A 70,546-nucleotide genomic window follows, 5' to 3' on the forward strand; every position below is an offset into this window, starting at 1 on the left:
GAGTAACCACAATGTCCAAAGTGCACAGACAATGCGTGTCAATGTGCTTCTCTAGTTTTCCCACCAGAATATAAGCCCTCAGTTGGCAGGACCTGGGTCTGGTTCATTTACATATCCCTAAGGTATATCACAGGCCTGGCAGTGAATGGGCCATCACTATTTGTTAGATGAGAAATGACAAAGTATTCTGATTACAGAGGCTACTTGGCACAAGGCATGTTCCTTATAATGGAAAAATGTAAGCCACCCTAGCCCTTTATGCGTGTTCTAAACACACATGCTTCCTTTCCCCTGCACCGGAAGTGCTTTAACATTTGGGACACTGGCACGTGCAGCATAGAAGACAGCAGGAAAGGGAGTAGACACTGCAGGAACAATTGGCCTCAATGTTCATCTCAACCTCTTCCTGTGTGCTTGCTGCCAAGTCCCTCATCCCAACCTCAACTTTTCATCTATGAGGTGGGGAAACTCTAGCCCACCTCCCAGGGCTGCTGCAATGATGACAGATGATGTGCAGCAGAGATTACTCTTGGTGCCTCCTCCCAGGGTGCGTGCAAGGGATGGATGGAACATGAGCCCTGGATAATGCCAACAGCTGCTCTTCTCCTCCCAGCCCTGACCCTACGTTTTTGTTTCTTCACACCAAGTGGTTTTGCTGAATAATCTGGGCACTTGACCTCAAAGCCTTCCCTTGCTGATGTCAAAACTACTGGTTCCCAAACTCAGTTACACTGAAATCATTTGGGGAGGTTTCTAAAATACCCTCTGGGGTTGTGACCCAGCTGCCAGTATTTTTTAAAGACCTCTCCCCAGTGATTTCAGAGCTTAGCACAGATCCACCAGTCTAAACAGATAACAGAAGTCAAGTTTCTAACCAGTAGCTATTTCTATAACTTCTGGAAGAATGGAAATCAACCTGAAAATGGACTTAGAGTCTGGCATGGTTTAGAGAGAGAAGCTGGCATGGCTTCCCCATGAGAACAAGGGAGGGAACAGAAAGGTCAATTATTGGAACTGTCAATCAGTGGTCACTTGGCAGAGATCTCTGTCCCTAATCCCCAGTGCCAGGCATCACAGCAAGAGGCCAAAAAGCTGGGAATGCTGTACCCTCAGTTCCAGAACTAATTCTGAAACTGACTAGCCATGTGCCTTCGGACAAGCCACCTAACCCTCTCTGAGTGTCCGTGTGTGTGTGTGTGTGTGTAAATGGTGATAATTGTAACACGTACCTCACATGAGGGTGGTTAAAATTAAATGAGAAAATGGATATAAAAATTCTTGTTCATATGACAAGGGAGGAATAAATTCTGGTGTTCTGTGGCCCAGTAGATGGCTATGGTTAAGAGGTAAATTTTGTGTATTACATAGAGAAGAGGCTTTTGAATGTTTTCACCAGAAAGAAATGACAAATGCATGAGGTAATGGACACATTAAGTACCCTGACCCAATCATTATACAACATATATATATCAAAACATCAGATTGTACACCATAAATATGTACAATTACAGTGTATCAATTAAAATGACAAATTCATTGTATTCTTAAAAAAATTCTTGTATGAAATAAGTGTCTTTCACTTCCCTATACATTTCTTTGCACCTTCCTGTGAATCTATAATTGTATCAGAACAAAAAGTGTTAGTCAATAAATAAATCTTTTTGCTCATTCCTCTCCATTGCCAGTCTGTCAACAATTAAAGTAAAAGGATTGTGACTTACAGAATTCTCTCTCCCCAATACTCTCTGCATGTACTGCACAGGCCATGTTGAAACGCTTTTTGGTGACAGTGATGATAGTGATGATGGTGATAATGACAGAGATGATGGTGATGGTGGTGGTGGTGATGACGATGATGGTGGTGTTGGTCATAGTGGTGATGATGGTGGTGGTGGTGATGGTGACGATGGTGGTGTTGGTGGTCATGGCAGTGATGATGGTGTTGGTGGGGATGATGGTGATGATGGTGATGGTGATGGTGGTGGTGCTGGGAGCACTGATGAACTAAAATGCAATTTATTTTTAAATTAAAATAAAAATATTTTAATTTATATTTTTATTTTATCTTAATAGATAAAGCTATCTATTCATGCCAAAATACATTGGCAATATTAGCCATACTCTCTTGGAGGTAGGATTATTACAGGTGATTGTGGAATTACAGGTTTGTTCTCTTTTTCATACTTTTCCAAACATTACACATTTCTTGCGTGAACACAGGTAACTTCTACAACAGGTGTTTCTGTGGAGGGCACCTCTACACAAAGCAAAGAAAAAGGACTTTTGAGGTCACAGAGACATGCTGAGGTTCGCTCTGAACAAGTGGAACTCGCACACACATGGGCAGCTGAAAAAAAGGAAGGGGGGACACTGTCCACCTCCCCTGCCCCTAAAAACCCCCCAATGGCTCGCAGCGGTGGCTCTCGACTCGGGCTGCAGATTCAGCAGAATTCCCTGAGGAGCTTTTGAAAATACACCCGTCTGGTCCCACCACAGGCCAACTGAGCCAGAGTCTGAGACCAAGACCAGGCACAGTGGAGCATGCAAAGCTCCCAGGCCATCCTGGAAAAGAGAGGGGACCATGAACTCATAGCTTGTCCTCATCACATATGGACGCCTCGTGAACATCCGAAAAACAGCAGGGTCAAGAAATGAAACACACTGGAAACAGGTCTATTTCTCATTGATCCTACTGCCTTACAGTGGCCCTTATTGAGACAAGGGGCTGCCCTCACCCTGACGATGTGCCATCCCTGTCCTGTAACCTCAGTCACCACCTAACGTCCAGCACACTCAGGGCCCCAGCGAGAGCCCCAGCCCCGGGCAGTGCCCAGCCATGAATTATTTGCCCCCCATCCCCCACCCTCATGCTCTCAAGATGGGCGCCCAGTGCTGAGGCAAAGTCCAAAAATGTGGGAATGTTTATTTATTTCTCCAAAACATTCCTGATTTGTAATGTGCTTTCTAAAAATGTTCTAGCTGACCGAGCCCCTGCTATATTTAGCTACAGCATTGAAAAGAAATGCTCTTTACACTTTATAAGGCGGACTATGACATGCATGAGTTTAGGAAAACTGCTCCGCCCACCTGGTCCCTTTCTCCCCAGGACAGGGGTGAAGCTTCTCCTCTGGCCTGCGGGAATGGTCTCAGCGTTGGGGGCAGGAATAAGGAGCCTTAGTCATTCCCAAGGCCTTTGAGCTCATTGTGGCTAGACAGACACCCTGGGAAGGCTCCTCCCAGCTCCCAGCCACCCTGGCAAAGCCAGGAAGCACCAGAGGGACCTTCTCTCCTCCAGCATGTGAAAATCATCTCTCCTAGGGTTTGCCTAGGATCCCCTGTCGTGCGTAGCAGCTTATTTCGCTTTTGGTTTCATGTTCAAACAGTTGGATCATCTCAAGAGATGAAACATCGCAACAAAACGATGAAATGGGATCCCAGTCTGCCGGGGCAGCACGACCAGAAAAGTCACCCCCCAGGAGCCTCCTGTTTCCTACAGAAATACATAATGTAAGCAGAGTTGTTGGTTCATGATTTTGTTACAGAATTAAGAAGTCACAAATGTATATTAGAGGCTATGTCTGAACACAGCGTTAAGACATACCATTTATTGAGTGCTTTCTGTGTGCCAGATATTTGTAAAATGATACAAATATCAACTAATTTAACTCCGACAAAGCCCCAATGCAGGAGGTGAGGTTATTATTCCCAGTTTACAGATGAGAATCAAGACAGATTTATACCCATCATTTAATTTTCTCCTCGGAACAGCTTTGTGAGAGTTACTAACATTATCTCCATGTGTACAGATGACAAAAGTTAAGGAACAGAAGAGTTAGGTCACTTTGCCAAGATCAGCAGCAAGTAAGGGCAGAGCTGGGTTAATAGCCCCTGCCTGATGTGCTCCAAGGCCACACTCTTAATAAGGGGCCCCTCCCCGCCCCCTCCCAATACTGAGTGGTAAGGAATCAATAAAATGTAATGAGAAGGATTTTCCCCAGTGGTGGGTGTGCCGACACAGACCTGGAAGGGGAAAGGGGTAGAAGATGGTGACCAGCTACCTGGAGAGGTGTGAGACCTGATGGCTGGCACAGCACGAGCTTCACAGTATCAGGAGGACCTGAGTCATGCTTTAAAGTTAGTGCTTCCAAAGCCGACATGACCTTGGGAACACCAGGGCATTGTACTCAGCCCTTCTGAGAGGGCTTGACATTGGTGCTGCCCTGGGGCTGAGACAACTTCCTTTGTGCCTGGCTTGCTCTGGACTTAGGCTTGAGGACACCCTCACCAACATGTGGTCCACACATTCTGGAAGGTCAGTGTAGCACCAGCCACATTTAGAACAACCCAGTAAGGAATAACTTTGTTTTAGATGCTCAACAACTGATGCAAAGCCACATACAGACACTCAGAGCCCCCAGCAACTCAGCAAGTCCTTCCCAGGCTCCAACATGTGAAAGCAGAGAGGGCATTGCCAGGGCAGGCCTCCTCCAGAGCTCAGTACAGCCCTGCCCACCTAAGAGCATCCCAGATTGGGGTCTAGAGCCACCTTCTCTTGTAAGCTCGCCAAATAGGAGAATCCAGTCTTCTAGAATGCCAGATGCCGGCAGTGGCATTGCCTGAGACATCACAGTCTTGGCTATTGTCCATACATGGTGTGGTCAGGGCAGCTGCCACCAACTGGCCCTGGCAGAAGGACCCCTTGCTGGTCATGCTCTGCTCACCACCCCCACCCTGGTCCATTCTCAGACCCTCCCTACCCCCGCAGGTTGACCCCTAGGGACTGCATTACCTGGGCTCCCCTGTAGGCTGGGCTGCTGGCAGGTTTCCACCAATCAGAGGCATCAGCATGAGGCTGGGAAGGAGCAGTTCTCACTCTGGCTGGTCCCTGGTGCTTTCCTTCCCCTGGCCCACTCCCCCATACATAGTCCCTCCACCCTGGTCTTTTCCATTGACCCATCTAAGGGAATTTCTATTTCCTGCCAGGACCTTGATTCTCATACCTGAAGGAAAACAGAGATTGAGACCTAATCTCTGTCCCACTGCCTTCTCTCTCCCTCCTTCCCTGCTGCCAGTGTAAATAAAGACATCTGAGTTGACTGTGTGCCCCCAGGTCCCATTTATACCCCATGGTGTGGATCCTGAGATTGAATCCACATCTGGGTTATAAGCTACACATTTGGTTTGCCCTGTGCCACTTAAAGGGACAGACACCCCTTCCCCAGTTCAGTCCAGATCCCACCCCCCACCACACACATACTCCAGTAACCCACTCCAGGCCACTGTAAATACCTGTGGTGTCTGCCTGGGCCCTGGAGAACCCAGCATTTGGGGCCTTTAGATAAGGACCAGCAGAGTAGGGATCTTGCCATTTGGCTATTCAGGCATATTTTTAAAACAGCTTTAAATATGGATCAAAAGAATTTTTCTTTTCGAAAAGATGCATGCTCTTTATTTTTAATAATAAACTTTGCTTATTATTACTTGTATTTTTGACTATAGGAAACAAACTTCACTTCAGGGCAGCAGGACTCCCGCCACCATGAAGACGGGAAGTACACACAGTCATGGCTGTCACTCAGTTTTCTCACTTATGGTACAGCTGGCTGTTGGAGACATCACCCACTTTGGTAATGTTCACATTAGCCTGCCAATGTCTGGGCAGCTGGGCCTGGCTTTCAACTGTAACAATAATTGTACATGGCTGACTCTTTAACACACACATATACATACACTGACCACTCTCCATGAAACAGTGGAGACCACACAATATATCTGACAATGGCTAAACTGGTCCTGTTCGAATTCTCAAAAATCTTATGTGCATTGGAGACCCAGGAGGCAATTAGCTTCTATAAAAGTCAGCAAATATCGAAGGCCAAAGCAAAAGGCCTTTGCAAAGTTCTCTGTCCTTATAAAAATTACAGAAGGAGAGTTCTCAAAGTTGGTATGTCTTCTAAGATTCTTCTATAAAGTCTTTGTGAATTTAACTATAATAATGCAAAAAATAAATTATCCCTGGTTTGAACTATACAGAAAAACAAAACTATATTGAAAAACAAAATATTTTAAATTAAATAGTATCAATACTCAGGTTAATATGGAAAGACTCGGCATTTGATCTGAGTCTCATCTATATGCAAAAATGATGAATTCATGTGCACAAAAAATATACATATACACATATACATACATACATATATACACAAATACATGGATACATAAATACACATACATATATGTATGTATATGATGATGTTATTTATCATTATACATGTGCCTGCCATATTCCCTATCATAATCAGTGTTCTTATTGGGGTGCGTGTGTGTGTGTGTGTACGTGTGTGTGTGTGTACGTGTGTGTGTGTGTGTGTGTGTGTGTGACTATAGTAAAGGCTTGAACTAAAGATCATTTACAGAAAATAAACTCTGTTCCCTTTGTTTAGATGAGAAAACCTTCAGATTGCATAAGAGTGGAATGATAAACTTACTTCTGGTTTACCCTAATGTAGCTGAGATTTTGTTTTAATTAAGAGTAGAAACTATTTATTGGTCTCACTGATCCATAATTTTGAGCTAATGATTAAATCTGGAACATGAGAACAACTATTTGTATTACTAAGACCCAAAGCCATTCTTTTTCCTCCATAGGAAGGAATACGCATGGAATTGCATATATTGCATAGAAAATAATCCCACTGTCCATTTCTCTTAGCTTCTCTAAACCAGATGAAAGTGGGGATTAGATAGAATTTCTCTTTATGTATGTATAAACGTACAAAGTAGATACACGCTCCTGCATTTTTTCTGTGCCATCAACACAACGTTTATACAATACCTTTTGGAATTGTAACTCTAAAATATGATCCTTTCAAAATAGCAGCATTAAATTATTTGCTTCTTCAAAAAATAACCATCACAAAATAACAAAAACACAGAAGACAGCATATCAGACACAAAAAGGAAAAAAAAAAACTTGAAAACATTCAACACAGCAGAACTGTTCCTCCTACTTTCTGACACTCATCAGCTCCCCTGCCCCTGGGTCTTCTCCACCCCTCCCTGTGCAGCACCCCCCCCCACCCCCGCCCCAAGCCAGAGCCTCCGGATATGCTGACACAATTCTCAAATATAATCCCAGACTCCTCTTTCCTATTGCACTGTTTGTTTATTCCCCCACCCCCAATAATCCATTGAACCAGTCACTGAGAGGTTAATGAAAAAACAACTTTATTCACAGAGGCTGAGAGTTTGGGATAACAAAATATCCAATGACAGCCCTTCCACCACATTTTAAGTTAATCACAGTGAGCCTGGATCTCAACGATGGGATCTCATCAAAGTTCTTCAAATCAAGGACACTGTGCAGTTCAACAAAGTCTTCGCACTGGCCCGGGTGGAACCCCGTGGTGGAAACAATTATGGGTCAGTAGCCCATGCTTTAGCATGGCTATAAGAATGAATTTTCAAAAAGCCAACTCTGTGCCTATTAATTATTAAATTATTATGCCTACCTAAAATGTCCTTTCCAACATATTGACCAGCAGGCCTCTTGATTTAAAGTTTGTAATCATTTTTATACAAGTTCTAGAAACTATTCAAAAAGTTATTCAAACCCCCCCATCTCTCCATCTGCTTGTTTTGTTTCACCCACTTTTTTTGATTCAATGTAGTCATTCACTACATGGTTCTGGAAAATGTAGCCAAAACCAAACCTGGATCTTGAAAAACCATGGATATAAAAAATCTGCCGTTGTCTGAGGCCGATTCCCTTCCCCCTCACCCCCTTCCTCTTTCTCTTGAAATCTTCTGATCCCTTAAAAACAAAAGCAAAAAGATAGGATGACTGTTATTGGGGTAATATAGACTGCAGAACATGTGTATTGATTAATGAGCTGTCATAACACACAAAATGCTACAATATACAGTGTGCCTTCTTAACAGAAGCTATTAATACAGACGTTTTCCAAGGACAATCAATATAGCAAAAAGAGTCAAGTATTTAGGCAAAGAAGAAAGCATGTTCCTTTGACTATCTAGAAAGAAATTAGAGAAAATTTCTCTATTTGCAATAAAGGCGTTACTGCTCTCGGTGGTTTCTCAGTTTCCACCCGGACATGGGTCATAAATCCCGACCGCTTTCCGTCTCCTGGAGAACCTGAAAAACAGGGTCACCCCCAACGCTCCCACAACTGGACTTGAGGGACGAACCCATCTGTGGACATCTACATCGACCACCCAGACGGGCTCAAAGCCAAGGCCTGGGTCACACAGAGGGACGGTCAGACCGCGGCTGCAGGGAGAAAGGTCTGTGCTGCGTCCGTGTGTCCCATTCTGGGGCATCTGGGCCCTCACATGTCCGGCCGCGCAGGATCCTGCCACTAGGCTGACCTACGGCCAAGGGATTCTCCTGCTCACGCGGTTGGGGGTCTGCCGGTGCCCACGTCTCCAGGAGGCCTGGGTCTTTTAATCTCCCACCATCTCCGAAGCGGCTCCCAGTTGCTGGGAACAGTCTGCGTGGGAAGAAGGAGGCGAGCGCGCCCACCTGCGCGCAGAGTCGGTAGCACTTCCCAGGAGCCCACGTCCAGCCAAGCAAAGATCATTTCCAAAGGAACGTGACTCCTTCCCCGCCGGTGGCAGCCGCGGCCGGCCGGTCGCTCGGCAGAGGCTCAGACCAGGGCAGCGAGAAGAAGCGCGTCCCTGTTGGCTTTACTGGAAGTGAAGCACCGTGTCGGGGAGCTGCAGAGGGAAATAGGAGAGGAAGGGGATCCCGAGCTGGTAAAAGCCACCCTGCACGTGCGGGTCGAGCATCAGCGAAGCGTTGAAAGGCGGGCGGAGGCTGGAGGCGGCGGCCAGAAGCGAGGCACCCAGACAGCCGCCGGGTCCCGGCTTGTCGCCCCCCAGAAGCTCGCCCCCTCCAGCCGGCTTCTGGCCCTGCCTGCCCGCCAGGATGCTGTCTATGCTGAAGCTCTTGGCCTTGTCGGAGCTCTTCGCCGAGCTGCGGGAGGCGGGGCGCGGAGGGGACCCCGGGCCGTCCACCGTACGCGCTGGCTGGCCCACCGCCACTGCCGCTGCGCCCTGGACGGCGTCGCCCGCGTCCCGGTCCGGGGACTCAGGCCCAGGCCAGCGGAGGGGCGAGGGACGCACGGGCGCTCCCTCGTGGCGGGGGGCCGTGGGGCCCGGGCGCACAGCTGCGCTCCCCGCGTCCGGCCGCGCCCCTGCGCCGCGCTCGTGCGTCTCGGCGCGGGCCCGCTTGGCCTCCGGGGCCCCGGGGCCCGGTTTGGGCTTCCTCTTCCGGCGCCGGTAGTTGCCGTTCTCGAACATGTCCAGGCAGCGCGGGTCCAGCGTCCAGTAGCTGCCCTTGCCCGGCCGCCCTTTCTCTCGGGGCACCTTGACGAAGCAGTCGTTGAGCGAGAGGTTGTGGCGGATGCTGTTCTGCCAGCCCTGCCGGTTGTCGTGGTAGAAGGGGAAGCGGTCCATGATGAACTGGTAGATGCCGTTGAGCGTGACCCTCTGCTCGGGCGCGTCCTGGATGGCCATGGCGATGAGCGCGATGTAGCTGTAGGGCGGCTTCTGGGGGGGCTCCGCCCGGCCCGAGGCAGCCAGAGCCGCCGCGGGGGCGAAGGCCAGAGGCAGCCCGGGTCTCTCGGGGCCGTAGAGATACAGCATGGGCGAGGCGGCCAGAGCAGGCAGCCGGGGACTGAAGAGGTGGCTCATGGCGAGCGAGAGCCGGCGCCGCGCTCCCCGAGACGCAGGCGGCCGCGCGGTTTAGGGACTGCGCCCCGCGGCGCGAGGGCCCTCCTGGGGAGACCGCCGCGAGTCTGCGTCCGGCTCTGCCGCTCTCCCCAGCCGCTCCGCGCTCTGTCCCTTCTTCATGGCTTTAAAAATGTTAAATAATTGTTGTAAGTTTGCTATTATATGTTGACTTAGCGCTGGAAAATAAATTGTCTATGATAAACAGTCGTTGTGTTCTCAGCCCACCCACATTAATTAAAATTTCATTGCTGAAAAACTCCAAGCTTTTCCCTCCACGTGTCTTTTTGATACCAGCCAATCAGTTTCGGGGCTATTCCTTCATTTGTTTATAGAATTAGTCTGTTGATAAGTCCGCCCACCCAAGTTGAATCAAGCTGTGTTTATTTGGAAAAATTTCCGGGCACCCAATATATAAACGCACTGATCTGATGTTTGAAATATCACGTCCACCCCTTGACGCTGTAAGCACACACAGTCAGTGAGGCAGGATGTGGACCGCGGTGGCTCGGAGCAGGGTCCGCCTGGCCAGGAAGGGGAGGTGGAGGTGGGGGTGGGGGGCTCAGGGGTGAGTTTTACCGCTGGCCTGGGGGAGCCCCGGTAAGCCTGGGACCTCCCACAAAAGGTCTTTTCTTCTCCCAGGCTTAATAGGATATATAGAGATGGCACAGTCTTGTAAAATGCTTTCTGAGGTCCTTGAAAACTTTCAGACATGGTGGGGATGCTGGAGGTGTGTCTATCTAAGAGGTTTGGGTGTCTGATGAGGAGGGGATGCAGCCCTGCCTGGAGAGATACTCTGCAGATTCCCCCCCCCACCACCATAAGAGACAGTCACTCTTTAGGGGCCTAGTAACCCAGAGGCTCCCCCCACCACCCCACAAGGCTCCCAGGAGATCAGTGGACTCCCGGAGCCCAGCCTTTCTGGGAGGGAAGGCATAGGGCACTGCTGAGCAGGATAGGGTGTAGGGTACCTGGTCCATCGCTCCCTTAAGGAAGGTTTCAGTGTAAACCGGTTTGGAGAATTGGGGGCAAAACTAAGGTCTTTCTGGCGGGGCTAAGGTTGCAAGCGAGGAACACCATAAAAGGGGAATTTGGCAGCTGGCTCGTGAGGGCTGGTATTTGTGAATGCGGGTCTTTTGCTTTATATTCTGTGCTTTCCTGTTTATAACAAGGAGGGGGGTTATAACAACTTTACAAGTGCATGCAGCTGGCCCGTGATTACATTAAGCATTTGGGAAGCCCGCTTGCTCTCCCCGCCTCCCACCCACCACCCTGGGGTGTAAGCACCCCCCACCCCGTCTCATTTCACATTTAGCCATGTCACAGTCTGAATAAAAAAATCCTGAATGATGCCGATTCCCAAGGAGGTGTCTCTCCCCCGACTCCACTGCGGCGGGGTAGGGGTGGGGTGCACGTAGTGTGACTAGTTCCTGTTTACGATCTCCGCTGAATATTTTTTAAAAGAAAAAGAAAACATTGGGGATAACTGAATTAGCGTTTCATTGAGTAAATCGCGCTGCGATGCCAAAGAGAAGAGTGAGGGGTGAGCACGGCAGGTGGGGTGGAAACTGCCCACCGCCATGCACCGCTGGGAAGGCGGCGAGAGACACTAAATGTGCACTAATGGGGGGGGGGCGATGTCTGCCGCTGACGCTGTCACAGAGACGATACCAGGCTGGGGACTGGTTAGGTAGACTCTGAACACAAAAAGAGGGGAGCATCCCACTGTAAAATAGGGAATCCAGAAAATTAACCACGTGATTGGGGGTTTCCAGATATCCAACCCGTGGAATAAATAGAATACAGGGGAACGGGTAAATTTGGGGGGGGGGATTCGGAATCAGTGTGGAAAAACCGGTTTGGATGGAAGCACCGCCTGAGGGAGCACCCGCCGGGCCCTGGGACACCTCCGGACCTCCCTCCGCAGCCCGGTATTTCTAACGTAGGCCAAGGGTGCGGCCCGGCCTAGGTCCGGGGGTGGCCCTCTATCCAGGAGGGGGCGGAGCGTTGTCCTCTCAGGAACCCTCCTCTCACCGGCTCATCCCTTTCAACCCTGGGGTGAAAAATTATCCTCAAACACCCTCAAAACGCGCCTTTGCAACCCACTGGCCCTGCAGTCCCCAGGGTCTCCCAACCTTCCCATACCAGCGTGCCCCCGGCAAGCTCAAATTTGGATCCAGCTCCCTGTTTCCAGCCTCCGCGCCCGCTCTAACATTCCAGACCAAGAGACAACCGGGTGTAACTATACAACCGCCTCCCCCACTTCTGCATCCTACAGTCCCTCCTGGAGCTCCCTGGACACCCCAAGTCCGGCACGCACATCCCTGTGTCTCCCGAAATGCGCGCCGTCCCAGCGCGTCTTCTAAACTCTAAAGCAAATCCAAGCTTGAATTCGTGCAATAATAAACACCACCCAGTTTGGGCATGGGCCGGACACGGGCGGGGACACGCGCAGCCGGTGGGCGGGGCACCGAGAGTAAAGGGAGAAAAAAATAAATACCCGAATTCTAGCGGCACTTTGGAGGTGCACACCCAGCCCCGCGCGTGCAGAACTTTGCAAAGACTCCCGGAGGCTCAGCTGTAGAATTCTGGCATCGCGCCCCAGACAGGCTCGGCGCGGGGATAAATCCTGGGCTCCCAGGTGAAGTTTGTAACTTGAGCCTAGGAGTGGCCGCTGTTGGAAGGAACCCCCACGCTGGGGCATTATTTCCATGTTTCCGGGTAGTGCGAGGCACAAACCCCTGGCGTCCGAGAGCGGATGCGCCCTCGTGCGGAAGCTCTGTTGGCTGAGGACGAGTCGGAGACCTGGTGGGCGGCGGCTGAGCCTAGGAGACAGCTGGGTGGGGTGGATGTCTCCAGAGATCCTGATGGGGACACCGAAAGTTCCCTGCAGGTTCATAAGCCTACAGATCCCAGAAAACCTAGTGGTCTTCGAAGACAGTTGGTGTGAGCGCATCTCCCAGCCTGCAGGAAAACCGTGAGACCTCCGGCCAGCCAGGATGCTCCAGGAATGGCGGGGGCCTTTCCAACTCTGAGGCCTGAGCAAGAAACCAAGTTCAGCGTGGGATGAGGACGGACGGCACTGTTCCCAGCCCTGGGACAAAGCGGATGTGCGCTCCTTGGGGAGGCTGGACGGAGCCCAGGCACTGGGGAGGAATGAGGCCTCAGAAAAAAGGGCTGAAGGGTGAGAGACGGAGCTCCTCCCACTGCCCCCACCGCCAGCCTCCCCTGCGGCACAGGCAAGGAAAAAGCAGACGCCCAGGTTCACCATGATCGGCTTCATCTTTCCAAATATCTGGATCACTTTTCCAAGTGTGAAGACAGTTAACAAGTTGTATATATGTACAAGGGTACTTCAAAAAGTTCACCAAAGATTCCTATTATCTTTTAGTTCTACTTTTCCGTGAAGTTTTTGAAGTAGCCTTGATTCTATCATATGTCCATTATGTTTGAGAAGACAGGGCTTTGGAAAGATGCAGGACTTAACCCAGCCACTGAAAACCTAAAAACGCTGGGGACAAAGATGGCAATAATAATATCAATAAATAAAAAGTATTGAGTGCTACTATGAGAGCCATTGTTCTAAGCGCTTTGCTTACACGAAGTCAGTCCTTTTTTCCCAGTAACCCTAAGAAATAGAAAAGTTTGTCATTCCCATTTTTCAGACCAGGAAACTGAGGCCCGGGAGGATAACTTGCCTCTCAGGAGGACATGTTCCAAAGACAGAGAAACAATCATATTATAATAGTTACTATGTGTGAACACTCAAGGCCCTGTGGAAGTTCCCTCGTTAACCCTCACAGCATCTATGAAAGACAGGGGTGATGGATTCACCCATCTTACAGATGACAAAACTGAGTCTGGGCATAGAACATCTCAAGACCGTAGAGATAGTGAATGGCTGAACAGGGATGAGAACGCACAAGGTTGTCCTCCAAAGGTGGGTGCTCTGGAGTCTGCCATGCTCAGGTGTCTTTAGGGGCTCAGATAGAGAGACTGTCTGGAGCAGACATCGGGAGAGGGGACTCACTAGAGAGAAGAGGTATGCGACACCTCCAGAGCCCAGGGGTTTGGGACATCACAAGTAGGAAACCCCAGAGACTTCACTTATATCCCACCAAAACCCAAAAGACCCTCTCCTCCTCTTTCCTGCCACTTTGAGAAGAGTGCAAGGTTTCTAGGACGGGGTAGCAGGGTCCTCTGCTGCTTCTCTTTGGGTGGAGCGAGCCTGGGGTTGGGACATGAAGGTAATGGCGGCAGGATTTTCCAAATGACGCACTTATGTATAGCTCACCTTGTTCTCCAAATGATTGAAAGGCTCCTAACAGGGGTGGTTAGGATGAAGCCCTGCCCTGCCCAAAGCACGGCCTGATATATGCAGTTTGTTGAGATCAATCCTTTCTCTTCTGTTCTCCAGCAACCCTAATAGCTGACAGTGAGTCCTTACTCTGGACAGGGCTCTAGGGAAGCACTTTGCCAATGTGTATTAGGTTCATTAATCCTCACGATAACTCTATTCAATAATTTTATTATTTTTTTAAGTTGAGAAACTGGCCCAGAGAGCTTAAGGTAACCCTTAGCAGGCCTGGTTGCAGGAGCCTGAGTTTGTATGTGTGGATTCAGATTTAGAGGGAAAGACTCGGCTGGGGAGGCTGCCTGTGAGGGAGAGTGACAGCGAAGGCCAGAGGGCTGCTGGGAGAGGCAAGGCCCAGAGCCCTGGATGGAGCCTCCAGATCAGAGGGGCCTTGCTGGCCTCCAGGACCTTCTAGCCTGGATGGGCACAGACTGAGGTTCCTGAGTCCAAAGCTGCACCCCAGGACATGAGAGGGGTGTAAGCCTCCCAGTGCTCCCCAACTCCATTCCCTGAAAGAGACCTGGGATGCCAGCACCCTGTCAACTGTCCCCTTCTCCCCATTTAAACTCTTTACACATTCACAGTCCCAAAATTAAATCCCCACAAGTCTGACATTTGGAAAAACTGTGGCATCCCAAGAGATACGCTCAAGAATCAAACTATATGCAAGATACGTCTTTCTACTTTCATTGTAGAGCACGCATGTTTAAAAAGTAAGGTAAAGCCTGGCTGGCATTAAAGGTGGCTGGCGTCCCCGGGCATGCAGTGGCTGTCCCCAACGGCTGCTGCAAGCCTTCCAAACTCCCCTGAAACACTTCATCCCCTTCCTTACATGCCTGTGTCAGAAAGCAAACATTTCAAACGCCTTGGAGAGCCGAGGCCATGCAAGAAAAAAGCAGGCAGGGAATGCTTCTCAAAGTTTGGGAAAGCATTTCAAAAATGTGGTGCAAGAAGGCACTTGCTGGGAGAAGGAGGGGCGGCCCTTGGGGGACCCTGACCCAGCCTGTCCACTCACCTGGAATGGAGGCACTGGACCTGGGACCCCCAGCCATCCCTAGCCTAGCTGCACTTAAGGTGTAAAACCTCGGATGTCTACTCACCTTCAGCACACATGAGAGTCAGACAGGAGCGTATAATCCCAGTGACCCATGCAAGCACATGTTCCCTGAGGTGCCAGCCATGGGTTCAGAGCCCCCAGCACCTTCTCAAGGAACTTGGTTCTGCCCATTCATCAGTGGGTGTCTTTTCTCTGTGTCTCTATCCTCACCCACCTCAGCTTTGCAGTTAACAATAAATTCCCATCAGCCAACCTTGACCAACACCTCCTCCCCATTATTTTGGAATCGAGGGTGGGAAGCTGGGAACTCTGTTCTCTGTGCTTTGAGTGCGGCTCACAATCCTCCCCCATCAACCCCCAGGCAGTCATGGGATAAAGGGGAGGAGATGGACCCCAAAAGGTCGATGAGCCCAGCGCCAAAGTTCCCAGGGCCCTGTATTTTCTTCTCCAACTTCTGATCTTCACTTCTTGCCATAGGGGAGCAGCTGGATAAGCAAGAGCCAGTTGCAGGAGCCCTGGCTATGCTGAGGGACAGTGCAGGCCCACCCTGGCCACCTGGTACTTTACAGATAAAAAGACCCAGGCCAGGGAGGGGAAGTGTTTTGTTCAGCGAGATGTGGGTCTAATTCCTAGCCCAGTGCTTGAGCAATTCAGGAACGCAAGTCACCACTGAATTTGCATCTGTGGGGACAAACCACTTGGGCCAGGGCAGTGAGGACCCCTGACCGAAGACACAAGCCAGTCCTGGGAGAGGCCTTGGCACCCTGACACAAGCGGTCCCTCTTCCTAAACGCTGTGAGTTTGGGGCAGGGCCTTGGAGTCTTGCAAGAAGCCGGGTAGTAGGGGCTCCTCCAGCTGCAACTCTCCTGGGCTGGGAATGTTAGAGACGCTCAGAGGCCAGGGTTCTCTCCAGCGGCCCAACTCTGTCAAAACTGGACTCTGGTTAGAGTCAGAGTCCTCCCAGCCATGGCCAGCCGAGGACGCAGGGTTAACTCTACGGGAAACAGTCTCTGCCGCGGTGTGCGGATTGCTTTCATTTTATTTGCAACATCTTTGCGATGTGTCCAGCTGTATCTTCTTCTTAGGTCAGGAAGGAACACGGTTATCGGACATAGCATCGTGCAGACTGCGTTTGCGGGGACCGCAGAGCCGCCCCAGCCCCGAGTCCCAACAGGCTTGTAGCGGACAACCTTCTATCCCCGACCTCCTTTCCTCATTTCCTGAAAGCTCCTGGGCCTCCCAAGCACTGGGCGGCTGAAGAAAGGGGCAGCAAGCGGATACGTGCATCAAGGACAACCTGCACCCCCGCGGTCCTTGCGAGCTGGGCAGCAGACGCGCGGGGTGGCTGCGAAGACGCGCGACAGTCGGGCGGGCGCTTTGGTTCGGCGCGGCTCACAGCACCGCTGCGAGATCTCCCCGCTCGGCTGGGGAAGCAACAAACGCCCCGGAGGCTGCTAAGTCCCTAGGCCCAAGGTCCCCCGCGTCTGCTGCGCTAGACTGAGCGCGGGAGCTGAGCCCAGCTCTTAGCGCAGCGCACCGCGCGTGGCCAGGCCTCACCCGCGCCTAACCCGGCCGCTGTAGCCTCAGATCGGGAAGCCTTCGAGGGTCCCGGGGCCACTCCCAAAGTGCCCGGGCCTGACGCACCCCAGGGGACTGGATTTACACTCTGTCGCCTCCGGAGTCCTGCGTAAAGCCCCCAAAACAATCTCCCGAATTGCCGGCGTTCCCAGGGAAATGGAAAGACCCTTCGCCATGGCCTCCACAAGGGGAGGAGGGATCTTCTCAAGCTACCCACTCGGGTTACCCGCCCGCACACAACGCGACTTCTTTAGGAAGCCTTTCTACGTGTGCAAAGGCCCAGCGTGGATTCACTAGCAGCCTTGCGAGGTCTCTCAGCCCACTTCTCTCTCTCCTCTGTGTCCGGTGTGTCTCAGGCCTCTTCACTAATAGGGCACCAAAGGTTCCAAACCTCAAGATGAGGGCAAGCTCTCAGGGTGGCCCCTTTGCAACATGCGGGGAAGAAGAAAGCCCGATTACTTAGGTTTAGAATACTCTCCTCTTCTCCTGGGGCAGAGGCCCGAGGACAGCAGGAGCAGAAGTGGGCAAGGGGCTGCTCGGACACCTTATTCCGCAACTCAGAGAGGGACCCCCTCCTGCTCTAGTTCCCCCCTTCGGCTTGCTGAACCAAATCACTCCTGGCCTGGGGGCCTGCTGAAAGTCGAGTCCCACACCTTATGACAAGGAATAAAATGCAACCTTTAGCCTTAACCACGCACCACCTCTGGGGCCGCAGATTGAAAGAATCTGTATTTCACATACGGGGGAAATGATTATGCTTCAAACTTCCCCTAATTCTGTTTCAACATAGCATAAAGATAAAATGCCATGTTTAAAACAACACCACCACCCAGGTTACTTCAGCCCCATTGCACCAAGCAAAATCACCTTTGGCAAAATCATAATCGCCTGAAATGTTAAATTCACAAAGAACTCCACCTTTGGCAAAGTGCAGCTCACCTGCTGGGGTGGGAATTGGTGAAGCTCTGGTTCCAAAATTCACAGGGAGAGGCCAGCAGGGGAGTTGTAGATTTCAGCCAATGAAACAGACAAGAAAGCCATTTCCCCAGCTACATTTCACAAAGGCTATGTTGTTATTAAAAATAAAAAGATATCAAAATTGAAAAGAAAAAAATATTCCCCCTATTATTTAACATCTTTAAAAAGTTGATCAATTTAGAACTCTAAAAGCATCATAAATTATTTTTAAAGGGCTATGAGGTTTTAAAATTTTTCTCTGCATTGGGGGTGAAGATTTAGAAATCAAATCGAGAAGTTAAAACAGTCCAAAATCCACCTCTGATCTGCCCATTGAGGGGATCCGACATTAAACACTAGGGAATCAATTTCCTTTGGACCCTCACTGGCCCTGTTCAAATTCTTCTCTGGGAAACCATTAAAGTGGGCAAAAAAGTCCGCATTTTAGGAAATCGAGGGAAAGCGGGACTCACCCTCGGTTGTAGTTAGCAAATGGCAGACGTTTATCCTTCCCCTTTTGTGCGTCTCCTAAATTGGGCACAGCTGGACATTGAGATGGACTGGCACTGTTTGTTTTGACAATTGGCATGTTTTTCTGAATTTAACAAAATGCATTACAGCAAGTGACTGGTCCCCGTCCTTCAGGCAGCTCCATTAACAGGACAAGTTATACAGATTGACTTGAGAAAAAAAAAATCCCAGATTTTTTAATCAAAAGCCTTTTCTGTCACTAAACAAGACAATAGGGGAATGTCCCCATTCCTCTGTGATCACTTTTATATGTCTACACGTATACACACCTGTGTAACAAAAATAACCAAAGCAGGTGGGTTTGAAAGTACACCTGGTTTTTGAAAAATGCAATAACACAAACACGCTGTCCGAACTTTGGGCAGAACAACACATGGGTTTATTTTAAGGTAAGTACAACAATTAAGACCACATAAGACAAACACAGATGAAGTTAAAATTTTTTGAGGTTTTTTTTTTTTTTTCTTTTAGGAATACTCAGGGTGGAATCTACTATACAATACCATCAAACTTTGTAAATAAAAAGTATCAGATACTTGACTTTATCCATCACCAACAAAAATAAATTATTTTCTTGTTTTGTAAAAGACCTACAACTGGGAAAAGAATTATATCTCATACTTGTACAAAAAAAAAAAAAAAATCCCACATAGGTTTCTTGAATTTAATTTGGCAGTCAGAAATTGTTGGGCAAGATGAAAAATTATCCAGTGAACTCAACTTTAAATATTATATTAATGGCTCTGAACAACAACAAAAAATAGCCTGATTACAAAACCACACATCTGTACAGCACGGTTAGAGAAATTTAAAATTACACACAGCACATACATTATCTATAGAGACTCCCATACCCATACACCTATGGGGGGCTCTACAGAAAGCCATTAGTGGGTCGCTATGGGATTTGGTCCATAACTTAATTTTTGAAACCCCGAGTGGAGCGGAGCACAGCCATCCTGGAGGGGAGGGGGATTTTAAAATCAATATTTCGTTGGGCTGCGTCCATTCAGAGGGGCTTCCTGGGATCCCAGAAACGGGGCGGCGAATTAAAGTTACCTGCACCTTCACAGACGGCTGAGGGCTGAGGGCTGGCGCGCGCGCTCTCTGCTCCCGGGTCTGAGAAAAACTTGGTGGACATGTTCTGTTTCTTTTTGCATCTCTGCAGCCTTAGCCGTCTGAAAGTGTCGGGTCTGGGAGGCAAAGCCAGAGCGGACCGGGGGCAGGAGAGGGCCTGGGGCGGGTCAGTATTTCGTGCAGTCGTAGGAGTAGGGGGCGGCGTGGCGGTAGAGAGACGGCGTGGATCTGTAGGGCAGCTGACAGCTCGCGTTACCGCTCACCTGGGGCTCCCCGAGGGTCGAGTTCTCAATTCCCAGCCGGTGGGAGTTGAACATCTCCCGCACGTTGGGGAAAGTTTGCTGCTGGGCCGCGAACGTGTGACCGGGGAGGTGGTTCAGGTCCCCGCTGTGGTTGAGATACCAGGAGGCGGCCTGGGCCGCGGCGGCCCCGGGCTGAGGCGCCGGCTGGGGCTGGGGAGCCGGCGGGGGCGGCGGCGCCTGCGGATGATGGTGGCCGTGATGCTGGTGGTGGTGGCCCGCGGCGGCGAGCGCGCCCTCCTGGCCGGCGGCGAGGTTGAGAGCGCTCAGAGGCGACGTGGGGCCGCTCGGATGGTCCGAGAGGGCCTCGTCCAGGGCGGGCGGGACGCACATGTGCGCCGGCCGCTCGGCCCCGGTGTACAGGCTCATGGCGCGCATGCTGCACTGGTAGCCCCCGGCGGCCCCGGCCTCCAGGCCCTGCGCGCACGGCTGGCCGTAGGCGGCGGGCGGCGCGGCGGCGTAGGGCAACGCCAGCGGCGGCACCACCAGGCCCGCGCGCCCGGCCGCCGGGCTCAGCTCGCCGCCCGGCGGCGACGTTCGCAGCGTCATGATATTCTCCACGCTGAAGCCGGGCAGCCCGTTGGGCGCCGCGGCGTGGTGCTCCGGCAGCGAGCCGTCGGGGGAGCCGGCGGGCGTGGAGGCCGCGCTGCGCGGGCTGGCCTGCAGCGCGCTCTCGGGGCTCAGCGTCTCCACCTTGGTGATGACCGGCAGCGCCGGCGACGCCGCCTCGCTTTTGATCACCACCTTCTTCTCGGCCTCCTTGGGGGCGTCCGCTAGGGGGGGCCCGGCGGCCGGGGGGCCCTTGGACGCCGCGGGGGGCGGCTCCTTGAGGTGGGCCCGCTCCTCCTTCTCCTTGGGCACGTCCTTCTTCTTGAAGCGCCGCCGGCGCCGCAGGAAGCTGCCGTTCTCGAACATGTTGTAGGAGTCCGGGTCCAGGGTCCAGTAGCTGCCCTTGCCGGGCTTCTTGTCGTCGCGGGGCACCTTGACGAAGCACTCGTTGAGCGAGAGGTTGTGGCGGATGCTGTTCTGCCAGCCCTGCTTGTTCTCCCGGTAGAAGGGGAAGCGGTCCATGATGAACTGGTAGATGCCGTTCAGGGTGATCTTCTTCTCGGGCGCGTTCTGGATGGCCATGGTGATGAGCGCGATGTAGCTGTAGGGCGGCTTCACCAGGTCCTTGGGCGCCGCGGGCTGGTGGTGGTGGTAGGGCGCGTAGGAGCGGCCCATGCCCGCGCCGTACTGCTCCGGGTGGCCCGAGTAGACGCCCATGGGGCTGGCCATGCCGCCGTAGCTGCCCGCCGCCCGGTAGTAGTTCTGCTCGCTCAAGTAAGGCACCACTCCCAGGGCGTTGGGGTCGGACACGGAGTAGCGCGCCTGCATGCTGCGTCCGGGACGGCTCGCCGCCGCCTGCGCGCACGGACCGCGGCCGGGAGCTTGGAGGGCCCGGAGAGCGAGCGCGAGCACCAGGGCGAGAGCGCGCGAGGATGGGGGCCGGTGGGGGGAGCCCCGGCTCCGGGAGGCCTCGGGGGCGAGGCGGGGGAGGGGCGCGGGCTTTCAGCGGACCGGGCGGATCGGCATCCTGGAGGGCGCGCTCCGGGCGAGCGCGGCGCCGGCCCCTGCTCGCTCGCTCTCGGCACCGGCGGTGGCAGCCCGCGCGGGCGGCCGGGGACGCGGCGGAGAGGCCACCCGCGGGGCACCGGGGACCGAGGCCGGCCCCTCAGTCCGCGCGAGGAGGAGCAGGCGGCTCCCCAAGCCCCCCCAGCAGATCGGCAGCCCCGAGGAGCGGCGAGCCGGGGTCCGGAGTGGCTGTCCCGCCGAGCCCGGAAAAAGAGGCCAAGTCCCTTTTAGGGATTGGGAAAAGTTTCAAAAATCCTGCTGAAAGCGAGTTTTTACTTTCCTCGGGCCACGCCCCCTCCCGGAACTTTGGGCCAATCACCCGGCAGCTGTGGGGAGGCGTCGCCAATCAGGACGAGGAGCGCTGGAATCCGTCGGCTCTAAGACCCAAACGCGCGGCACCCGCTTTCTGCAGCTCAGTCTTAACGTGAAAAGAATATTTTTGAAAAAGAGTTAGACCTTATTAAAATTAATTTTATTATCACATTTTGGTTAATCGCCTCACGTGCCCAGAACAATAACAGAAAGGGTTCCTTGGCCAAAAAAAAAAAAAAAAAAAAAAAAATTGCTTGAAACATGAAATCGAATTGATTAATGTGAGCAAATATCTCCCCCCAAAGACCTCGTAAGTAGCAAAGATCCCAGGACATTTTTCTTATTAATGAGCGATGAGGCGAATAATGAGATTTCCTAATTATTGGGGCCCCGTGTAATGGATTCAAAGCCAACGTTCTGGATTGGAATGGAGAGGGCCTCCCCGGGATGTCGTCTTTATTTAACCAAATCATTAATTATCATTAAGGAGTTTCCAGGTTCAGGGTCGTCAAGAATTACCTACAAAGGTTGTAGAGGCAAACCACGGAGACTGAATTCCCCTGGCGCCCACCTGAGGGGTCAGGCCGCGGCGTCCACGCGGGAAAGGCGGAGCGGGGACATGCAGCGTGCAGAGAACTCGTTCCCTCGCTTCGCCGTGAATTCGCTAAATCATCGGCGTCGTCCTGAGCAGTTTGCGGGGTCCGGAGAAGAGTGTGAAGTAGCTCCGCCCGTTCCCCCCTTTTCTCTCCGGCGTGGACGCTGGCAGCCCACCATCTCCAGCTTCGCAGGGTCTCTCCCTGTCCCCAGATATAAATTCCCCTTGACAAGCTGACTCCCGCGCTCCCCAAAGACTGGAACAATGCAGCCACCCACCGGGCCCAGGCAGAGGCCGGGTTCCTCTGCCTGGCGAGGAGAAACCCGAGCCTGCTTTCCGCGGGGGCTTCGCCCAGAGACGCGCGCAATTAGCGCGGCGCACCGAGGGCTCAGCCCCGAAGCTCCCCGCCCGGCGCCGCTACGAGCACAGACCCAGGGCGCGGGCTCCGGGGAAAGCCCCCTTGGGATTCTCCAAGTTAACGTTCTGCACTTGAATCGTTTGTATTTTGTTGGGGTTTGATAAGGTGAGTTGGGGGCCGGGACTTCATGGGGGGACTGGGTAAGCGATTGCAAACGGTTAAAAACACCTCCGGGATTATAGTATTCAAGAGACTGACCTGGAGCGTCTTGGAGGTCCTCGCCCTTCAAAGCTTTCTCCTTTTCCCTCTAGGAATCCTGGACAGTTTGTTTATTTGTGGATTGATTATTTATTCCTTCAACACCTCCAAAACTCGGTTCTCCCTTTGCCCACTTCTCCTGAAGGGATGGGACACCTTTTACAAAGCCTGAATGTCGGTCAGAATTCCTCTGGAAGTTGTACGTCGGGTTGGTAAGGAAGAGGACTTCAGATGAAACATCTGTATTTCAGGTTTCCTCTTCCCAATTCTTCCATCGGTTGCTGACTAGATTCCCCGAAAAAGGGTGTTAGATTATCCACCCATCGCTCTTAGCTTTGGGGAGATGAATAGAAGACATTAGGGGCAGCTCAGTCCTGACCAAAAAAAGAAAAAGAAACAGAAAAAAAATATTTATGTGAGTTATCTTTGCCCATGATAAATTCAAAATCAAAAGGAAAGTACAAAATAGGTCACTATTACCTTAAATATTCTATTATATTTTTATGGGTGTTCTGAGTTCTTTTTCTAACTTTATCCTTTTTTTTTTTTTTTTTTTTTTTCCAGCAAAGTAAAATAAGGCTGCCCGGTTCTCGGCTCACAGCCTTCTCCCCCACCCTCAAACTCCCACTACGACTTTATTATTTTTTAATACCTCTAGTATTTTCACATCCATCTTTTAAAAAAATAAGGACTCTGGCAAAAAGTGCTTTTCTCTTGGAGTGAATGACAGGCACGCCGAGATCTTCTCACAGTTTTACTGGAAATGCAAACTATTGATCAAGAAAACACTCCTCAGTCTGTAGGCTTCCTGGAGGAAAATTATTTACTCTGCTTTTATGAGGTGTGTGTGTGTGTGTGTGTGTGTGAGAGAGAGAGAGAGAGAGAGAGAGAGAGAGAGAGAGAGAGAGAGAGAGACCTTTATCGTAGCATCGGGCAAAAATCAAAATGGCTAAGGACTATGAAAAAATAAATTCCAAAATGGCAGTTTCTGCCTGAGTTTGTATTTACAAGGATGTCCAATTTTAAACCGATGTCATCTGAAAAGAACTAGGTTGATTTGCCAAATATACTAACATTCCACCCCCCCCCATAAAAAAAAAAGTGGAGATGGGAGGGGGAAATATCCTTATAATCAAGACAGAAAAGGTGAGAGAGATATTTTCCTTTGCCCCTGGGATTGGGTTTCTTCTCTCTTAGTAGGACTCCAGGACAGATGTTTGTTCAGGTTATTAAAACAACACCTTCCACACACCTGGACTTTGCAAAAACCATATTTCCGATCTTTTCTTTAACCTGCCAGAGTATTTTGGACTGCGGCTTTCTGTTTTCCTGCTACTGATTTTCTCCCTTCTTAACTTTGTTGTCAGCGAGCCGAAAGTAGAATCGGGCCTCAGAGGACCCCGTGTGTTACTAGAATAATAAGCGATGATAGAGGCAAGTTACTTTCTACTCCGGGTTCCTTCACCTGGAGGCGGCTCAGACGGACTCTGTGGGTGTTGGCGCCATCGTGAGGTCAATGGGAGAACTACTCTGGAAAAAAAAAAAAGGCGCGGGGGCGGGGGGAAGCCAAGCCCGTTCCTGTTAAAATGAAAGTGCTGACACCTTATGGATGCTCCTCAGCATTGCAGGGCAGGAATAAAGCCTTCAAAAATCTACAAATGAGAGAGAAGGTAAATAAACTGAGTGCAGCACGTCGATTTAAAAAACCCCTTTTCCATAGCTTTGCAACGTGTCAAGAATGTGATCTGTATGTCTCTTTGAAGCTGTTCGGGGAGCAAGACATCTTCCCTAGGGAAACTCACGGAGGTTTTAAGCAAATAAAATCTGCGCCTCTTAGGTGGCTAGAAGCCTGGATTTTTTTCAAGGGTTGTTGAACAAATCGCCCCGTCCGTGTCTTCCAGCTGCAGCTGTCTTTCTGCCCGAGGTGTGGTGCGAGTCTCAGGGAATTCGTCAGAAAGCTGTTTGTACTGGACTTGGCTTTATAGGGTTGACTTCAAGAGGAAGACTTTTAAACTGGTCTGCAGCCGCTTCTGCTTTTGAGGCACAACAGAGAACCCAAAGAGGGGACAAGTGAAGGCAGTCTTATTTCTTCTTTCACCGTTTTGTATTCATTCATCCCAGTGTCCTACAAACATTTCTCTTCAAGAAATGTCTTAGGTTTAAGAGAAGGGGATCAGATAACAGAGGAGCTCCAGGCTTCCAAAAGCGACCTGGGTACTGATGAACCCTCGGGTTAAACGAAGTGAATGCTGCAGCTTAAAAATCCATTATCATCTGGCTTCTAGAAGTTATCTTTTGCGGGACAAAAAGTGTGTCCCTGATGAAACTGTTCCAGCTCATTTTACTGAGCGCGACTTTTCCAGGGAGTTAAAGTGACATGGCACTGGTCACAAGTGGCAGTGCCATGAAGGACAAAGAAAAGGTGGGGGGAGAGGGTGAGTACTGTTCTTAGTTAAAAGAGATTAAAGAAACTCAACAACTAAACGGAATATTTGATCCTAGATGGAAGAAGTTTTTAAAATTAATAAAGGACGGGTTTGAGGATACTTGGGGAAATTTGAATCTGGAATGTGTATTAAATAATAACATTGTATCGAGATTAAGATTCTTGAGTGTGATAATTTTATGTGCTCAAGCAGGAACACGTCCTTGTGTTTTAGAAGGTACATGTCAAAATACTTGGGGCTGATATTCATCGTCTCTTCATGTTTTAGAAGATTCAACCAAAGGTGGGCAGCAGAGGAGAGGAGGAGAGAAAAAGCTAGTGCAGAAGTGGTAAAATGAGGACAGTTACTGAGCCTGCGGCAGGTGTGTGTTCATCACACTGTTCTTGCAATTTTTCTGTGAGTTCGAAATTTTTCAAAACAAAAAAATTGGGAGAAAAACACTCTTGCTATTCTGAAAATTAAACAACGGCTTGACACAAAGCAAACGTCTTTCCATGGAAGAAACTGCAAAACATTTAGTGAGGCCAACCTTGGCCCTCCTCTTCCAGAATTTTCTGAAAAACAACCATCAGCAACTCTGGAGTTTATTGCAATAACTTTCTTTCTTTCTTTTTTTTTTTTTAAGCTAATTCATTAAGGACCTTGTCTGTCATGATTCAGGCTGGCATCACCACAATAAACAAAAGCAAAGATGCAAAACATTCAGTAGAGTACTGTAGATTTTTCAAAACATAATTGGAAGATATACATTTGTTTCTTTTTAAAGCGAATTAATTACAAGGTCAAGGATTCAGATTCCTGTACCAGCCAGCTGCCAAAAAAGAAAAAAGAAAAAAGAATCATTGAAGAGAGTTAAATATATGCTTCTCTGTGCTCTATGCTGTTTCCTACGTGTTCTGTATAATTGCTTTATCCGTGTTCCTATGTAACTAATTGGTTGACACATTGTATCAGTCAGTTTAAGCCAGTTTATACTGCAGTAACAAACACTCCAAGTCTCAGTGACTCAGTCCTGAGCCAATGGCAGCTTGGCAGGGAGCTCTGCTTATGAAAGTCACTGAGGAGCCTGCTTTGTAAAGACTGCCATTCCTCACATGCTTCCCTGCCACCTTCTGACGTATGTCACTTCCATTTGCCACCCATAGGCCAGAGCTGGTTATATGTCCCCAACACCCCCAGGGGACAGGGAGTGTAGTCTTCCCCGTGCCCAGGCAACTGGACAAGCCGGCATGATTAGCAGCCTTATGTCTGCACACACAGTCCTACCTTTCTAGGCAGGTAGCGATGACTGTACTCTGTTCTCTGCAGCCCCAGTGCCCTGCACAATACCTTACCACATAGTAGGTGCACAAGAAGTGTTTATTGAATGGGTGTCTAACTATTTCCAAGACTTCTCCCCCTCATATATAAGGGAAAATGTAATGCGTGCATACTGTGTGCTGTGCACTGTGCCAAGTATTTTGCTCAGGATGTCTCACCTGATCCTCTTTAGGGTAGGTACGATTAATACCATCATTTCGCAGGTGAAGGAACTGAGGTTGAGGGATCTTACACAACCAAGCCAAGTCTTGCAGCTACCAAGTGATGGAATTGGAATCACTTACCCATAACTTTGCTGCCTCTTTGACTTAAGGGTTAGGGCCTTCAAAATTAGGGAAGACTTAAAAAGTTAAAAAGAAACTTTTATGTAAATAAATATAGTCTATATGGAAAACTTCATAACTATATAGACACAGCCATCAGTGTATGCATGAAGTCATTACTTCCGACCACACACATCTCAATGTGTATGAACTTTTAGGTTTTTTTTTTTAACCCCCCACTTGAAACCCTGTGATTGACCCTATAGGGTAAATGGACTCATTAGACGAGTCTGCATAAAGTAGACTGTGCCCCGGGAGGTCAGACAGGACTTTGATTGTTTGGACAAGGGCAGGGAGAGAGAGAAGTGAGCAGGCTATTTGATTTTCATCGAATTTGCAGCCTGTGGGATGGGTGTTCTGAGCCCCAGGGAATAATGCAGACTCAAATTGGCAGTTTGAGGGCAGGTATAGCAGTGCCTAAAAGTGACCACTGGGTCTAGCACTGGGGTCTCCCAGTGACACTGAGTGAGGCCTAGTTGGACCTTTGGAGGACTGAACAGAGCCAAGAGTACAGAGCAGTTCCCCCAAGGGGATCAGACTGTCACTGGCACCGGCCACTCTTCACCTTTCAGCAGCCATGAAAGCAAGGAACGCGCCCCGTCCAGCCCCAGCCTTGTCATATGTACACCCGCACCGCAAGCAGGACCTTGCAAGGCCTTGGCACTCACCATGCCCTCTGCCCGACACCCCATCCTCAGTTCTATGCTCTCTTGCCCACACCTGCCTCCCCCAACCACCCCTCTCTTCACCTCCTGTTTCGTTTTCTCAGGGCACTGATCACCCTGTATGAAAGGATCTTACTGCTCCTGTGTTCGTTGTCTGTCCACCCCTGTGCCAGAATGAAAGCACCAGGAAGAGGAATGCAGGCTGGGCCCAGGGCTGCCTTGCATGGCTGAACCCTACTGCTGCGTCCTGCTGCTCTGCTCGGCACAGACTCCATGCTCCGTAATTACAAACTGAACACATGGAGGTCACTTGAGGGCTTCAGAGACACCCCCCACCCTCCCTCTGCCACAACCACAGGCTTCATCTCCCATTTAGTGTTTCAAATCCAAGATTCAACTCAAACATTTACTGGCACTTATTTTAGGCTGATGTTGCATGGGCAGGGGGGTCATCAAATGCTCCCTGGCTCCCATGCCGTGGCAGGTGCACAGGTAACAACAGGCTGAAACTTTTATTCTGGGCAAACATGTATAGAGCCCTTACTGCATTCCAGGCGCCATTCTACACTCATATTCAGTATTTGACCCTCACCAATGTCAAGAGGCATATGCCAACAATGCTGCTAGCCCAATTCTATCAGTGAAGAGCCAGGCCCAGAGACATTCAGCAATTCACCCAGGCTCACCCAGCTGGCAAGCAGACTTGGGATGTGAACCAGACAGCCACATGCTCAGCCCTCTACAGTGATGTCCCTGCCATGTGACTGTCATGCACAGGGGAGAGCCAGGCTGGGCAAGTTAAGGAGATTCAGAAAGGGGAAGAAGAGGGGTGTCAAGTGGGCCTTGATACCTGGATAAAGAAAAACTTTATACCCAAGTGTCCTTTTTCCTTGATATTTTGGGTTCCCAGATTTAGCAAATAAAAATAAAGATGCCCACAGACTGCATGGGACATACTTATACCAAAAAAAAAAAAAAAAAAAAAATCATTTTTTATTGGAAATTCAAATTTAACCAGGAAACCTCTTTTTAATCTGGCACCTCTGAACTTGGGTAGAAAAAGTTCTTCAAACACCTTTTTAGTTATCAGCTTCTCAAATAATCTTGCATTTATAAAGTATTAGATTCAGCTTAAATAACTATGAGTCGAAGAAAGTGTACTGTTATAAAGCATCACACATAACATGGCTATGAATCCCTGCAGCACAGAGGACCCTACAATGAAAAGGCTTTCCGGCCAGACACTCCTTCATTCTGAGGGACCATGTACTTGACTTTAACTGTTTCTTCGGAAGTTACATGTACCTCAAAAAAAAAAAAAAAGCTTTTGTTGCTATTTCTTTTCTTGGGGACTAGAGTTGTGATCTGCTGGTTTCCTGCTCTGTATTTAAAGATGGTAATAAGTTTACTTTAAAGAAATTGGCTGGCTCCCACGTGCAAGGGGATGTTTTAAAAACTGACCCAAATCGTTCCCGGTTATCCGTGTTGCGTAATCGTCACACACAGTGTGTATTTTCATTTAGCATTTGGGTTCACCTGGGGACGTCCGAGCACTGAGCCAGCATCACCCAGCCCTCCCTCTGCCCTGCAGCTACCAACAGAGGTTTTCTTTCAGTTCTCCTGCACGTTCCCTTGTTCAGTGCCTTGAAGTGGTGCGTCTTCGCTGTCACTCCCCCGCCCTCACATTTCGACGACGTGGTGTTGATTCTCCACGTGGTTAAAGGAGTTTGTTGATGCCCACCCTTCCCTTCCGCTGATCACCAGGCCAATTTTTTTTTTAATAGACTATATTTTTACAGCAGTTTTAGGCTCACAGCTAAATTGAGCAGAGGATGCAGAGGTTTCCCGTGGACTCCCTGCCCCTTCCCTCCACTATCAACACCCCCACCAGAGGGGTGCGTTTGTTTCAGTGGATGAGGCTCCATCAGCACATCGGCATCACCTGGGGCCCATAGTTTACATTAGGGTTCTCTCCTGGTGGGGTAGGATTTTTGACCTGCGAAAGTTGGAGTGTGGAGGGGCTGGGCATCGGCATTTCCGGGATGGGAAGAACATGAACAAAATCAGAAGGGAGGAGGGGCAGAGTTGGATCAGAGCCGGCAGGGGTGCGGTTTGGCTGAGACAGAGCTGGGCACGGAAGCTGGGCTCAAGCAAGGTTTCAACAGCTGGGTTATAAAGCTCATGCTTCGCCAGGTGGAGACAATGGGAAGCCACAGAGTCACAGCTGGAAGATGCACAGGTGGGGTTCCAGAGGTCGGTGGTGGTCAGTGGTTGGAGCAGGAAAAACAGAGGAGGAGGGAAGAGGAGGAGGAGTAGGGGAATGGGGAGAGTTGGGAGGCAGGAAGCAGTTGCAGCCTGAGACAAGGTGACACATGTTTGGCACAGAGAACAACAAGGCATCATTGTGACACTTCAGACATCCTGGCATTGCCAAAGCCCAACCTCCCATGAAATACCAGGTGCTGATAGATGGGCCTGCTCCTAGGAAGGGAACACCAGCGTAACTAAAGAGCAGGGCCAGGTAACAAAGGAATGCCTGAGGGTGAGGGCAATCTTCTGGCTTCACAGAGCCAGGCTGTTGTTATTAAAATTATCCATGGTTTTGTTTCTTTTTCTTTTTAGTGCTATAGGAGTTGTGTGTGTATGTGAATATAATGCAGGGGGACATCAGGGTGCAGAGAGCAGAATCTGGTATTTCATGTTTTAAGCCCATACCTGTAAAGTTAGGGCGCTGGAGTATGGTTATGGAAGAGGGAACGCATGCTCGCTGAGGGCTGGCAGGCCTGGTGCTCAGCTCTCCCCCACAGCAAGCAGCCCACCCCATGCTCACACACACTCTAACAGAGGACTCACTTCCCACATTTTACAGAAGAGGGAACTATGCTGAGAGTTGATGTTAGCAACCCAAAGTCGCACAGCTCAAAGACGCGTGCCAGGCTCTGCACACCCAGTCAGAGGCTTACTTTTTCACTCTATTCTTTCTAGCCAGGTTCTAAAGGAGTTGGGAGAATTCATCAGGAAATGCCTGTGTAAAGCTTTAAAATCCTCAGGTGAACCCACACATGAATATTTATAGCAGCTTTATCCATAACTGCCAAAACTTGGAAGAAACCAAGATGTCCTTCTGTGGGTGAATGGATAAACTGTGGTATATCTCGACAGTGGAATATTATTCAGCACTTAAAAGAAATGAGCTAGCAAGCCATAAAAAGGCATAGAAAAATCTTAAATGCATATTACTAGGTGAAAGAAGCCAGTCTTAAGGGCTACACACTGTATGATTCCAACTCTGTAACATTCTGGAAAAGGCAAAACTATGAAGACAGTAAAAACTCAGGGTTGCCAGGGGCTGGGGGGAGGGAAAGATGAACAGGAGGAACACAGAGGACTTTTTAGGGCAGTGAAACTACTCTGTAAGATACACGTCATTATACATTTGTCAAAACACATAGAATGTATAACATCAAGAAGGAATCCTGATGTAAACTATGGACTTTGGTTGTGTAGGGAAAGTGAAAATCAATGGTCAGGGTTCCTCGGGGGTTCAGAGTCTTGCCAAGCATTTGATGTAAATATGCACGTGTGCCCAGGTGTTCCTTGATTATTGTCTAATGTAATTGTGCATGTGCACCCAGGTGTTCCTGGGTTGTCTGACTTGCACCCAGGTGTCCTGGGTTATTGGACTTAAGTATGAAGGATGAGTGACTCTAATCCACAGGGCCCCCCTGGGGCAGGGGGGCCACAGGGGGGCCACAGGCATGCCACCACTGCTGCTGCAGCAAGCTGTTGCTGCCAGTGCCCCTGGAGTGTGCTGGGAGGCCACCGCTACTGCTGCTGAGGACTGAGCTCGTGTCATTTGACAACGGCTCCCGAAATCTTTCCCAATTACCTAGTTTGTGGACCTGCGTGAGGGGCCTGTGACCCAGCCTAGCATATGAGGGGTTTGTAACCAAGTCTGTACAACAGGTTTGAAGGGTCTGTGGGCCCTAGCCCTAACGATACAATTGGCTATGTTGGCAGGATTCTGACAATTGCCCTAGCCAGACAATTAGTGTAGCAATACAGGGTGATAATGATGTGTCAGTGTAAGTTCGACTGTAATAAACGTACCATTCTTCAGCAGGACGGTGACAGTGGGGACGGCTGTGTGCATGTGGCGGGGGCAGGGGGGACAAAGGGGTATCCAGGAACTCTCCGTGTTTCTGTTCAATTTTGCTGTGAACTAAAGCTGCTGTAAACAATTTCTTTTTTAAAAAAATGCTTAAGTGACCCAAATGCAAATTTAAATACATGATGGTGTTGGAAGCATTTGATTTCAAGTTCTAGAGCATCTTCTTTCTGATAAGAGAGCCAGTCAGCTGCTTCTGCTGGGTCTCTCCTGTCACTATGTATTACTGCAAATGCCTGGCCTCTGAGGCTCTTCTAACAGTGTGAAGAAGCCGAAGGGAATGGCCTTTCTAGCACCACTTGCTTTCTAACTGCCAGCGCCAGGTCTCTGGCGTCTGGTTACCACATGGGGACGTGGCGGCTGTCCCCCGAGGGGCTGGGGCTCCGAGCACAGCTGGGTCCGGATCCCGCACGCGGCTCCTGGCGGGGACCAGGTCTTCAGGCGCAGAAGGCCCCGCAGAGCTCCCGCCTTTCCCTGAGAGCGGGAGCGGACGCCCGACCTCCGGCTTCAATCCGCAGCCTCCTGTCGTCCGCGGTGGCGTCTGGCCCCTGAGCAAGTCTGGCGGAGGCGCGGTCACCCTCGCGACCCGAAGAGGAGGTGGGCGTGCTCACTCCGGTGACCGCAGCGCCAGCCGCTCCACCACCACCTGCTCCGGACGCACGACCAGAGCCGGAGCCGCGCGCGTCCCCGCGGACGGAAGCTCGCCGCGCCACGCCCGCGCAGCTTCCGCCCTCCCTCCAGCGCGCAGGCGCGGGGGGAGCGCGCGGAGGTGACGTCACCGCGCCAGATTCCACCCCGGGAGGCGTCGCGCGGTGACGGCGTCGCCATGGAGCCGAGGGAGGGTGAGAGGCGCTGGGGGGCGGGCTGGACCACCGGGGGCGGGGCAGCGGGGGGCTCCGGGCGGCCTGTGTGGGGCTCGGGGTTGAACCCGCGGCCGGTTCAGACCCGGAATCCCGGAGGAGATGGCAGGAGGAAGAGGCTGGAGGGCCACCTGCCGTGCAAGTAGTGGGGCCCATGTGCCAGTCATCACAGCCACCCCGTGAGATCGGGGGAAACTGAGGCTCACAACTGGTGGCGGGGACAGGTAGAAACCAGTTTAACCTCAGTTGGGGCGCTAATCAGTGTCGCCTTTGACAAATGCTTTTCGAGGACCTGGCCGCTCCAGGCCCTGCTCCAGGCACTGAGGAGGCTTCCTCCAGAGCCCTGGCCCCTGGGATGTCACCCTCTAGTGGGGGAGCCTCGATGATTGACTGCAGGGTTGTCAGGCAGAGATAGTCCCCAGTGCTACTGACGCTCAAGGTGTGTGAGGCGCTAAGTCCAGGTACCACAGACGTGAACAGACCCACTCCCTCTATTGCATGTGCAGCGCCTAAACAGCACAGTAAACAGGTAATGATGAACCGTAGGATGATAATAGAGACCTGTGGAGAGGCCTGCCAGGGGCAGGACGGAGTTGTGCCTGGGGATAGGATGAATGAGACCCCAGCTGACCTGACAGAGCCCACAGCCACTGGGAGGAGTAGAGAGTTCAGTCATTTCACACATTAATATGGGTCACCTATTGTTATTTTAATGGTTTCCATGTTCTCACAGCTTTCCAGGGGCAAGGAGCTACCCTTTTATTTCCCACATTCTCTCTCTCCCTGCCAATTAGCCCATTGCTTCATAAATGGGAGTCACTTACATGTTTGTGATTAAGTGACTCTCCGGAGCAGGGACCACAATTTCTACATTTCTTGTGTCCCACGCATTATCCTTCACAATGTTGGGGGTATCCTAGGTCTTCTGAGTTGTTAGTAGAGGTGGCATATGTAATAACTTTATAATAACTGTGCCAATGTCGTTGTTTCTATTTGGAAAAAAACCCAAACAGTGAGGGACTCTGGGCCTTTAAAGGAAGGGCATCTGTCTGAGATTGAGTACTTGGTGTGCTTACTGGGGGGGGGGGGGGGGGGGGTCTAAGCTAGACCTGAAGGGAGAGAGAGGAGAGGAGATACAAAGGCCTGAAAGGGAGAGGGAGGTGGACAGATGTGTTGGGGGCAGGAAACAACAGTGGTTGAACCAGTTTTTGGAAGTGAAGGGGAGGCGAGGCAGACGAGGTGGGAATGCCCAGCAGGGGCTTTGCATACATGAGCTCACTCAACGCCCTTGACTGAGGGATCTGCAGCACTAGGGCAGCACCTTACTCATCCTGAAGGCAGACTTTCTGGCAGTGACTGAAGCTGGGCCTTGAAGAGGAAGGGTTTGCCGTGGGGACAGGGAGTGGAACACTTTCTGGCGGTGGCTGGCATGTGCGAAGCTCCCAGCAGGGAAGAATAGTCCCAGAGCCAGAAACTGCCAGTGTGGCCTCCCCAGGCCAGCAGCAGTGTCGTCTCAGCCTTCATCTCTGGAGACACATGATCCCTAAGCACACTCGAGTCTGCATTTTCAATTTCTCAAGTGGTTCGAGAAATACCAGTAGCGTTTGGAGTGGGCTCTGGCGGGCTCTAGGGCCTAGCCTTGAAGGGGCTCGTGTGCACACTTTGCCAGGAGATTTAGGGCCAGCCCTCACGCCTTAGAACTACACATAGACCTTTAAAACGTCAATGTAAAATGGGGAGGGGGAGCATACCTCAGTAGCAAAAGATTGGAAACCAGCTAATTGCCCATCAGTGTGTGCAGAATCTCACGTTCCTAATCTGGGTGTGTTTAGTTTTCATGAACATATGTAAAATCTCTGACGAGAAGAGGTTGACTCCTCCCTTCCAACTCCCTTATGCACGATTTATGTGGAGACCTTTGGATGGCCTACATTAAATAGCACTCTTCCTGGGGAGTTAGATTTGGGCACTAAATCTACTTTGAGGTTCATAGTGAGAGTATACTATTGAATAATATTACCATATACAAAATTCCTTGCTTAACAATTCACAGTGCGGGCCATGTAATAAGTTTTTTGGCAGATATGTCAGGTGGTAGATATCACAGTGACTCAAAACAAACTTCTGTACAAGGAAGAGAATATCCCTGGACCAACAAAAAACAAAAATTCAGTAAATATTTCTAAATGTGTTCATACGAATATGCTTATTTTATGGTTTTTTTCTACGTAACTGGAAACTGATTTTTATATTTCTGTACTCCAAGAGTAGCACATAGTTAATGCAAGTTTTATTAGTACTGCTGCAATCAAATAAAGTTTATTTGTTGCCTAAAAATGCATTTCCAAAGTTGGAGATAGAATAAAAGATTGTTTCACTGATAAAGAATGGTAGTTAGTAAACCAAAATAGTAGCTGGCTTACCCATCACTTAGGTTTAAGGAAGGCTTCCTTGATTCACAGCAGGAATAAACTAATCAGTCTTATTAAGACTGAATGGACTGAGTATTCAATTACAGTTCCCTGTACATCTTAACAGAGCTCGTGTGTCCAACTGAGGACTCTAGGACGCTTGGTTACAGGGTTGGGTTGTATTTTGTTCTCCTACTGCTACAAGGTTAGTAAAACTGGGTTAAATACTTGGGTTTTATTTAATTTACTCTATTTTTGGTCTTTAATAATTTGTGGTGAGTATAAAACTTATTAACCCTGGTTTTTCAATGTAGAGATCAGATCTGGTCTTGTGTGTAGAGACCTGAGAGTGTAACTGGAGCAGACATACGACACAATCTGCGCCTGCAAGCACGTGGGATTCCTTTTTACTTCATTAGTGACAAACTTTGTTGTGATAGGTGTCTCCAAACAGGACATTCGTGAGCAAATTTGGGACTACATGGAATCACAAAATGTAGCTGACTTTCCCCGACCTGTTCATCACAGGATTCCCAACTTTAAGGTACTGAAGCATTCCAGGAGTGTTTAAAAGGAAAATGAGGTATTCCTGAATGAATAACGTGAGCAAGGCAGTTTCCGCACTGTGCTTCACGGTGGAGTAGACGGGGAGCAGTGAGCATGGTGGGGATCAGAACCATCTGGCCAGGCGCTCCTTGCCTTTAGAGACAGCCCGCGTCACATTACCTACCCTTCCTTGCTCAGGGCCCTTGCCGTTCCGTGCAGGGTGGGTTGCTGTGTCTTCCAGGTGAGGTGGTGCAAAGGCTACTGTTTTCTGTTTGATACAAAGTAAAGTATTTATGCCAGCTGGAAGGGTGTTGTTGTTGTGATGCCTTTTCACAAAACTGGCCTCCCTAAGAACATTATGAGTAAGTGCGCTTGAGAGTGAAACCCAGATGCTGGCACCTTGGGAACAGATGAATGACTTGCCATTCTCTAACAGCACTGGGCCTCAGTTTCCCAGCTGCTGAAAAGATAACAAAGATGTCTGTTTATGACAGTGTTAATAGAAAAAAGTTTGCTTGAAAGAGGCAGTGTGTAGGGAAAATGAAGGAAAATGGTCAGGGCCCCTCAGCTGTTCAGAATCTTGTCGAGCATTTGATGTAAATATGCACCTGTGCTCAGGTGTTCCTTGGTTATTGTCTAATGTAATTGCCCATGTGCACCCAGGTGTCCTGGGTTATGGACTTAAGTATAAAGGACGAGTGGCTTTGATTCACTGTGCCCCTCACTCCCGGGATGCCCTCGGGGGGGCTGCTACTACCACTGCCAGATCTGCTGTAAGCCACAGTCTCTGCGGAGGAAGCTGAGGACTGAGCTTGTGTCATCTGCCAATGGCTTCCATGATCTTTCCCAATTACCTAGCATGGACCTGCATGTGAGGGGTCTGTGACCCAGTCTGTACAATGGGTTTGAGGAGTCTGAGTCCTAGCCCTGGCAATACAAATGGAAACTTAGTATAACTAAAATAATGAAAACTTTTGGCTTTAGTTATGAAATGCCTAGCCATACAATTAGCGTAGCTATTGCTGTAGCAATACACAGTGTAACACAGTTCACAATTTTCACATGCATATTTTCCTGCAGAAAAGAAAAGCGCTTCAGAAAATACACGTGCTGCCCTGCGCAGCCCGCACACTGCCTGCTTGCTTGCTTCACCCATTTGGGCTGGATTATGTCACCCCAGGCCTGGCTTCTCCAGAGCAGGCTCTGACCCTTCTTACTGTTTCCGAGATCGTCCTGTCCCTTTGAAAAACATCTTCTATATGATTTTGTTGCTTTTTAGTTTTTGTGTTTTGTTTTGTTTCAGTGCTTGTTCCCCAGGGAGAGAGATGTATGTGAAGTGCCGGGGAAAAGATGGGTTCACAGAATCATTTAAAGACCGTTCAAAATGAATGAACTGGGGCGGGGGGGTGGCTTCTGGGTTATGCTATTTCATGATTTAGGCGGTGGTTACACAGGTGTGCTTATTTTGTGAAAATTCATCAAACTGCACTCATTTTTAGAATGAATGTTTTATTTTAGTAAAAACTACATTGAGGCTAGACTAGCTTTCTCAAATCCCTTTCTACTCTGACTCCTTTCTTAGATGTTTCCTCAGGTGACTCTTAGTTGCTATCTTAGAATTAGTATGCCCATCTGTCTAGGTGTGATGCTGGGCCGGCTGCTTGGGCTGCCGTTGGCTGGAGGTCATATTGTCCGCTCAGTAACGTGCAATTGCATTTGAAACAGGGTGCTTCTCACGCTGCTGAGCACTTCCCACGTTTGCAGGCGTTCAAAATGGCCAGAACCATTAAAGTAAATCCTGACGCTCCCCAGAAAAGTGCTCGCTTCTTCGTCCTCAACGTAAGTGCAGTTCTGTTTGTTTGCCTAACTAGGGGTCTTATCTGGCTTGCCAAAACATCAAAGATCTAGACGTTTTTGCCCGAATGCAGGAAGTTAAAGTGGACCCTGATAAACCGCTGGAAGGTGTGCGGCTGCTGGCACTGCAGGTAATCCCACTTCCCCGAGCTGAGACCTGGCCACCTGGGGGGATGCATTCTCCAGGTAGATATGTGCAGTCCTTTATTTAGAAAGATGGTGTCTTTGACTCCCTCCAAAGCAGGGCATGATGGGGCATCTGAGCTTCGTGCTGTCCCTTCATTCCTTCATTTCTTCAGGTTAAATAAACAGTGAGCTACTGAGAATGTGCTGTATGCCGGGCTTTGTGCTGGGCATAGGGGTGTAGTGCTGAAAACGATACCGACACACATGTGGTCTCTGCACTCTGGTGCTTAAAGACTCCTCAGTGGTTTTGGAAACTCTAGTGGGCTTGAGAATCACCTGGGAAGCAGATAAAAATCCAGGATCCTCAGCCCCACCTGTGTGCAGGCAGTTACTAGTGATGTGCCCAGTCACAGGCCACACCTGGAGACACAGTGGCCTGTGTCAGAACGTACAGTAACTGGGTGCTTGCACAGCTTCCCAGGACAGTCCCAGGCCTGGGAACCAGTCTCTGAGTGGCACTGGGATGCTGTTTTTATCCATGCCCTGATGGTGCTTCCCAGCAGGCGGGTTTGAGAACCACTGGCTTGGGCAGCATCTGCCACTCTGGCCACATGTTGGCATCACCTGGGGAGCTCTGAAGACTGTTGGCCATACCATGTTCATGAGTGAGGTCTAGACCTTGGTAACACTTAGAGCTCTCCAGGTGATGCTCATGTGCAGATAGGGCTGAGATCCACTGAGATAGGGGATGGGCAATCCAAATAGTACGTAGTACACAGAACCTGGACATTAGAGAGGATTGAACCCAAACATCTTTATCACCCGTAGAAAAATAGCACGTGGTAATTACAACTACTTGTGTTGAAATACTCTTCTTTGTGGTTGAGAAACTTCTATGTAAGAAGGCCAAACTGCGATTTTATGGGTCTTTCATTGGTCTTGGGATATCACCTCCTGCTTTTAAACCAAAATAAACTGTTGTTTACATGAAAGGTTTTAGGAATTTTATGATTGCCTTATGGCCTAGCCTTGCATAATCTACAGAGATGTCCTAGCCAGTAGTTTCCAAACTTTCGTGTGCATCAGAATTACCTGAAGGCTTGTTAAAAGCCACATCGACGCTCCAGCCTCCACCCCCACCCCCCAGGTCTGATTGGCTTCTGAACAGGTACCCAGAGCTGCTGAGCTGTGGGCCCAGAGCGCCCACTTGGAGAACCCCTGTTCAAGGACTTGCAATAGACATTTGAGAACTAAGTAGTAGAAAAAGACTACTGATACATGATAACTAATACTAAAATATTAGTTATAATGATTACTGATCTCTTAGACTGTGATTTATTGAACAGCAAACTAGATATAAATGTTTAGTGGAGCAACGTAATTTGGTTTCAAGGTAAAACATTATCATAACTTATAGTTCTTGGTGATGAGAACACAGGGGGCAAATGAAAGTATGGTTAGAATTTTTGTGAGAACAGATCTTTGGATTTGCATTGTCAGTTTTTACCTGTAACAACTTCGAATGGCACCTAAAGTAGAATTAGCAAGTTTAGTAAACATCCTGCCTGTTCATGGTAAAGTGGTGCAGACTAGTGACTCCAAGTTAAGATTGATCACTACCCATTATTTAATTGGTTTTGCAAACAAGTGATTTCCTTGGCGCACACCAAAAAATGCTGACAATGGTAACTTGCCTTCCTGCCTGATATGCTAAAAACATATACAAGATAGTCCTATGTATAAATTTAACTTTGGAATTTATCAATTGTCTTTTCTTTAAAAGAGCAAAAAAACATTGTTGGTTCCCACACCACGACTGAGAACAGGGTTGTTTAATAAGATCACACCACCTCCTGGGGCAACTAAAGACATCTTGAGAAAATGTGCCACCTCTCAGGTAAGTGCTGGAAGTAGTGTCACCCTCCCAGGAAAGAATTGTTCTCTGCTGAGACTTCTGATGAGCTAGAATAGCATAAAAGAGCGTCACAAAATTGAAATTTATTTTTAGCATAACCAAATGAACAGAGATGTTATTCAGCAATCCTGTCATTAAGCCAGGTTTAAAAAAACTGAATAAATTGATTCCATTTTTGAATAAATGGATGCTGTTTTGTAACTCAGTTTCTGTTTTGCACCAAGTTGGCAAATTATAAATTCCTCACTAAAAAAGGAAAGGTAAAATAAGGTATCAGGTACTCTGGCGCCCTCCAGTGTTCACTTGTGGTGGCTTTTAGTTCTGTGTAGCTTTCCTTACTCCTGGCCTGTTCATCAAATCCACCCAAGCAACTGGGGAGACCGGGTGGAGTTTCCAGAACATGTTCAATTGGAAATTTTCTCACTAGTTCTAAATTAATAGTTTCTGACAATTATATCTATGAGATTTTTTTTGAATGCCTCACAATCTAATAAAACCAAAGTGTGTAAATATTACAGTAGGGTGCATTATAATGGAATTTGTCTAATGTTTTTGTTAAAGAAATAGAATGTGGCTAATTTTTTTTTTTTTTTTTTAAAGATGACCAGTAAGGGGATCTTCAGCGCCAGGCTCACCCAGTGAACTAACCGGCCATCCCTATATGGGATCCGAACCCATGGCCTTGGTGTTATCAGCACCGCACTCTCCCGAGTGAGCCATGGGCTGGCCCCCAGAATGTGGCTAATTTTTTAAAAATCCTAAAGTAAACTGTAGGTCATATGATTCCTAATCTGCGGAGAATTAAAAAAAATGGCAAATCAAAACATTCTTTTTTTAAGGGACTTACCACTTAAGTCTAATGTATAAAAATTGAATTCAGAGTTTATTGATACCCTGTCTCCTTCCAAAAATATAATTTGATGTGGCTTACAAAAATCCATGCAGTAAAGTAAAAAATATATATAAAGGAGTAAAGGAAAAATAAAGGTAGGAAAATAAGAGAGAACCCTGGTTATGGCCGGTGTTCACAAGTGCAAGCCATGTGACCCTCTGCAGTGGTGACACCTGGCTCTGTGGCTGCTCTGACATAAAGAAAACTTGGGCTCCCCACAGTGGAAGGCGTCACAGGCCAACCACTGGTGTGACTGTTGGGAGACCCCAAACTTATCACATGTACTGACCCTTTAAGTGACTTGTCATACGTCTATACTGACACTGCCTACTAGCACATCAGATGATCTGCTACTGCCAGATGTTATTCTGTAGAAGGACTGAAAGGGTACTTTGTAAACTTTACAAGATGTACTTGTAAACCTTTTATCTGAGAATCATGAACATATTCAGCCTCCCTCTTTTTTTAAAAACAGGCCTTATTAGTATAAATGGGTGTACTTTTGGTACATTTTGGTTGAATAAGTAGTATTTTAGAAGTGAGCATGCTATACGTAAAGGTAGTGGCCTCAGTACTTTCTCTGAGTAAACGTCATACAACACTTACTGACCATGTTTTATGCACTAAATACATAACTTCGGTTATCTCATTTAATTCCAACTTCGGTCCTGTGATGCAGAGGGCAGTGTCCCTATCTTACAGGTAAAGAAACTGAGGCTCAGAGAGTTTCAGCCTGCTGAGGTCCCACAGCCAAGAGGTTTCTGAACCTGGTTCTGTGGGACTCTGCAGCCTGTGTTTTAACCACTATGCTCTTCTGCCTTACAGGAAAAATGATTTGCTAAATATTATGGGATTAGCATCCTATGAATTTGTGTTGCAAGTTCCCCCTGGCCACCTTCCTGGGAAAGAAATTGTGGGAGATCTTCCCTATGATAGTTTCTGGAACTCTGGTTCTCCCAAAACGCCGCATCTGCAGTGCTGCATGGGTTTTGTTCGGGAGGTCGGTTCAGACCCTGAATGCTCTTTGATCGTCAGCTGTAAAGTGAGGAAGCAGCTGCGGGTGAAACTCTCAAATCCACGTCTGTTTGCAGGGTGTGAGGAGCTACAGTGTACCCATCGGCCTGGACTCCAGAGTGCACGTGGACTTAGTTGTGGTGGGATCCGTCGCCGTTTCTGAAAAAGGTAAGATTAGAAAACAAGAACTCTTGGATGTGACAGCTTCTCCCAAAGGTCGCTACTCTGCAAGTCTGTATTTGTCTTTTTTAAGTTGGTGGTAATTTCTGCTTTCTGGACCTTTGTCTAGTCTCCGAGGCCTGCATTTATCATTCATGTTGAACAACTGACTTGCCCTGCCCCCTCTCAGCCCCAACTCCACACCTTCATAGTATTTTCACTTTTCCTAGCAGGAATAATAAAGTGAGATAACTCTCTTCAGGTGGTGAAAGATTTTCTCTGTTGTTAAGTTCATTGGAACTGGAGCTGAATTTATTTGCAGATGTCAGTAAATAGTTGGTTTTGGAGGGACTCCAGCAAGTGGAAAAACTTGAGGTTCTAACCTTGTTATCATGGAGCAGCAGCCTCCTGCACAGCATGACTTGTCCCTGAGGCTTTCTGCGAGGCCTGCTTCTTGGCTGTGCAGCAGGTGACACAGACAGTTCTTGGTCCGTGAGGCAGGGGGTCCTTTGTGAGTAGGGCGGGTGACTGAGTCACCCATGGTGTCTCCCCTTCAGTGAGCCCTCCCTTCCCAGCCCTCACTCTGGGCTGGGATGTGGGATGTTGTCTTTCTTTCTTCTTTGCTCCTAGTATATTCCCAGTTCCAGATGCTTTATCTGTGTCATCAAGGATTGGCGCTCACAAGCACACATGGCCTGTGTGCCTCTGCATGCCAGGCGGGTGCTGCGTGGTCTCTGCCTTGGTGCACTGTGAGTGGGTGGGACTGACACAGGCTAGAATCCGGGCAGAGGAGAGGTCCACTAGCCTTGAGCAGGGTGTTTCCTCGTAGATGGCCTCAGGGCTGGCTCTTGCACCCCAGGCATTGTTGAGGCAGATGGAGCTGGGGAGGGCGCTCAGGTAGAAGAAACACGTGTACACATACCATAGCCCTTTGGTGGCTTGGGGCTGGCTTTCAGAGGCCTTGAAGCCAGGTGACAGCATTTGGGCTAGACTCTTGTCAATGGGATATCAGGAAAGGTCTCCTCTTAGAAAGATCCTCAGGAGTTTTCTTTTTTAGTTCAGAGATGTATAAAGAAGAAAACAATGTTTTGTAAATGTCATTGATGGAGTTTGGATGTGTTGTCCCCTCCAAAACTCATGTGGAAATTTGATCTCCAATGTGGCAGTGTTGGAAACTGATTGAGTCATGGGGTCGGATCCCTCATGAATGGATTAATGCTCTCCCTGGGGGAGGAGGAGTAGTGAGAGAGTTCTCGCTCTACTAGTTCCCTTAAGAGTTGATTGTTTAAAGGACCCTGGCACCTCCTCTCTGCCTCTCTTGCTTCCTCTTGCCATGTGATCTGCTCATACCCACCGGCAGCCTGCCACTTTCTGCCATGAGTAGAAGCAGCCTGAAGCCCATGCCAAATGCAACTGTCCCAGAATCGTAAGCCAAATAAACCTCTTTTCTTTATAAATTACCCGGTCTCAGGTAATTCTGTTATAGCAACACAAAACGGACTAAAACAGTCATTATCCAGATAACCCCATGTAAAATAATAAAATAGCTGTGCGTCTGTGTAGAAAATTGAAGAGCAGAGAAAGCCCCCGCCCCGCACCAAACTCCCATGCCCAGAGTTCCCAGTGTGGACATACATCTGTATCAGCAGCGTGTGAGACATGGACGTCTTATATATTTTAAGTGTAGATTTTATGTGTCCTTTTTCTACCGTCACAGAAGGGCTGACAGCATGTATAGCGCTCTGTACCTTGCTTGGTAACGCATCCCAGAGTTTTCTGCCGATCAGTGCGGGCAGGGCAAACTCCCCTTCACCTCCTTATGCTGGACAGCGCTCCTCCTACGGATGGACCGTGGTAACTTAACCGGGCCCTGACTGCTGGACCTGTTAAGTTATTTCCAGTGTTGTGTTTGGTTTTTCCCCTTATGGATGATGGTAGAGTGAAGTGCAGTCTTGTTGGACAGTCTAGGTGTGCCTTGGAGGCTATCAAGAGGATAATCACTCCTAGGAGGGGAATTGCTGAACCAAAGGGTAGATTTTAAAACTTTGGGATGTTGCCGAACTACCCACCTCTCTGGAGGCTCATTTACGCTCCCCAACACTGTACTTCTTGCCTCTTTCCCCAGGCCCTTGTTCATAGCTAGAATTATCAGACTCAGAGTGTTAGCAGTCTGGTAGTGAGCACTAGCATCTCATTTGCCTTTGAACTGCATTGAACTGTAAGTGAGGTTGAGCGTTTCTCGTACGTTTACTGCTCATATGCCTGTCTGTTTCTACGGACTTCATATCGATATTTTCCTGTTCACTGGTCTTTCTCTTGTTTCTTTGCATGCACAGTTGAGTTTTTAATTGTAAAAGTAGCACGATCAGATCTGAATCTTTGAAATACACATCAGCCATGATGTGTGTGCTCCTGGGGATGGTGCTGAGGGTACACACAGAAGCAAATTTCTGAAATTTGAAATTGGGTAACTATTGAATTGGTTACAATTCAGTATTGGTCGAATTGGGTAAATATTTAGTGCTTTTCCTCTGGAGCTTCCAGGTGAGAGGGATGTGCACGTTCAAGTTGGGAGCCCCAGGTGATTTAGTGGTCACTGTCTGGCTGCATTCTTGTCTCCTGAGTGGCTGATTTGGCTGGAGAGGCTGGTAAACCGAGGTTTGATCTTAGCTTCTCCTGTCACTTCAGGTAATCCTTTTGTGTGCCACCACCTACAAGTTATGAAAAGGTACTAGTACTGCTTAACTCGCCCCTCCCTAGGTTGAGTTGGGTAATTATGTAATGCCTTTTAGAAGACAGAGCTATATCTTCTCAAATCATGTGTCCCTGATTTCATAGTTTTATTTTCCCTCTAAGGTAAATAAATTAAAAATCTTGCTTTCAGTAGGAATTTGTCCGTAGTTTTTAAAAAACTACTCTTTCGTTAATTTTAAACGTGAGTCTTGTTAGCATAAACGTGAGCTCGGTTTCCCTTCATAACATGTTTAAAAGTTTCGGTGTTTACTTCATTATGCTTTGACTGCTATACATTTTCACTATCATTGCTCCCATCTTACACTTGAAAGTTCATCTTCGGTGGGCTGTTGTGGGGTGCCTATGGAAATTTCTATAGATGGGCCTGGGATATTGGGTTCAGGTTTCTCCTCCCGCTGTGACCTGATGGACAGTGCACTCCTTGGTGATGCCCTGGACCCCACAGAGACGCTAACTCTTGGCATTGGCTCTTAGGCTGGAGAATAGGGAAGGGAGAGGGCTACGCTGATCTCGAGTACGCCATGATGGTGTCGATGGGAGCCGTCAGCAAGGGGACGCCTGTGGTCACCATCGTCCACGACTGCCAGGTGATTCCTGTGGATGGGCAGGGTGGGACCACTGTCTCGTCCTCTGAGGGAGCCAGGGGGTGGAGAGGGAGACGCAGCCACCTTCGTGAGTGTGGGTGATCTGCTGGGCTGGATTTGCTAGGGGTGTGGCAGCTGAGCTCTGTGCAGAGGATGGTTTGGGTGCTTCTCTAGCTAGCCGAGTGCTACAGCAGACACGGCTGAGCAGCATTCCCTCCCACTCCTCTCTCTACCCCGCTTCTGTTTGGCCAGGTCATGGACATACCCGAGGTGCTCCTTGAGGATCACGACATCACAGTTGACTATATCCTCACTCCAACCAGAGTCATCACCACGGGCTGTGAGCGCCCAAGGCCAACAGGAATCACGTGGTCCAAGGTGGGTCATGGCCATGGCTGGTGCTGGCCTGCAGCTTCCAGGCTGCCCCTCTTTCTTGCTATTCTCTGTCCAGCATAGCAGCTGTCTGCCGCCCTGGTGTGGCTGTACATTAGAGTCACCCAAGGAGCTTGTGAGCAATGTTGCTCCTGAATGACAAGCTCCAGGCCTGGGCCCGAGAATCTACCTACAAATCTCTGGGACCCCAATAAGCAACCAGGTTCAAGATCTGCTGCTGTAGATTGCAGAACTGACCATCCTGCCTTGAAGCTCTGTCTGCCAGCTGCTTTGCTTCTTTGAGAGTAGTTTTCTCGTTCTTGGCTACAGGAGGTCTGCATGGCCCTATCTCATTAGTTTTTCCTTCTGTAAATCCAGATTTCTTACTGCAGTTCTGGATCTCCAGGCAGAACTAAACTGAGTGGAAGCCTGTACCAAAGGCTTCATAAGTGTTGTTATGCCTTTGTGACTGCATCTCCAGCCCAGGTACTGGCACAGTCTGCAGTAGGAGTTTGACCCCAGAAGGCAGCTCGTAGATTACAATGCTGTCTCTGCCGGCCTGCAGCCAGAAGTACTGAGGAAACGTGCAGATGTGCTTCGTGGGAATGAACCCGTTGCTCACATAAGCACGTTTGTCTGTTTTCCATTCTTAAATCCAGATCATCCAGAGTTCAAAAGTGTTCTGCCTCTGGGCATGGAAAATCAACAACATCCACCTCCGAGGATAAACACACCGCCTGGCACATTTACCGGGGCCCAGCAGGGCCTCTCCTTGCAGGCGCCTCAGGCAGGCAGTATTGGCCACCCGGGGTGTACACTCCTTCCTGGTTAACCCCTGATGAAAGCAGAGAGGAATAACATGTGTGGCCCAGAAGCAGATGGGTGGGCCCCTCCATGTGCAGCAGGAGTGCCAGGGAGAAGGTGGTCACCTCCCATCCTGAAGATTAAAATGTCCTTTGGTCTTTCATAAGAGCTTGGGTGCACCTCAGAGTTGAGGTCCACAGCTTCCCTTTTAGTGAGGCTGTCCACCAGACAGAGCAGTGAGGCTGGTGTTTGCTTAGAGCTGAGAATAGGGGTCTCAGGAAGGTTGCACAAGGGGACCAACCACAGGGAAGCTGCTGGTGGCCCTGTTGAGGCCAGCACTACATAGAGAGGGTCCACTGCAGCCCATAGTAGGAAGACTCTGGGCAGACTCTCTAGAAGGAGAGAGATGTTGGGGAACAGCCATGGTTACATTCTGCAGATTTTAACGAGAAAAATGTAAAGGCAGTAACAAATGAGGTCATTGAACATGTTAGAGGAATATAATTTCTCTCACATAAAAGAAAACCAAACTCAACCAATGCTTCCTACAGCATCGTGTGCCACGCTGATGGGTGTAGGGAAGTTGGGGCTTTCCTGCTTGTTGAGACCCCAAACTTTTTCACCCTCTTCCATGGAAAGGCTAATTGTTTATGATGCCTTGGCAAGAGTCTCAAACTTTTAACAGGCCACTTCTCATTTGGGGGCCTGTGTTCTGGGTTTTACCACGAGCTGATCATCCCTTTGCATGGATCATATGAAATCAGCAACTTTTTCTGGCCCCTGACATTTCTGTTTTAGTCTTGCTACCTGTGCAGCCAAAGTGAATTTTTATTGACATTTCTTGGGGGTGGGGGGTGGGGGGGGGGAGACATCTCTAAATTCCAGAAAAGATTTGGGATAGAGGAAGGAGATAATTCAGTGCTGGGTTATATAATACTGTCTCAAATTAACTTTTTGGTAAATACTGGTTTGTCTTTTCATGATGTCCTAGCTATACATTCTTATCATATAGGTATTAGAATCCAATAATTTAGCTCCTATCTATTTTATTGGAATATCTAGAATATATCTTCTATATCCTGTAGCTCTCTTAAATGAAGGATTTGAAATAAGTACAAAATGTGCATTTTCTTTGCTCACTTTTAATACATGAAGATTGTTCAGCATGTGATTTTCTGGCCTGTGTTCCACCTTTTCAAGGAACATGAGTCCTTCCCAAGCTTATAGACCAGCCTGATGTAGATGGATTATCTTACTATAGTCACATTAAGCAATGTGACTCCTTGTCTCACCTTCGAAGTCCACGTGAGCTTTCCTCTGCCAGTGCCTCACGATTTTAAAAATGCTCCCATCAGATGGCCAATGAGCATATGGTTGAGCTTAGAAAGTGCAGTGTCACCACGTAGTAGCTACAGCTGTAGGACAACCTCCGGCACACTCTCCAAGCTGCCTTGTTTGATAATCTGTAAAACACAGATGCTGTCAGTACTGACCTAGGGTTGGTGTTAGACAGTGCATGTAAAATGTGTAGCCTGGTCCTTGAAAGCGTTAGCTGTCATCATCGTCATTGTCACAGATGCAAGGTAGAGTTGATAGTAAACATGAGAAATCTGCCTGGACACTCTTGCATGATTCTTCTTTGTGCTGTGGGCTAAGTCCTTTCAACAGTGCTTCTGGGGAGTTCACAGAGCCAAGACGGGGTCCTGCACATGTTTCTCCATGACTGTGGATTGGCACGTGGTGTACCTATACTGTCTCTCAGTGGAGGAGGAGGACAGTGACACAGTGACCTGAGTCTCCAGCCCCTTGGGTGCTGCCTGCCACATTGCCCACGAGTGCACAGATGCTGTACAGATGCCTCCCCTCAGGAGCTGATGCTCTTCCTCCCTTGTCTGTCCCCTCCCCTGCAGCAGAGGAGAACCGGTAGGTTGGGTAAGGGCTGGAAGAAAGTGCAGCCCAGCACCCCACACCTTGTCGGAAACTTTGGGCAGGAAGAGCAAGAGAGGCACAGAAGTAGTCAACGGGGAGCCCTGCTTTTCCTTCCTTCTTCTGGAAGGTTCATCATCACCTCTGTCCACACGGCCCCTTCTGTCTCAGGGTGGCCACCTCGCCTACTCACCTGTAGAACCCAGGGGACACTTGGACATGTCCAAGCCACAAGATGCCTCAGTCACCAGCCACACCAGCCCCAAGACACAGAACTCCCTGAATCCCTAGGGACACCAAGGACCTCTGCAGGCTAGAGGCTGTTATCAGAGTGCTGGGCATGGAAGTTGGAGCATGGTCCTGGACCCTGGGCAGTTTGGCCAGCTCAGGTGATCCTCTGGCATCCTGGGGACATAATCCAGATGTCCCTCCCTGCAGGTGGCCATGTGTAAGATGATCTATGGCAGGTTGAGAGCCATCTGCTTGGATGCCTCGGCTATGTGCAGTAGCAAATTGTCAAAGTCCAAAGTCCCAGACCTGCTAGTGTCGGGCAGCCCCAGCCCAGTGCCCACCCTGGTCACAGGGGTCTGTGCGCTGAGGCCCAGCTAGCTCCCTGGGCTGGGGGGTACCTGCATCAGACACTTAACACAAAGAAGCAAAGCTTCTGCCTGGGGCGTGTGGCCGCCTGCTAGACCCAAGTGAGCAGCCAGAAGGCAGTGGCAGAGGTGATCTTTGTGAGGCGAGACCTAGGCCTGTGACCAAAGCCCTCCCAGCCCCATTTGGTTAGACTGGGGGGTATGCCGTGCTCCTCTTGCCCAGTGCGGATGGCTGGACCTGGACATAAAGACCCAGCCACGCCTTTTTTATCATTTTCTGGAGAGGTTGAATGAGATGGAGGGAAGGTAAAATATTTATTTTAGGAATACCCTGGAGGTAGAGGAACGGGGTGTGGCTTCAGGCTCCAGAGACACAAGTACACTGATGTGGAGGCCAGCCTGGTGGGCCAGCATGGAGATGCAGGAAGGAGGCCTGGGCACCATCAGCCATGAACCAAAGGACTGCTTGGCCTTCACCCAGTGGAAGGACTCTTAGTCACACATGCATCTTTATTTCCCACGGGAATTGCCAGAAACGGATCATTGCTGATTACAGAGGAGTCACTGTGGACACCAGAGACCAAAATCTGGACAGGTGACTGTCTCAGGGCAACTCATTTACTCATTTAAGAAAGTTGCATTCTGCCAGGGCCATTCTCATGTTTAAACTCAAAGAAATGATTTTGTAGCTTTCAGAGCACAGCCCATTCATCACCACGTGGCCTGTTGAGGAGGGCTGTGCTCGCATGGGCACAATATGCAGCATTGATTTACAGACACTCCAGAAAACAGGGTTGGGTGCCAGGGCTGCCCCTGGGAGCAGCAGTCTTAGGACACTGAAGCTCAATTTCAGATCCTGTATAAAAAATTGTTCTCTGGAAGTAACGTTGACCAACTGGGAACTGGCACCCACCTACAGCTGGGCCAGTAAGTTAAGAGGGCTGATGGCTGCTTTTATTTAAAAAGAATTATTATACTTGACCCAGTAATTCTTCTTCTAGAAATGTGTCCTAGGGAAATATTTTAAATTCAGATAAAGATTTATGTGTACTCACGTATTATGCAGTGCCTTAAAACAGGGGGAAGGCAGCAATTTAAATGCATAAGCCTTTTAAAGACTATATGATGGCATGAGAAATGCTCATGGTATAAAGTGGAAAAGCACAGTATAGAATTGTGTATGCTTGATTTGTAATTGTATTGTGCTCACTATGTTAAAATATGCGGAGAGAAAACACTGGAAATAAATACATCAGAATATTAACCGTAGTTATCTCTGGGAAGTAGGATTTCACCTTTATTTCCTACTTTTCCCCCAATAAGCATATGTTTTACAATCAACAATATTCAGTGGAGAAGATAGTAAATTTGATAAACATTTTCCCAGGTAGACATTCTGCCCAGTGCAGTTGAATCCAGCCACACAGCATTAAGGTACATAATATCTGTCCTCAGGTGGTAAAAATGAGAATCAAAAACCAAAATCGCTACATATGCACTGGTTCTTAGAATTTGTGTGCACACATATGTATGTGGGCGACACTGGAATACGTGTCTGTGTGAACTGAGCCACATAGCTGTTCCTCTCCAAGGGGATGATGCCCCGCATTGGCAACTAAAACAAAAAGCTGCTGGGCTCTGAGCCAAGCAGGTGGGACACGGCCACCCCATGGACCCAGAGGTAACACGAGCCAGACGGGAGCCACGGCATGCAGACAGAAGCTAGCGTTGTGCAGCAGAGGTTCTAAGGTGCCCCTGCTGTCCCTCAGCACTGCCAGTGGAAGCATGATGATAGGGTTTTAACCTTGCGGAGCCTTTTTCTACTGATTGACACCTGGATCAAGAGAGCCAGCGGAAGTCTCACAGCGTGGTGCTGGTACCAGAGATGACACGTCCTCTCGGCTTTCCCTGCTCTTCTGTGCTGAGCGTACTTATTCGGCAGGTAACTATTTCACCTTGGCCATTTAGAAGTATCTAAAAACATTTTCATCCATAAACGATAAGCTTTCGTCTCATGCAAGAGAAGTAGGCATTTTTATAGTGGTTGAATTTAGCACTAGAAATACTTATGGTGTCTCTGTTTAGCTTTGCCAGTAGCTGCTTGAGCATACTAGCATTTTAGAACGAGAGATTTAAAAATCATCTCTCCTGGGCTCCTAATCTTCTGATCAAGTAAAGTGAGATCGAGAAAGAAAAGCAACTCATCCAGAGGTGTAAAAGTAGAGTGCGGCCGACTGAAGACTAGAATTTCTTTTGCGGTTGGCAGCAGATGGCTTACAGACAGGTTCATAACAGCATGTATTTCTAGTTTTTTAATTTAATCTTTAAAGAGAACTATATTTATGAATGACGGGCATCTGTATGCTTCAGCGCAGAGAGATTGTAGCACAGAAAAGAAAGTTAGAATTGCTTTATTGCTAATTTTTTTGAGAATGGAATGATTAGTTACAGAAGGGCAAAAATATTTTTTTATGTTTGATTAACAAGCAGAATCTTTCATTTCACACTGCAAATTGACAAAATGTAACAACGGTTCCTAATTGCCAGCCAGGAAAAACAGAGTCACGCTGCCATGGACTCGTCCGGGGTGTGGCCGTGCAGCATGCAGCTAGCTTGCAGGAGGCAGTTTGTCAGCTGTAGTACCACAGTGGACTGGGGCATCCAGCTGGCTGCAGGCATGGCCTGCAGCTGGGAAGTGGCAAAGCCACTTCGTGATGAGGGAGGTTTCCTATTTAGGACTTGCGAAGGAGCGAGCTGACGTGAAGCTTCGTCATTCCTCACCCAAAAGCGCATTGCTCTTATGGAAGGCAGCGAGCTGTGTGAGAGGGGTGCATTTGGGCACTTCCATTCTGAAGGCCCGCCTGCAGGTGCCAGTGTGCCAGTGCTGCAGATTTCCACTTAGTTCATGACGTGCGGCCAAAACATCTCCATTATTCTTCAGCTGATTATAGTTCGTTCGTGTGCTGGCCCAGGGTAAAGTAGCCTCCTGTGATGTGTGCAGAGGATATGTACCACAGGAAAGAACAGAGCAAAAAGACAACCTACAGAATGGGAGGAAATATTTGCAAACTATGCATCTGACAAGGGATTAATATCCAGAATGTACAAAGAACTTGAACAACTGAACAGCAAGAAAACAAATAACCTGATTTAAAAAACAGGCAAAGGAGCTGAATAGATATCTCTCATATGAAGATATACAAATGGCCAACAGACATATGAAAAAATGCTCACCATAACTCAGCATCAGGGAAATGCAAATCAAAACCACACTGAGATATCATCTCACCCCAGTTTAGAGTGGCTGTTATCAAAAAGACAGAGAATAACAAATGCTGATGAGGATGTAGAGAAAAGAGAACCCTCCTGCACTGCTGGTGGGACTGTAAATTAGTGCAGCCATTTTGGAAAACAGTATGGAGATTCCTCAAACAACTACAGATAGAACTGACATATGATCCACCAATTGCACTGTAGGGTATATACCCAAAAGATTGGAAATCATCATGTTGAAGGGATACCTGCTCTCCCATGTTTATTGCAGCTCTATTTACAGTAGCCAAGAGTTGGAATCAACCTAAATGTCTATGAACAGACATCTGCATAAGGAAAATGTGGTATATACTCAATGAAATACCACTCTGCCATAAAAAAGAATGAAGTTCTGCCATTCTCAGCAACATGGATGAACTTAGAGAAAATTATGTTAAGTGAAATAAGCCAGGCACAGAAAGAGAAATACCACGTCCTCACTGATAAGTGGGAGCTAAAAGAAAGAAAGAAAAGAAAGAAACAATCACAGTAATACATTGAACTTTCGGAAAAAAAAAACAGAACCCTGGTTATTAGAGGTGGGGGAGTGGAAGGGGGTTAGCAAAAAATTAGTTAAGGGTCACAAAGATTGATTACATTTTGTAAACATGAGTATACTAATTATCCTAATTTGATTACCACATATTGTACAATGTATGATAATTCAATTCTGTACTCCACAAATACATATAACCAATTATGTTAATAAGAAAAACTGTCAAAAAAATTTTTAATGGATTTTTGCTACAAAAACTTAAGTGTGGAGCCTTGCCCTGGCCGGAGAACACTTGCTTCTGCCGTAGGGAACCTTGAGGTACCACTGGACACACACAGACAGGAGTTATAGTAACATAGGCCAGTGGACCATGATGTGGCAACTCCAGGGGGCCCATCAGAAGTGCAGTGTTTACCAGAAGGGTGCCCCCGTACCCCTCCCCCACAACCTTCCAAGATGCTCTGGCCTTGTGGCTCCTGCTGTGCTCAGTTTAGTGACACTTAGTTCTTCTGGATAAGCACACAGACACACATTTTGTCTTGTAATGGCAGTTTTAAATCTTATCATCCTTTCTAAATACCAGTTCTAGGGACTTAAGAAATCCTTGAAAATTGCATTATGTCCAGTTTAAATCTGTTTTTAAATATTCCAGAAGAAGACAGAACTCTTTGAGAAGGTAGAATATGAGAATGGAAAGGAGTTTATTTGGTTGGACTTAGGTCATCTTTGAAATTAGGCCTCAGAGCTGCTGTGATTCTGGTCTGCAAGTTAGTCTCCTTGTGGCGAATCAGCTCAAAAGCATTGTGGAGGGTCACATGGAGGAAACGTTCCTTTTGGTAAGAAAGAGCAGTTACGTGTTGAGCTGTGTCCATGGCACAGATGTGAGTTTTCTTTTTTCCTTTGTGTCTCAACAATGGGAAACGTGAAAAGGAGCAAGACTCTTTGCAAAGTTTTCCTAGGGCACCCTAGTGTCATAGCCATTCCCAAGACCAAAGCAGGTGCCTGCACCTGCCAAGGCTTCTGCCAGGGAGCCAGAGCAGTGTCGTTACAGAGGACTCTGGCCCAAAGAAAAGGTTTGGCATGAAGCGGAGATTATTTTCTACTTAGCACTGGGTGAGAGAACCAGATATTAATTAAAGAGGATTTAGAGCCTTTAGGTTTGTGAGAAGGCTCTTGACTGTTCTCCGACGTTCATGGTTTTTCCATCTCACTCTAATGTGTTGATTCCTAACCTGATACCCGTGCACCGTTTACAGTTTGGAGGTCTATGAATAGTGTTTGGCGACCCTAGGAAATTGTACACAAAATCGCAGGTGAGTCCTTGGGCGTGAACCCCAGTCCCTCATAAAGGTCTCTGTCACCCTGCCAAGGATAGGAACAGTTACTCTGAGTTACATATGATTCTGAATATAATATGAACATCGATACTAGTTCAACTATTTAGTATTGTAGAAAATGTGTAATTGTCTAACTTGTGCTAATCTGTGTTCAGGTAAATCCATCTGTGGGAAGCCCCATGTTTGGACCAATGCCTGCCCCTTGGTAAACGTGCTCATATCTAAGCGTTGTGACCAAAAGAAAGGTGAAAAGCATCTGTAAAGGATGAGAATTGCCAAAAAGACTAAACAGGATTTGTCTGTTGCTTTTCTGCCCAGGCACAGTTGTTCAAGCTTAACCTGGCTAGTCCTGACCCATACAGGCAGCCCCCCGCAGTGCAGATTGCCCCACTGCATGGAGCCCTCAGGGCTTCACCATTGAAGTGGCCTCAAGCTGGTTCCAGGCTGCTCGGGTGGGATCAACTATTTGAGACTGTTCTTGCAGGCAGAAAACTGCCTCATATGCTTGGACTCCTCTACCTTCTCCTCTCTTGCAGGTTCTCAGGAGATATTTGTTGATCAATTAGATCAATCTAGATAAAGCCAGCAATGTCCTTTGTATACCACATCCCGTACATTGACACTTAAATTTTGTGTAGTGTTTGTTATTTCATAGCTTTGTTACCCATTGCTAGAAAGTGTTTTCAAAGGTAGCATTCTATTTCAGACAAGCCTTGTTTCTGCATTGAAGGGTTTGATCACAGAGATTCCTTCAGTGGAGAGAAGACCCTGTGTCCCTATTAAAGACCTCATCCCACTCAGAGGCACAGGTGGGGTGCAAGAGCAGGTATCGAGGCAGAAACTCCCCATTATCCTGGGGGGCACTTAGGGGAATTGCCATCTGTGACCCTGTAACCCTAACGCTAGCAACCTTAGGTACCTCTTCTGGGTAGGAGGCCCTGCCGAAGTTCCCAGCTTCAGTTTTCTACTTCCTGGGTCTCGAGGAAAGTAGAGGCCCATTCCTGCCCACTGCCATGGCATGTGGGGTGGACTTTACACAGTAGCTCCACTGAGTCTGGGTTTCACTTAAGTGGGGGAAGGGGGGTCACAGCTGCAGGCTGGTGAGGTCTTCTATTTCAGACAGCGGGAGTCCCCCTTTCCACATTGCCAAGTTGGACCGCTCTGCATCCCATCCGTGTGTGCTGCGGGTAGTCAGAGATTCCCATGTGAGTGTGCAGGGCACATGCTCCTGGCATGCCTTTGCCCCTATTGGACCCCCTGAGAATAGCCAGAACTGCTTTACTTTTTCAGATCAGCCGTGAGATGATGGAGAAAATCCCAATACTGAGAACCCTCCGTGACCGAGAGAAGCAGGCTGGGAAAGATGTCACTCTTCAGAATGAGCACTGGAACCTTCTAGAATCTGGCAGCCAGCGAACAGCTCCCCCGAGTGCTGTCAGACCACCCCAGGATACATCCCAGCCAGAAGCTGATTCTATGGGAGCAGCCCGTGGCTGCCTGCAGAGGGAAGAGGCCCCACCTGCTGCCACTGTGTATGTGGGGAACCTCCCCCGAGATGCCCGCGTGAGTGATCTGAAGAGGGCCCTCCGAGACCGTGGCGCAGCGCCCCTACGGCTCACCTGGCAAGCGCCACAGTGCAGGGCCTTCCTCCACTACCAGGACCCAGCCTCAGCCCAGCAGGCCATCTCCTGCTTGCAGGGCCTGCGCCTGGGCACCAACACCTTGAGGGTGGTGCTGGCCAGGCACCAGAGGGACAAGTGACCTGACAGGCATCCATGGGCAGCAGAGCCATGCTGGACAGGTACACTGTTGCCATTGCCAGCCGTCTCTTACATGTGACAGCCCGCCGCTTGGGGTTCCTATGGGACAGGAGTCCTGTGTGGTGGGATGTGGCGAGCTGCTGCTGGCTGAGCTGCCGCTGTCTGAGCTGCCGCTGTCTTAGCTGCCGCTGTCCCACCTCTCCCTGGGAAGTCCCAGCCTCAGGCAGTGCTGCATCTCCAGATGGGCAGGGGGCTAGTACATGATGCACTTCACAGCACGCGGAGGCTGCAGAGTTGGTTTGTTCAGATTCTGGAGTTTTTTGCTCCTTGCACCTGTTTGACTGTGTTAGCTGTGCCAGTTTCTCTGGAGGGACAGCAAATTAAACATTTTAGAGGACTGAGCAACGAACACATGCTAGTAAATGGTGATTTAGGAGTTGGGGGATGGGGTAGAAGAAGATGGATGAAGGATCCTGCCCACGATAGGCCCTGGCAGGGACCAGGCAGGGAACAGGGGAAAAACCAGAGAAGCATCCTCGTGCTCCATGATCCTGGGCTTGGCATGACTGGAGGGGAAAGCCAAGTCGCAAAAGCCCAAATGGCTCAGTCCCCAGGTTATGAATTGCTCATCACAGCTCAGTCCTGGTGTCACATGGGGGGAGCCGATGAAATGGGGACCCACAATGGGGTGAGACTCGCCATGGTCCCCTAGTCTCCTGCTTCTGAGGGTGAACACTCTCAGCTCTGGCCACAAGGCAGGAAGGTCTGTCTCGTGAGAGAGGCCGGCGCTGGGAATGAGCCCTGTGCCAGCTGATGTCCTGTTCACACGCGCACACGTGCCCAGGGCCAGTGTTTTCTGGACTCTTTTCTCCAGTTCTGTGTTTCTAAAAAACAAGCTGGATTTTGGCAGAACTGTGCTTCTCAATGAAAGTGCTTTTGCAGTTGATGCTAGGCAAGTCAAATAAGCATTTAAGTGGAGATTTTTTTTTTTCCAAATGTAAATGTGTTGGAAATTTTAATTGTTTTAGCCAGAGGGTCTTACTAAGTATATTTGAAGCACATTATTATGCCTCAAGAGGGCAGGCCTTGCATGTGCTTTAAAGAAAATGTTCTCAGGATGCTCATTTTTCCCTTTGCAATAGCATTTTAAAACGACGATACTGTGGAGACTTCAGAAAGAAAATCTGTTCTTAGACAGATTTGCTTGTGAAATAGACGTCTTTTCCAAGCTGTCTCGAATAAAATGAGAAGGATGGAAACAGGTGTGTCACAGCCTGGCCCCCAGGCCTCGGCCTGGCCCTGTCCTTGGCCTGACACTCGGTGTCACAAGCCAACTCTGACCCCCAATCCTCAGTGGCCACCTGGTCACCCTCAACTCCTCATTCTGCTTTTTCCCATTTTTCCAGGATCGTTCTTGTACTTGAAAGATTCTCTTAGTTTTTGTTTGCTTTATTGTTGATCTGCCACTGTTAGAACAGCAGCTGCAGGAGAAGAGAGAGTAAGTGTGTCTGTCCATCAGCTGGAGTCACTCAGGACAAACGTGGGATGTGAATGGGCCCACGGGAGCCGAGAGATTGGGAAGCTGCATCTGATCCCACTATTTGAACTCCTGGATCCAGTCGTGCCTGACTCTACCCCGACCCTAGGACTGTAGAGTTATAACTCAAGTTAATAAATGATCACTCTCGGGTAAGCCAGATTCCTTGGATTTTCTGTCACTTGCAGCCAGATATATTGATATACAGGTAAATTGAAACTGTCATTTTTATATTTATGGAAAATAGTGTAAGAAAAGCTAGAGACCAAGTGCCTGAAATATAAGTACCCCAAATGTGTCTGTCTGCGGACCTTCTCCTGTCCCGGCCTGCCTCGGGGCCCGCAAGGGCAGCTGCTCCCATGGCTGCCTCGGGGCAGCACTCCCAGGACAAGGCTAGGGCTCGCGGCCGCTTTACTCCCGGGCCCATGAGCCCTCGTTAGTGTCTCGCTGTGCAGTTCACACAGGGGTAGGAGGGAACTGGCAGAAAAAAACCACTTGACAAGTGCTGAGAATGTGCAGACCCCTTCTAAATGTCCCCTTGTGTATTTGCCTAAGTGGCGGAGTGGTTTGGCCCGTGGATGGGGAGGACACTGGTGCAGGATCTGGAGCTTTGCAGTTTCCCAGAGGCACACCTTTGACTTTGCGATAAGGAGCACTGGCCTCCAGGATCCCAGAAGCCCCAGGCCTCTCCGCGGTCCCTGCTCCTGGGGTGTGAGCCGTGGCTGGCAAGTCATGTGCCTGCCCAGGTTCACTTCCTTATCTCTGCACAAAAGTATTGAACTCAATGAGTTCTAAGTCCTAATAATCTGTGTTTCTTTTGAGGCTACCTGGCCACCACCACTTAGACTTTTTTCTGTTTATAACAGTAAACTAATCCATTCTAGAAACTTCTGAAGATGAGAAGTATAAAGGAGAAGCACCACTCAGGCCACCTGGACATTGCCCTCATTTTTTTCCAGTCTGCCTTCTATGCAGTTCTAAAACACAGCTCAGATTAACACCACGGGCTTCAGAGTCCCACAGACATGGCTCTGAGCATGAGCCTGCACTGTGCAGTGTGGCAGGTGTGATGTGGCAGGGTCCTCGACTCACTGGACCCCCACATGCTCGTCTTTCAGCAGGCACAGTGACGGCACCCCTCAATATCTGAGACAGTGAGATGAAGTAGAGCCTAGGAAGTGCTTGGCCACACACAGTGCTCATGGGTGTGTGCCCACTGCTGAGGCCATCAGTCAGCTCTCAGATGGAGGAACAGCCACTCCAAGGTAGCATAACTCGGGCCTCACCCAGAGTTCCCATTTGAGGCCCTGCGTTGACAGGAGGATCCTGGGCAGTAGCAATAGTGGTGATGGCCCTGGAGCTGTTTCCCAGGTGACAAGGTTGTCATGGATGCCGAAACCCAGGGAAAGTGGCCCTGAGCAAGCTGGAGGGGGGATTCTTTGTAGCTCAGCAGCTGGAAAAACCAAGCAGCAGCAGCTGTTCTTGCTCCAGGAGGGGGGCCGGTATTGTCTGGCCCAGCCCCAGCTCGTGGCTTCACCCAAGCAGTAGAAGGCACAAGTCACCTGAGCTCCCTGTGTAGGTGGCCCTGGCTGTCCCTCCCTAGCCCTCTGGTTTGAGATCTGAAAGTCTGTGACCACGTGCACAGGAGAGAGTGAGACCTAAGCACCCACTGCCCAGTTTCTGGGGAAACATGAAACCTGAGCACTAGAGATCGAAAGGAAACAGACCCCACGGGTCTTTGGGTGCAGGAGGCTCGCCCACGAGATGTGGAGGCCAAGCCGGATGAAAAGATGCACTGCAGCAAATAGGAGTCAAGTGCAGGCAACATCTGAGAATTTGAGAAAAGTTTCCATGAAAAAGTTGTCTGTGAAACTTTGCTATGGGAAAAAAATTTTTTTTTAATGAAAATATTGTGTCAATTTTTGCCCTTTTCTGCTCTGATCTCAAAATATGCAGGGAATCATGAGCTCTAAAAATAAAAGCCCTGTGGGGTAGCTCAGTTACTAAAAGGAGAACTTGCTGAAAGTGAGCAGACATAAAAAGAACTGAGCAGGATGGGTAAAGATTTTTTTAAAAACGAAAATACACAACATCAAAATTTGTAGTGGAAGATGTGGTGTGAAGGAGACAAGAAGATCTTTCAGCAAGGTAAGAGGACGGGAACAGGCAGCAGCAAGTGGCAGCTTCCACGAAGCATGGAAGGCAAGGCTGCGCCAGTGTGCAGGGACCGCCAGAAAAGCTCCTAGCTGCAAGGGCAGCGTCCGAGCGAGGACTTGCACACAGTCTGTCACAGGGTCCTCTCCTGGAGAGAGGAGTCAAGCTGGCGCAGTACAGCCTGGGCCCTCAGCTGCACATAGGAGCAGACAACAAAAAACTTAAAAACAGCCAAGACAGCTTCTTGAGACAGTGTCTAACCCTTGTGGAAATGTCAATCCAGGAATCAGAAAGGGACCAGAAGGCCATTGTATCCATTAAGAAGAGAATGAACTGGTAAGAAAAATAATTCTTAGAAATTAGAAACATAAAATAAAAAGTAGTTGGACTGAAGGCAAGATAGATACAGACACAATTATTTGGAAGAGCAGGCCACATGTTTCTTCCCACAACCAGTGCAAAAGGGGACAGAGATGAGAAGTGTGAAATGGAAATAATCAAATTAAAACTTTGCTTCAGCCAAAGAAAGACTTGAGTCCATAATGAAAAAGTCCACAGAATGCCAGAACAAGGTAAACATACAAATCAGTGATACTGTCACACACAGTGTTTGAAACTAATTAGAAAAAAAAATTTTCTAAACTAGTCAGTACTTGGGAGTGCACATTATGAGCAGTTCAGGTCTCATATGGAGGAAACGGTGAAACTTTTCTGGAAGAGGTGGAAGGTCTGAATAAAGAAATGTGCTGTGTTCTAGATGGAAGTGTTTGATATTATGAAGATGTCACTTCTCCCTACATTAAGGCATTCTGTACACAACAAGCAACGTCCCAACAAGGGCTTTCCATGGAACTCGATGAAGTGGGTAGTCTCCAACAAGGGAAAGGGATCTGTCCTCCAGGTATCGAAGCATGCCGCAAAGCTTCAGAACTTCACACAGTAAGGTATCTGCAAATCGGTGGGACAGAAGAGAAGGTCCCAGAGCAGATGGGAATCTAGAACACAAGGGTGATTTCAAAGGGGGAAAGGATTTGCTTCTAAAATGGACTGAGGGCTATTGGCTGTTGTTTTGAAGGGTGAAAAAAGCAACTTGGATTTCTAAATCAGCACACATGAAATAAATTCCAGGATAATTACCTAAACGTGAAAAATGTAAAAGGATCTGGGGATAATGTAAGAATGTTTTATAATGCTGGGTTAGGAAAGGGCTTCAGAAGCAAAATTCTGAATTTAAGGAGGAATGTATTCCTTTGTGCTTCTTAGAATGTCAGATTTTGATGGATATAGAATCCAGATGAGCCTACTAAGACAAACAGAAGAATACTTCTCCAACTGGCAGAATTAACTAGTCCATTTTATGCGGTTACTTAGTATTCTCCTTTTTAATGCTGCCAGGTGCAACAAATAAAGCCACTCTTCACATTAACTACATAAAGATATGGCCAGTGAAGCCAGATGCTCCCTAAGTGTGAGCTGATAAAGTGTGGAAGGGTCATATTATCCCAGTTCATGCCATACCTCTATTAAAAAGGAGGGGGAGTCCATCGGACCACCCAGTTTTAGCCTGTGGAAAAGTTTCCATCTTAAGGATGAAGCCCAGACTCCTTGGTATTGGGTCTCTACCACCTCGGCATGTGTCTCTGCCCTGCACTCCAGCACACAGCGGACTCACTGACTGGCTGACCCGGGCACTCTGCCATGGCTCCAGCACCCCTGGCCGAGCAGTAGGCTGTGATACAGGCACTGAGGTTCCAGGGTTCTGTATCGACTTTCTGCAGGGATTTTTGTACATGGTTTCTGTAGGAAGTCAAGTGTGAATGATAAGTAGTTCTTAACCATTTTCTCAGTAAGATAAGGGAGAAGTGCAGTGATTGATACTAGAATCAGTTCCTCTGAAGCCTTTTGTTCTGCATTTGCTGTGTCTGATTGACAGGCAGATACATTTCTACAAATTGCTGAAAATATTTGCAAAGGGTTCCATCTGTGCTGTAGAGGGGCTGAAGTATAGCGGTGCAACAGAGCTCTAAAAACAAGCAGTATGGAACATCTAGAAAATACCAACAAAATGAATAACCCCACTCCTTAATTAAAAACCATTATAATTTCCATGTACTCTTTTCTAATATTTATCACTATGCCTAGCTGATTATTTTAGTAGTACGTAAATCATTTTTGGAATGATACCCCCAGGATAAATAATCCTTATAACATTTGTCTCCTCCTCCTAAAAGTAGTTTCTGGAATGCTCATGGCAAATAGATGCTTGGGGTTTGGCTCACACAGGCGAACGTATGTGTTCTTGGTGTCTGGCTGCCCAGATCGGATGAGTGCATGTGGCATGTGCCACCTATGGGACAGGCCCTGAGTACTGTCTCAACACTGTGAAGTAGGAAAAAATGCTGTCCCCATTTTTGCAAATGAAAAGACTGCAGCCCCCAAAGAGGACATAACTTTCCCCACCTGGTCCCACAGCCAGCTCTGGCAGAGCTGAGCCTGTAAGTCCCATGCTCCAAAGCCAGTGCCCCTCCTGCCTCTGCCCCTCTTATGCCCAGGCCCCATGGGATTTGCGGGGGGAGCTCCTGTTAGGCAGGTTTGCATGTCCCGTCAGTGTTAGATTGGCCTTTCAACAAGGATTCGTTAAATGCATGAACCACCGGGTGACTTACAGAAGGAAAAAGCTGAGCTTAGGAGGCTGAAGGGACTTGTGCAGGGTCCCACACTCGGGCAGTGGTACAGCTAAGACATCCTCCCCCGCCCCCAAGTGGAGCCTCTGAGCCATGGGAAGAGGCATGGCCTCTGCTTCTGCAGCTCTGTCCTCAAGTGTCCTTCAGCATCATTTGGCCTCCCCAGTTCTCAACCCGTAGCCCACACATGCCTCACCCCAGATACCCTTTTAAGAAGAAAGAAGCCAACAATGGCACAAGACTGCCAACAGCAGAGGTCGAGAGCAGCAGCAGGGACAGAGATCACTGGAAGAGAAGGCCGGCATGGGAAAACCACAGAAGAGGGGCACTGTGGCAGAGAGATTGGAGAGGATAAAATGTCAGATGGGAACAACATTTAAGAAGAAAAACAGTAAGGTCTAGGGATGGTAAGTTTAGGGTAAGCACATCTGTCTGTCTGGCACCCATGGCAGCCACCAGTAATGGATCATGGCACCCTTGCTGGCTGGGTCTGGGAAACCATCACACAGCATTTTAAGGAACTAGGACCAGCAGATCTTATTTGGCACAAATGTGAAGCTTTCTGCCTTTTTGCCAAAGGAGCAAGAATGGGGACTCCTTCCCTCCATCTTTTCTAATCCTGGAGAGCATTTCCGTGCATCCTAGTCTACCTCTCCCACAGTCCCAGGGAGCACCTGGCTTGCAGAGGACTCTATTTTGACGATTTTGATTCCCACACTTTCTGTCCCTAGCAGAAATAGCCAAATGAGTCTTGCTAAACTCATTTCCCCTTTATCTGGTCCCCCTTGTCTGGATTTAATCCAACCAGTGTTCCAAATAGGAAAGATACCTCTAAAACTTAAAGACCATTGACTCTAGGCATTTTCAGAATGTTTGGTGGGTGGGAGGGGTTGTCTGCAGAAGCCTTTCTTCAAAGTAAATCTTACACAGAACCCCATACATAAAGGCAGGAGAAAAAGGTTTGTGTGTAGGTGAGTGTACAGTCACCTCTCCATGGCACTCTACAATGACACTGCCTAGCTGACCACCCCCCACCCCCGCCCTAGCCCGGGCTCCTTTCCTCCAGCTGCTGAGGTAGGGAGGAGGATGCCACAGCTGGGTTGGCCACTCTTGCCTCTAATACTTTCTTCCTCCTTATAATAGCTCAAATCTATTGAGCGATTTTAAATGCTGTGGAAGTTGTGAAACTTGGCCCCCAAGTTCAACACTTTGATTAGAAGCCAGACCCTCGATTCTGGGCTCTGTGGCAGCATGGCCAGCAGGAAGCGGTAGAAGTCACACTGTGCCAGCCTGCGGGAGCAGGAGTCACACTGCGCTGGCCTGCAGGAGCAAGCCTGGGTGTCCGGCAACTTCCACTTTGTCTTCTGAGACGCTCTCTCTTGGAATGCAGCCCCCATGCCATGTGGAGCGGAGGTGAGCCCCTCCCACCAGCCCTGCCCACACTGCAGACTCAGGAGTGAAGTGAATGCTGGAGCTTGCCTTAAGCTAGTAAGTCGGGGGAGTGGTTCATTCCTCAGTAATCAGTTGCATAGTTACATTTTCATTTGCAGATAATGTTATTCATATTTAAATTATATGGTGTACTTATATACATTTATGTTAATAAAGATACAATAATATATAGATTATATACATGGATACACAAATGCATCCTCACAGTCACTTTTGAGAGACATCCCTGTTTCACAGATGAGATAACTGAGGTACAAGGGCGGAATGGATTGGCCCACCAGGCCCGGGGAGACTCAAATTGCAACTGAATTATCTGTGGGCCTGCCTTCATTGTGGATTGTCCCCAACTAGCCGCCTAAGGTAGAAAGGGGCAGACAAAGCTAGGGGTGTTTTCTAGAAGAGAAAGCAGGGCACCCAGAGGGTGGGTGGTTTCCGCCAGGTCATGTGCACATGGTGCAGAGGCTTACGCGGGACACAGGTCTGCAGAATCCGACGCCTCTGTGAGTATCCTGCAGCCTGCAGTTCTGATCTTCACATCACTGAGTGGCCACCCTGCTGCCAGCCCAAGGTGGGACAGCACCATGCTAGCCTTGCCCCTGTTGCTTGAAAGAGCCCTGTATTTGATCGCATTATAGATGAGGAAACCGAGGCACAGAGTTTTGGCAGCTTGTGTCCCGGTGTGTGGCAGAACCACAGGTCCAGAGGACGAGGAGCCCCTCTTGGCCCCCCTCCCCCAGCCACCCAATTCCCTGGCAAGTCCCAGTCTCTTTGCCAGTCTTAGTGGTCATCCTGGGATTTACTGGAGACCGCCTGGGCGATCTTTCAAACAAGCAGAGACGTTTAAATAGGGAAGCCGCACTCCATTCCCTCTAACAGGGCAAGATTTCTTCCTGTGAATGGAACCCTTTATTTTCAATGTCCATAAATCATAAAGGTTAAAATGGGAGCTGACATGTGACCATGTAATGTGGACATTTTGCACTTGGGATGGTTTGGAAGCAGTAAACGCAGGCTCTGAGGTGCTGAGTTGTGAACAAATTAAACATCCCCCCCCACCCTGGAGAGCAAAATAACTCATTTAACCCTTAGAAGAATTCCATGAGGCAGGTACTAGTAAGTTCCCATTTTCCAGATAAGAGAGATGTGACTCAGGTTCTTTGACTCGCTAAGGTCTCAAAGCAGAGCTAGCCTTCGGTCCTGGAGGCCCTCCCCATCAGAAGCGAGAAGGCCGTCCTCTGGAAGAACACTGGCCACTCGTCTCTTGACCCCAAGCAGGGTGTTAGGGGTAACTGGAAGCCACAGCAGCTTGTCGGAACAGAGAGACCATTTAATGGCTGAAGAACATGGTGTTGAAGGCATGTACACCAGGGTTTGCAATGTGTCCTAGCTGTGTGACCTCCAGCCAAGTGCTTACCCTGTCTATGCCTCGGTTTCTTCACCTGTAAGCTCTTTGCAGATCATTAGCTCATTTAACCTTCACAACAGTGCTGTGGGAGGCATGCTCATGCCATCATCCCCATTTCACAGGTAGGGAAGCAGAGACCCCAGCTCACAAAGTTGGGAAGAGGGGCTACATGCACTCACTGTCTGCTTCTCCTGGACGACGTGCTGTCTGAGTGTGCAGGAAGCTGTCTCCCAGGTCCAGCAAGCTGTCTCAGGAGTGGGGTTTGAAGTGATTTTCACTTTTCTAAAGTTTTTTATTTTCTTTTAAATAAGCCATATTATTTGCATAATTAGAAAAAAAAAGTAAATTTAGTTTGACTTCCTTCCAAAAATAAAAAAGCCAGTTACCCCTTAAAAAAGGTCAAAGGGTCTGAAATGCCAAAATCAGGTTCATTCATCTGAGCACATTTTCTGCTACCCACAGTCTTGTGAAATCAATTTTCTTTAGTGGAACTTGTTTTTAGGTCCCAGCACAAACTGTGCAACGTGGACAGCAGGTGGCGCCGCCTCCTCGTAGAGAAACCGCTGGCGGCAAAGTCCCTGGGACAGATGGGAGGCTTCCCCATCCCCAGGAGCTGATGCCCTGATCCTCCTTCCCGAGGGGCTCCCCTGACCTTAAGCTCACTTCCTGGGCAGGGCATCATGGTGAAGGCCCTGGGAAGTGACTCAGGATCGGTTGCCCACGTTGCTGCCACCTGGTCCTGCCTCCCCTCCCCTCTGGCGGTCCCCTCAGCCATGACCACTTTCCTGTTGGTGCCTCTTTCATTCTTCATTTGGGCAGAGGAGGCCCAGCCCTCTGCTCACACAAGCTGGTGACCATGACAAGGCATCACAGGAGAAAGTCAGGTCGGCCAGAAACACCATGCATTGCTCTATGGCTTGCTTTGGGGGAAATTTCCAAACACAGAAATATTTTTATCCTTCTCTAGGAACATTTGCGGACCTGGCATACTTGCACACAGCCATAGCCTCAGACACAGTTGGGGAGCACGTGGTCCGTGCCTTCTCCATGGTGTGATGTCACTAGCTTTAATAAGATGCCTGGGCAAGCTTCCTCATCATCCCTCCCCAGACAACCATCTGGCTGTGGGGTTTCTCACCACACTGCCATCCTGCCAACACAAAACATTGCGCAAAATATGCCAGAGACAATGGCCTACACCCGGCCCCCATGATTTTGTCCACTCTGGACAGTCTTCCTCTTTCCTGCATCCCAAGGGAAACAGCCTACGCCATAAGAGCTGGAGGGAGACCACCACGATGACTGTGCAGACACCAAGGTCCTGCCAGCTTTCTGATCAGGCTGCTTGATTAGGCCCTTGATCGGGCTGCTGCCCTGTTGAATACTGAGGACCTTGAGGTTGCCCTGGCCTTGGTGACATCATGTCTTCAGGGTGCCCAGGCAACCCCAAGTATCCTGGTGCTGGAAACAGCTGGATGGTCCAGCAGGATATGGCCCTTCATATCCAGATGGGTGGCTTATGGACCCAACATCTGCTCTGGGGGGCCAGCATGCTTTCCCACCTTAGTCGTGCCTGCTGTTTTGTAATCATGACACGCTCTTTCCCTGCACCCCTTTCCTTTCACCTGGTGAGTTGGGGTGACTGTGGGCACTGGTCTGTCAATCTGTGGCAACGAGTGTGTCAGCCTGATGGCCATGAACCTAGTCTAGTCCAACAGCCGACACATAGTAGGTGCTCAGCGTCTGTGGGACAGATGAGGGTACCACAGCTCTCCTCTGTCCTGCTGTTTCGTGCTAATGATATCTTCCACTTGCAAATATCAGTCATTCCTCCTCCTCTGCCCATCCCCAAAGCACAGAGAGAAATGTAATTGTTAAAGTCCCGTGATCTGTCTCAGTCCTACAATATGTCAGTGTCCCATCATGAATGGACCTGGCCCTTTCCCCCACTGCCTGCCCTGGTGACCACACCACCTACCCACCGGGACACTGCCCCAGGGCTTGCCTGTGGGAGACACCAAAGAAGGGTCTTTCCTTAAAGCAGAGCCCAGAACGCTAAGATGTTGAATCTCAGAAGTGTCCAGGAACACAGCGGGAGCCACCCATGCTGCCCAGCCAGCCCCTCTCACCTTGAGCAACTTTTGTTTGGGGGTTTTCTCTGCTGGGCTACAAAGGGCTCAAGGAAGCAAAGGCAGCCTCCATGGGGGTCATGGTGGAAACCCGTGGAAGCACAGGCGGTGACCCAAGAGGAAGGTGAATGTCGGTGGTCTGAGCTGGCGCTGCTGGTCCAGCCTCCCCACCCTACCCCCGAGTTCCTTCCTAGTTTGGCTCAAAGGCAGGGAAGGGTTTGAGAGCGCTGTGTTGAGAGACCCCAGCGCCTGTTGCCCAGACCATGGCCACCCTCCCCGGTGGAGGCCAGACTCTGACAGAAGCTGGATTACGGACACACTTCAACTTCTCTCTTTTTTCACTAGGCCCCATGGCAGGAGGAAAATGGGAGTCCAGGAGGAGGGAGCCGTTTAGCATAACAGGTAGAGATAAGGGCTTTGGGGTCCGAGAGTCCTTCTGAGACCAGATCCTACCTCTTACCTACAGGGCTGGAGCAAGTCACCTATCCTCTCCCAGCTCAGCTCAGCGTCCGGAGCGGAGAGGGCAGTAATATAAGAGGATGGCTGTGAAGAGGGCCTGCCCAGGGCTAGCATGCACGTGGGTCCCCTCGTCAACATGGGCCATTGCGCCTGCTTGCCCACGCCCCACGTTCTCTCCACAGCTGCTATTAGAGATGCAGGTGCCTGACCTGGCAGGCGGGCAGGAGGGGGCAGCAGAGGCCAGGCCGATCCGCCTGCACCAGCGTTTTCTCAGGACCCGGGAGAGGAGCTGGAGAACAGAGACTCAAACTTCAGCACTCACCGGGACCACCTGGTAATCTGTGAAAACTGCAGATTCCTGCGGCCCACCTCCAGGATTCTAATTAGTCACTCTCAGCGCCCCTCAACCCCAAATCTGCAGTTAGAGCAGACACTCAGAATATTTCTGATGAGGTGGCTCCTGGGCTGTGCTCTGGGAACCACCATAGGAGGTAAAGGCCCTGGGCTCACGGGCTGTCGGACCTTCCTCTCCCCCACCCGGAGCCTGCCCGCTGCGCTCCCCACAGGCCTAAAAGAGGTCTGTGAGTTTGGGAGATTCTGATGGCTGGTCTGTGTTGGAGCCCCAGACTCAAACTCTCTGTTAAAAAATTCCACCTCTTGAGCCATATGGGATGTGTTCCTCCTCCCTGGGAAGGGAGGGAAATTCCAGGTGTGTCCAGGACGATGTGAGTTCAGCAGTTCCAAAACTGGGTGCTCTTTGGAAGTCCCTGGGTAGGGGGCCTTGTAATATATGGATTCTCACACCTCTGTGGCACCCCCCCATACACACACGCAGACGTACACACACCACTGCCCCCCTACGCACCCCACTAGATCTCTAGGTGAGGGACACGCGGGTCTGATGACCACTCTGGTCTGGGCTCCAGGGAACTAGGCCATCTCCTTTCTCCTTAGGAGTGTCACCCATTAACCACCGGTCCCTTCCACTATAGGTGCACAAGGACACTATCAGAGATGAGGAAACTGATCAGTGGTGACTTAGGTCAGATGACAGCAGCAGAGCGGGACGACAGCTCCATCTTGCCACTACCCCAGGAGAAAGCTGCCTGCTGGTGGGCGGCTGGCAGGCGGGAGCGCGGCTTTTGTGCCTCCACCCCTCCCCGCCCTCAACCCTGCAGCCCCAAAGAGACAAGAAACCTCGGACAGGGCCCGCGTCGGTGGGCCAGGCACGTTGGCATCAGAAGCCCACACACCGGGCACCAGGCACCTTCCTGCCGCTTGGCACTGCGAGCCGGGACAGGGGCCCTGGGGGCGGGATCCAGGCGGCAAAGTCCATCTGGCCTGCACTTCCCGCCCGCCAGCCCGGGGCTGGGGGACCCGCAGGCCAGCCGAGGCTCTTCTGCTCCCCGCAGCTTCAACGGAGGAACCACCGAGGCGCGGGTGCGCCCGGGAGTGGGCCCCCGCGCAGAGCCGCAGCGTCCGCGGGATGTGCAGTCCAGAACCTCGAGGCACCCATCCTTGCCACTTCCCTGCTCCCGGCCTTTTGTTATTTGGGGGATTACTCACACTCAGGGCACCTTGCCTGCATCGTTGCAGGACAAACCCGTAATGCGTGCGTAGATTTTGAACTAGTTCTGTCCAGGATGTCTGTGTTAACTGATGGCCATCGATGCACACAGGTCGCGGAATTTTGCTCCAGACTCAAAAGCGCCTCTGCGTTTTAAACTTGTGATTCGCACGTGCCGGACGCCCGTTCGTGGAGGCGCACGGCGGTGGCAGCTTCAGCCCGGGCTGAAACAGGCTCTGGGGAAGACACGGCCCAACAGAGTCGCCCTCGCGCCGCAGCAGCAGCGGCACAAAATCTGGGACGCGGGTGCGGAGGCAATTCTGCCCGCGTCATTTGGCCCTTCCGGCCTTGCCTGGAGCCAGCCGCTCCCCGCGGGAAGGCTGGGCTGTCCCTCTCATCCCCAGGCCGCGAGGCAGGCGCGGAGACGGAGTTCAGGCCCTGCCCCGGGCAGCCGGGCCGCTTTCCCTTCATAAGCCCCTCTGGGTGCCCCCCACCTAGCCGGGTCAGGACGTGGGTGCGCTGGGAGATCCCGCTGAAATGAAGGCGCCGCCGGGACTCGTCGCCGCCGTGAACCCTGGTCCAGCGGCGCCCAAGCCACACACGACCGGGGCACACGGAGGCCTCTGGCGCGCCAGGGCGCCAAGTGAGTGGGTGCGGGGGCTGGAAACTCTGCAGAAGGAGCCGGCGTTGGGTTTCTCCTAATCAGCCCCACGTCCCCCGAGCCTCCGGCCTAATTGGGGCGCAATCTCTGATGGAAAGAGAAGGAGGCCCAGCTCTCGCCTGCGGAGGCCGTGCCGGCGCCTGGCGCAATGCTCCTGCGCTGGGGCGCCTGGAGGCTTTTCTCCGGACTGGTTTCCCCGGGCACTGGTGGGAGGCGAAGGATGCGGAGAAGCGGCCTCCGCCCGGGGAGGACCGTGCCATCGCCGGCTGCGAACCTGCGCCCGGAGCTCAGGGCCAGGCGCGTGCGGGCGACAGCGCGCTGCACTGGACAGACCCCTGCCTGCCGCTTCGTCCCGCCGGAGACCCTGAGGGATGGAGTCGCCGGCCTTTTCCTGTCTCCTTTATCTCGGTTTTATAGACAGCGGTTAGTTTGAGACATTCGTTGCCCGGGCGAGTTTATTGATAATTTTGATGTAACAGAGCACCGGAGAAATTACCCCCACGTCCAAAACGTCAAGTCTGAGAAGAACCAGGTTCAGAGACTCACGACCCCACGACGCGTAGAAGCTGCGGTGGGTCTGGAACGGGCGCACCAACAATGTGACCTACTGTGTTTGTTTTCCTAGGTAGCTGGAAAGTGGAATAGAAAGAGGGTGGTCAGTAGAAGACACAAGCTTTAAGAATTTTTTTTTCCCCCAGAGGGGAAAAAAATATGATTTAGGAGAGAAATGTTACCGGATTGGAAACAGGCCCGTCCCTGGCTCTTCCACGAACGACACTTTCTTGCTCTAATTTCACTGGATTTTCGATTGGGGAAAACCAAGTATAGGGCACCAAAAAAAAAAAAAAAAAAAAATACAAGAACCAAAACAAAACCTTAAAGTTGTCTCATGATTTATAACAGCTAGAATATGGGAATGGTCAAGTCTGAAAGTCAACGTAAAACTTTCATTGATTTTGGATTGGCAAAAAATATATATATGTTATATACGTCGACATATATACATATATGTACATATACATGCAAATTCGTGTACATATATGTAACGTACATATACATATATGTGTACATCGTATATGTGCAATATATACACATATGCACTTATATGTATACATGG

General features: G+C 49.3%; 3 protein-coding genes across 5 annotated transcripts; 1 reads left to right on the plus strand and 2 right to left on the minus strand.

Annotated features, from left to right (window-relative positions):
* Positions 1-8,706: 8,706 nt before the first annotated feature.
* Positions 8,707-9,714, minus strand: FOXL1 (forkhead box L1). The gene has a single exon (XM_063111515.1). The coding sequence runs from the start codon at positions 9,712-9,714 to the stop codon at positions 8,707-8,709; it is 1,008 nt and encodes a 335-aa protein (XP_062967585.1).
* Positions 9,715-19,471: 9,757 nt separating this feature from the next.
* On the minus strand, positions 19,472-20,980 carry FOXC2 (forkhead box C2). Its single transcript, XM_063111510.1, has one exon. The coding sequence runs from the start codon at positions 20,978-20,980 to the stop codon at positions 19,472-19,474; it is 1,509 nt and encodes a 502-aa protein (XP_062967580.1).
* An 11,460-nt stretch (positions 20,981-32,440) lies between these two features.
* On the plus strand, positions 32,441-57,055 carry MTHFSD (methenyltetrahydrofolate synthetase domain containing). 3 transcript variants are annotated; one of them, XM_063111511.1, is made up of 8 exons: positions 32,441-32,505; positions 35,375-35,478; positions 37,206-37,319; positions 39,244-39,357; positions 41,359-41,449; positions 44,669-44,781; positions 45,031-45,156; positions 54,912-57,055. In XM_063111511.1, exons 1-8 carry the CDS (start codon positions 32,490-32,492, stop codon positions 55,380-55,382), a joined length of 1,149 nt encoding a protein of 382 aa, XP_062967581.1. In that variant the 5' UTR covers positions 32,441-32,489; the 3' UTR covers positions 55,383-57,055. The 3 variants fall into 3 exon arrangements, with proteins under 3 accessions (XP_062967581.1, XP_062967582.1, XP_062967583.1); XM_063111512.1 differs by lacking the exon at positions 37,206-37,319 and adding an exon at positions 37,352-37,465; XM_063111513.1 differs by lacking the exons at positions 32,441-32,505; positions 35,375-35,478; positions 37,206-37,319 and adding an exon at positions 41,093-41,267 and having other exon boundaries at positions 39,272-39,357.
* The last annotated feature ends 13,491 nt before the right edge of the window (positions 57,056-70,546 follow it).

Source organism: Cynocephalus volans, chromosome 10, assembly GCF_027409185.1.
Source record: "Cynocephalus volans isolate mCynVol1 chromosome 10, mCynVol1.pri, whole genome shotgun sequence".
Lineage (NCBI taxonomy): Eukaryota > Metazoa > Chordata > Mammalia > Dermoptera > Cynocephalidae > Cynocephalus > Cynocephalus volans.

What these genes read in the sequence shown, in the direction of transcription:
- MTHFSD (XM_063111511.1), top strand. An exon ending in ACAGGATTCCCAACTTTAAG is followed by an intron (nt 35,479 to 37,205) that starts GTACTGAAGCAT and finishes CATTTGAAACAG; the next exon opens with GGTGCTTCTCACGCTGCTGA. An exon ending in GAAAATGTGCCACCTCTCAG is followed by an intron (nt 39,358 to 41,358) that starts GTAAGTGCTGGA and finishes GTCTGTTTGCAG; the next exon opens with GGTGTGAGGAGCTACAGTGT.
- FOXC2 (XM_063111510.1), bottom strand. Translation starts at nt 20,980, where the DNA reads ATGCAGGCGCGCTACTCCGTGTCCGACCCCAACGCCCTGGGAGTGGTG.
- FOXL1 (XM_063111515.1), bottom strand. Translation starts at nt 9,714, where the DNA reads ATGAGCCACCTCTTCAGTCCCCGGCTGCCTGCTCTGGCCGCCTCGCCC.